Genomic DNA, 72,089 nt, shown 5'->3' with positions numbered 1-72,089 from the left:
TAGTCGGAGGTCAGTGCTACTAAATGATTAAATGAAATCTTAGTAACTAAACCATACTCTAAAGCTTAACAGTGTTTTGAATAGCACAATTCCAAACTTATTTTTGTGTTCTTACATCTTAAAAATTATAATTCAAAATACAGATAATCCCTAATATAGAATATTTTGACATGATTTTTTTTTTACTTTACCATGATAACAAACTCCATGCATTCAATAGAAACTATACATTGAATTTTTATCTTTTCCTGGACATTGAGCAGTGGCAACAAGCTGAAACCCCCAGTCATCCATGATGGTAAAGGAGCAAGACTACACAGTGTTCTTTGCTGTGAGAGTCTTTTGAGTACTGTGTTTTCACATCCCATAATGTCTTCAATAATTACATGAGAACTCTTGCGATTGCAGCCATCTGGGGAGTGAACCAGTGGATGGAAGACCTCTCTCTATCTCTACCTCTCTCCGTGACTCTTTTTCTCTCAAAGATGATTTAAATATCATTCAAAATAAGTTAAAGAAAGATGAAAAGAACACGCTTGTTACCACAGAGTTAATACCCTGTATTATTATAACTCAGTGTTCTCATATTTCTAATTCATCAGAATACTAATGTTCAAGGCACATTTTCTTTTTCTTAAGATTTATTTATTTTATTATTTGAAAGGCAGAGTTAAAGAGAGGCGAGGGAGGGGGGAGATAGAGAGAGAGAAAGTCTTCCATCTGGTGGTTCACTCCCCAAATGGCTGCAATGGCCGGAGCTGGGCCAATCTGAAGCCAGGAGCCAGGAGCTTCTTCCCTGTCTCCCACGTGGGTGCAGGGGTCCAAGGACTTGGGCCATCTTCTACTGCTTTATCAGGCCACAGCAGAGATCTGGATCAGAAGTGAAGCAGCTGGGGCTCGAACCAGTGCCCATTAGGAATGCTGGCACCGCAGGCGGCGGCTTTACCTGCTATGCCACAGCACCGGTCCCTCAAGGCACATTTTCACTCTCGTTTTAAGTCATACATGTCAAAATAAAAGTAAAGTAAAAATAAAGTACTTTTAAAATGTAACATCTCTGAAATGGTAAAATAAATAAATAAATAAAAACCTTTAAAAATTAATATGCTTCAGACCCCAGATTGGGCTATTGTGACCATTTGGGGAGTGAATGAGTAGATGGAACATGATTCTCTCTGTATATCACTTCCTATCTCTGTCACTCTGCCTTTCAAATAAATAAGAAAATATTTTTTAAAAATATTTTAATAATATGTTTTGCTATTGGAGCTCTGCTATACTTTTAGGTCTGTCATTTAGATATTTACTTAATTTCCTTAAATCCCAGGATATTTTATTTTTGGTGGCTTTATTAGCAAATAAAAATTAAAGTTTGACCAATCAAGTTAGTCAAGATAATGAAATTAAGATAAATTTGTAGAAAAAAATGTACAAAACATAAAATCTGTAATACTTGCCTCTTCACACTTACATATAAGTTGAAAGAATTAATTTTAGGCAAAGATTATTTTAAAATCCACAGAGACAAAAAGTTTACTTTCACTAAAATTTTAATATAGTATTTTGAAACAATATGCACTATTAACAAAAGTAATGATTCCAAATATGTGGAAATCTACACATGAGGAACAGTACTGAAATTTAGAAAAATATTTCCAAAATAAAAATATACCATATGTACAAAGATTGATTGTAATAGATAACATCAAGGATTTTCCCAGAGTAGAATGAGAGCCAGTGTTCCAATACATCAATGTTGATAGTAATTGAATAGGCTGGCATCCAAATCTCAAATTCTATTCTCATGACATTAAGGAAAAAAAAGAAAATGTTCAATACAATAAGAAAAGTATATATACTATTTCTTTTTAATTAGTACAAAATGCATGCAGTTTTTAAGGGAAAATGTTTGCAATCTCAAGTATACATAGAATGCATTGCTTCATTGGTTCTCTACATTTTGCATAATTTAAAAGAATCACTCTCTATGCAATAGCTACTTTCACTTTTCTAACTTGCTCAACTTATGAGTTGATTATGATTTCAGTTTTAACTAACTTTAAAAAAATAAGATCATTTGTAAGCTCCTATAAAAGCTACTCAGAGATGGATGTTTTGGGCACAGCAGGTTAAGATGCTGCTTGGACCACATGCGTCCCACAGTGCAATACCAATGATTCAAATCCCTGCTGGTCCGCACTTCCATGTATGTGAAATTTCTCTACGCTATTCTTCTTCTTCTTTTTTTTTTTTTTTTTTTTTTTTTTTTTTTTTTTTTTTTTTTTACAGGCAGAGTGGACAGTGAGAGAGAGAGACAGAGAGAAAGATCTTCCTTTGCCGTTGGTTCACCCTCCAATGGCCGCCGCGTCCGGCGCGCTGCGCTGATCCGATGGCAGGAGCCAGGTACTTATCCTGTTCTCCCATGGGGTACAGGGCCCAAGTACTTGGGCCATCCTCCACTGCACTCCCGGGCCACAGCAGAGAGCTGGCCTGGAAGAGGGACAACCAGAACAGAATCCGGCGCCCCGATTTTTCTGAATCTTTGTCTCTATGATGTTTATCTCTTTTTGACTTTTATTAATTCTTTTCTCCTAAAAATTTTGGATTTGGTTAATTTTTTTCTTTCTGTTTCTTTAAGGTGCAGAAATAATTTACTTATTCAGTATCCTTCTGGTATATTTTTTTGGTGCAGACATTGATTGCTCTAAATTAACCTCTCACTACTGCTTTCACTGTATCTCATTAATACTAGTATATTGTGTTTCAATTTTCATTCACTTCAAGAATTTTTAAATTTTTCTCCTGGGTTTCTTCCTTGATTCGCTGTTTCAGGAATGAATTATTTAATTTCCATGTATTTGTGGAGTTTTTTTTTTTCTTTTTGTTGATTTCTAGTTTATTGGCTTGTGATTAGGAAATAAACCTGATGTGATTTCTATGCTTTTGCATTTGTTGTAACTTGTTTTGTGACCTACCGTATGATATATGCTGGAAAATGTTCCAAGTGCTGTTGAAAAGAATGTTTAATCTGCAGCTATTGGATACAAACTTCTGTAATGTACGTTAGGTCCAACTTATCTAGGGTGCAATTTAACTCTGGTTTCTTTGTTAATTTTCTGTCTAGATAATAAGCCCATTTCTGAAAAGGGGGTGCTAAAAACCACTACTTTTTTTGTACTGGATTCTATCTCTTTATTTAGGTTCTTTTAATATTTGCTTTATGTATTTGGGTAATCTACTTTCAGTCTACTTTATACTCATAAGTTTAACCCTACACTAAGTAAAGAATTCAATAAATAGTAAGAAGAAAAAACACTGTTCCTCAACAATAGAGGACAAGGGCTGTAAACAATTATAGAATGTCTAAATGGTCCTTTATGAAGTTTATAATTAATTTTTGTAAACTATAGCTGTCCTGCTATGTTGCAAAGTGTTAAAATTTATTCCCCCCATGTAACTCTATTATGGTACCTGCTGTCTGCTTTCTTCCATCTCCCCTCCTCCAACACCCTTCTTAACCCCTAGTGACCAGTATTCTACTGTCTCCTCCTATGAAGTCAGGTTTTCAAACTTTGACATATGAGCAAGAACATGCACTATTTGTCTTTCAGTTCTTAGCTTATCTCACCTAAGTTATGTCTTCCAATTCCATCCACATTGCCACAAATGACAGGATTTAATTCTTCCCTTTTATGGCTGTATAACATTCCACTGTTTGATTCTACATGGAAAAATATTCCCTGGTATCTTTTAGTGATTATATAGCAAAACAATATGCATCTTTAAACGTATAAAGTCTATTTAATCCTATGTACTCTATCATGTATTATGTAAGGATCTTCCAAATGGGGTCTAGTTACTGTGAATATTCCCATACTGTGGTTGCCATGTGCACTACAGATGTTGACAACTCAAATATCATATATATTAATAAAATTAGCATATTATATTTACCTATATATTAATATTTTCAATACTATTCAGCTTTCCTAACAATATTTTTTTCCTGAAGATATATTTCCATATCATATTATTTTATTTTTTCTGGGGGAACTCTTCCATCTTTTCTTGTGGTAGAAGTCAGTGAATAAAAAATTTGGGCCTCTTTTTAACCTCAAATCTGAAAATGTTATTTTTAAATTCATTCTTGAAGGATATGTTTCCTTAATTTAGAATTCCATGCTGATAGCTATGCTTTTGGTTCTAGATATAATTTTATTTTGTCTTTTGCTTTTATTATTCTTGATGACACACCAACTGTAGTGCTTATTATTGCTCTCCATAAAAATATTTTTCTCTGTCTGCTTTTAAGATGTCTCCTTAAACTTTAAGTAATGGAATTATGTGACTTATTATCTACAAAATGAGAACCTCCACTCTTGTAGAAAATAAGCTAGTACAACAAATGAAGCATACAGATAGTTTAATTACAACACAATAAAATATTCAAACCAGATAGGAAGAACTTTATTCAAGTAATCAAGAAGGGGGAGGAGTAGAGGGGGGAGGAGGTTGGGAGGGGGAGGGGAGGGAGAATAAGGAATGGGGAGGGGGAGGGGGGTGAGAGGGGGAAGGGGAAGGAGGGGGAGAGAGGGGAGAAAGAGGAGGGGGGAGGGGAGGGAGGGTGGAGAGAAGGAGAAGGGGGAAAGAAGGAGGGGAAGGAGGGGGAGAGGGAGAGAGGGGAAAAAGGGGGGAGGGGGAGGTTTGCAGAGGTGGGAGAGGAGGGGAAGGGGAGGGTTGCAGAGGCGGGAGAGGAGGGAAAGGGGAAGGAGGGGAGAGGCGAGGGGAAGGAGGGGGGGGAGAGAGGAGGGAGGGAAGGGAGGGAAGAGAATGAATCTTCCATCTACTGGTTCATTCCCCAAGTGGCTGCTAGCAGCTGGGGTTAGGCCAAGCCAGAGCCAAGAACTTCATCCTTGTCTCCCAGAGAGAGGGGAGAACCAACATTTGGAGACTCAATGGATAATAAAAAAATCCATCAAGACACAATAAGAAGAGTGATATAAGAGGACAAAACCATGAAAACAATGACACTAAAGGTTTTTTTTTTTAAAAAAAAAAAAGCTTTGAGTATTAGGAACTGATATGAACCCAGTTCCAGTTTGTGATTGAATAGGGAGTTGCCTGAAGTATGTTGGGTTGAATGATGTAGGAAAATTAGACTCCGAAATTTCTCTTACATATAGTGAGGTAAGATTCATTCTAATTTTTTGAAATATTTATTTATTTATTCAAAAAAGTTACAGAGAGAGAGAGGGAGAAACAAAGATAGAGAGACAGACAGAGAGAGAGATCTTCCGTGTGCTGATTCACTCCCCAGATAGCTGCAACTGCCAGGGCTGGGTCAAAGCCAGTAGAGGAGCCAGGATTTTCACCTAGGTCTCCCACATCCTTCACTGCTTTCCCCAGGCCACTAGTAGGGAGCTTCATCAGAAATGAAAAAACAAGAACTGTATCTGGAGACCATATGGGAAACCAGCATCGCAGGTGGCATCTTTACCTGCTAAGCCACAGTATTGTCCTTACTCATTCTAACATGCATCCTTAAAAAGTATATCCTGTTTACAGTATGAATAATAAAATTAAGAATGGCAAATACAGAGCAGATTGATAACTTGATAGCGTATTGTGCTATTTCATAATAGAGATAATGATAGTTTAGACTAAGATGATGAGAACATAAAATGAATGTTATAAGTTTAGCGCTATTTTTTTAATTTGATAGTTATAGCTAATAATAAGGGACACTAGTAGATCATATTCTAGAAATAAATACTAACACACTGAGTGGTTAATTATTGTGATGCAGAGAGGTGATACCAACATTTTTCATGTTACAATGGGTCTTAGAAAGCTGGGGTTTTTTTGTTTGTTTTGTTTTTGTTTTTTAAAATTTATTTCTTTATTTGAAAGGTAGAGTTACAGAGATGGAGAGACAGAGGCAGAGAGAGAGGTCTGCCATCCGCTGTTGCACTCCTCCAATGGCCACAACAGCCAGAGCTGGGCCAGATGGAAGCCAGAAATCAGGAGTTTCATCTAGGTGTCCAACCTGGGTGAAGGGGTTAAAGCACTTGAGCCATCTTCTGCTGATTTCCCAGGTGCATTAGCAGGAAGCTGGATCAGAAGTGGAGCAGCCACAATTTGCCCCAGTGCCCATATGGAATACTAACACTAAAGGCCATGGCTAAACCAACGGCACCATAGTGCAGGCCCCCAGGAAACTGTCTCTTACCTGTGTAAATTTTCTGTTATTTTTATTTACAAGAGACTAATGTAATTTCATCCATAAAATGCAGATAAAACCCACATATAAGCTATCTGCCATTCAAAATCTCAATTACCTCCCTACCCTCCAACATCTCTATCTTTGACCATGGTAATCAAATCAGGAAATGTGTTATTCTGTAATAACAGTATACAATAACTACAGAATAATAACTTGCATTAGCTCAAGTAAATTGCTTTGGCTTTGTGTGGTCTTAAAACCAAACATAATTCTTAACAAGAAAAGACTGCTGGAAATCCAGATATTTCATCTTTCAAGTCCCAGTTTTTATAAAACCCTATTATTTCATTCTAGATAATGATTTCTCTCTCAGATTGTTTATTATTTTTATCATCTTATATATAAAATTATGTGCTATTTCCAATATTAATTTTAGTTGGGTAGTATCTAAACCTATAATATTTTTTGAAATGCAGGCAATTTCTTTTCATTTGATTATTTATGCCATAAATGCACTATCATTTTAGTATGAATAATTCTTCAAAAATTTTTAAGTTTCTCATCTTCAAAAAATTGAGTAATCACTTTTACTTTTTATTTATTTTTCTACTACATTGCTTAAAATTTCTTTAAAAAATGGAAAGCAGGCTTTAAGAATAGCAGTTAAGATGTTTCTGACACCCACATCTCATATTTGAGTTCTTGGGTTTGCATCATACCTCTGTTCCTGGTTTCAACCTCTTGATGATGCATACCCTGGAGTAGTAGTCACGGCAGAAGTAGAGTCTCTTTCAATCTTGTGTGACACCCAGACTGAGTTCCTGGTTCCTGGTTTCAGACGGACACAGCCCCTTCTTGCGGCAATTTGGGTGAGAGCCAGCAGATGGGAGATAATGCTACTCTCCTGACTCCCTATCCCTGTCATTCTCTCTCTCTCCCTCTCTCTCCCCCCTCTTCCCCTTGCCCCTCCCTCCCTCTCTCCCTGCCTTTCATAAAAGTAAAATAAATGAATAACATTTCTAAGAAAATTATAAATGTACACACTGTACTGGTTTAGAATGGAAAATACTATTTACACCATACACACACACACACACACACACACCCCTACCTCTGACTTCATTGGAAGGGAAAAATAACACTTTGCTTTGGATCATGAAAACCTAACTTTGAGCTATTTTTATAGGACAATGTTTTCAAAATAATTATGCTAGGTTGCCTTTTAAAAATGATGATTTTTCCTAACTCATTTTGTCAAAACTTTTTGTGAGTAAATAGGTCACTTGGATTTCAAAAATTTCAGATTTAAGGGAGCTGTGGTAGTTTGAAGAGTCTATGTAAAAAAAATAAATCTGAATACTGGGAGGCTTTAAGTTTGCTAACCCTGTTGGTTTGTTTGCTTAGACTCATCTCTTCCTACATTGCATTGTTGCATAATAAATGAAAAATACAAACAATCTGATACTATAGCTTCTCCATAAAATCATGGTATTTTTTCTTTATTTGATTTTTTAAGATAAGAAGTGTATGTCACCCAACATTTATGTCCATTCCTTAAATGAAATATTTTTTAAAATAATAAAATCAGTACAAGTTGGATGAATTGCATGGCCAAATTAGCTCAAGAATCCCCTGAGTCTGGGGTCTCTAGAATTCTGAAAGCTGAACACAGGAGCTTCATGCAGAAAGTATTACTGCTGTGTTAGGTACTGATTCTGTATCTGGCTATGGCATTGATGAATGACAGTTATTTTAGGTGAGAAAGGAATTCTAAGATCAATCCCATTCACAATAGCTACCAAAAACAATAAAATACCTTGGAATAAATTTAACAAAGGATGTCAAAGTCTCTATGATGATAATTATATTAAAGAAAGAAATAGAAGTCACAAAAAAAAGGAAAAATCTTCCATTTTCATGGATTGAAAGAATCAAGATTATCAAAATGTCCATTCTTCCTAAAGCAATGTACAGATTCAATGTGGTACCAATCAAAATACCAAAGACATCTTCTCAGATCTAGAAAACATGATGCTGAAATTCATATGGAGGCACAGGAGACCTCAGATAGCTAAAGCAATCTTATACATCAAAGACAAAGCCAGAGGCATCACAATACCAGATTCCAAGACATACTACAAGGCAGTTATAATCAAAACAGCCTGATACTGGTACAGAATCAGATGGAAAGACCAATGAAACAGAATGGAAATAATAGAAAGCAATCCAAACATCTACAACCAACTTATATTTGATGAATGAGCTAAAACCAATCCCTGGAACAAGGACAGTCTCTTCAACAAATGGTGTTGGGAAAACTGGATTTTCACATAAAGAAGTATGAAGCAAGACCTCTACATTACACTTCATATAAAAGCCCTTTCAACATGGGTTAGAGATCTGAATCTATGACTCAACACCATCAAATTAATTGAGAACATTGGGGAAACCCTGCAAGACATTGGCACAGGCAAAGACTTCTTAGAAAAGACCCCACAGGTACAGGCAGCCAAAGCCAAAATTAACAAATGGGATTACCTCAAATTGAGAAGCTTCTGTACAGCAAAAGAAACAATCAGGAAAGTGAAAGATAACTGACAGAAGGGGAGAAATTATTTGCAAACTATGCAACTGATAAAGGATTAATAACCAGAATCTACAAAGAGATCAGGAAACTCCTCAACAACAAAACAAACAACTCAGTTAAGAGATGTGCTAAGAACTTAAACAGACATTTTTCAAAAGAGAAATCCAAATGACCAACAGACACATGAAAAAATGTTCAGGATCACTAGCCATCAGGGAAACGCAAATCAAAACTACAATGAGGTTTCACTCCCCCCCCCCCCCGTTAGAATGGCTCTCATACAAAAATCAACAACAAATGCTGGAGAGGATGTGGGGAAAAAGGTACCCTAATCCACTGTTGGATGAAAATATAAACTGGTAAAGCCACTATGGAAGACAGTATGGATTTACCTCAAAAATCTGAATATAGACCTACCATATGACCCAGTCATCCTACTCCTGGGAATTTACCCAAGGGAAATGAAATCAGTAAACAAAAGAGCTACCTGCACCTCCATGTTTATTGCAGCTCAATTCACAATAGCTAAGACATGGAATCAACCTAAATGCCCATCAACCAAAGACTGCATTAAGAAGTTATGAGATATGTACACCCTGGAATACTACATAGTAGCAAAAAAAATTGAAATATGGCCATTTGCAACAAAATGGATCAATCTAGTAAATTTCATACTTAGTGAAATAAGCCTGTCCCAAAGAGACAAATACTATATGTTCTCCCTGATCTGTGAGAACAAATAGCACACCTAAAACAAAAGCTGTAGAAGTGAAATTGACACGTTGAGAATCAATAACTTGAACAGCCCTCATCTTGATGTTGAGGAACAGTTTTTTATTTTTTATTTTTTCTCTTTTTCATACTATATGTTGAACTCTTTACTTAACATATAGTTAATCATATATATATATATATATATATAAAGTCAATTGAAAATAGATCTCAGTAAAAAATAAAAGGGGGAATAAGAGAGGGAGGATGAAGTTTGTAACTATAAAGCTGTAAAGTTCTGTATACATTCCTACGGACTTACTTCTAAGGGTACAGTTTAAAAATTTGTCATAGGACTCCAATTTCCATTAAAATTGATGGCAAAAATGCCATCTTAATTATTAAAGTGGTCATATTAACTGTTAAAGTGAACATATAAATATGATTAAGTGTTAAAGAGATCATAAAAATAGCATCAAGTGGCTGGTAATAATAATAGACAGAATTAAAAAGGAGGGAATGTCCAACAGTAGACTCATAGAATGACAATTGCTTCAAATAACACTCTGACCTCAGAATCAGCCCTTACATCTTCTTGATCTGGCTGAAAAGCCCATGAGAGCATTTCAGGCATGGAAAGCCAAGACACTGTGGCAAAAATTGTTCCACATGGAGGATCTCTTTGAGTGAGACCCCAGTGGAAAAAAGTGACCATCAAAGAAGGATGTACTTTTCTCTGAAGGGAAGAAAGAACTTCCACTTTGCTTATGAACTTGTCTAAATACTGATAGATTTTGTGGTCACAAAAGGCACCCATAGCCTTGGCAGCTCATGGCAAGAACCTCGGGTGATCAATGATGTCATATATAAGAGTCTTAACTGCTAAATTAACAACAGAAGTGACTGTGCACTTACTCCTCATGTAGGACTTCTGTCCTTAATGAGTTGTATTATGAGAATTAACTGCAAAACATGTTCTCAAGCAGTACTCTATATGTTTTGTGTTTATGTGGGTACAAACTGTAAAAATCTTTACTTAGTAGAGTTGTTCTTCTGTATATAAAGTTAATTAAAAGTCAATCTTAAATCTTAAAAAAAAATCGTGCCAGAGCTGTGGCGCAGCGGATTAATGCCCTGGCCTGAAGTGCCGGCATCCCATATGGGTGCTGGTTCAAGTCCCAGCTGCTCCACTTCCAATTCAGCTCTCTGCTATGGCCCAGGAAAACAGTAGAAGATGGCCCAAGGCCTTGGGCCCCTGCACCCATTGGGAGACCCAGAAGAGGGTTCTGGCTCCTGGCTTCAGATAGGCCCAGCTCTGGCCATTGCAATCTATTGGGGAGTGAACCAGCAGATGGAAGGCCTTTCTCTCTCTCTCTCTCTCTCTCTCTCTCTCTCTCTCTGCCTCTCCTCTCTCTGTGTAACTTTGACATTAAAATAAATAAATAAATCTTTAAAAAATGAATCTTAATGAAGAATGGCATGGCAGAGGGAGTTGGAGGAGGGATGGGAATAGGAGTGGGAGGGTGGGTATGGGGGAAAGATTCACTATATTCCTAAAGTTGTACCTATGAAATTTGCATTCATTAAATAAAAGCTTTAAAAAAATAAAGAGAACTGTAGGAAAAACGGTATAATAATAATGGAAATCCAAAGATATGGATGATAGAAAGAAGCAATATTAGAAGCAATAATAACTAAGAATTTCCCCATATAATAGTGAAATATCAAACAACAAAGACAGGATGCTCAGATAAAACCAAGCAGGGTAAATAGGCAAAATCCACAAAACAAAAAAGTCACTTAGATAGATATTAAAAATATCATATTCATATTCAAAGATTCAAAGGAAAACAATAATTCTTTTTTTTTTTCTTTTTTTTTTAAACTTTTATTTAATGCATATAAATTTCCAAAGTACGACTTATGGATTACAATGGCTTCCCCCCCATACCGTCCCTCCCACCCACAACCCTCCCCTTTCCCACTCCCTCTCCCCTTCCATTCACATCAAGATTCATTTTTGATTGTCTTAATATACAGAAGATCAGCTTAGTATACATCAAGTATGGATTTCAACAGTTTGCTCCCACACAGAAACATAAAGTGAAAAATAATAGATGATTTTTTTTAAAATGATGATGAAATCAGAGCAGACCTATTGTCATGTTTAATCCCAGTGAGAGTCAAGTTGGGAATTGATAATTTCTTTTTTTTTTTTTTTTTTTTTTTTTTTTTTACAGAGGATCAGTTTAGTATGCATTAAGTAAGGATTTCAACAGTTTGCACCCCCATAGAAACACAAAGTGAAATATATTATTTGAGTACTCGTTATAGCATTAAATCTCAATGTACAGCACATTAAGGATAGAGATCCTACATGAGGAGTAAGTACACAGTGACTCCTGTTGTTGACTTTACCAATTGACACTCCTGTCTATGGCATCAGTAATCTCCCTATGCTCCAGTCATGAGTTTCCAAGACTATGGAAGCCCTCTGAGTTCTCCGACTCTTATCTTGTTTAGACAAGGTCATAGTCAAAGTGGAGGTTCTCTCCTCCCTTCAGAGAAAGGTACCTCCTTCTTTGATGACCTGTTCTTTCCACTGGCATCTCACTCGCAGAGATCTTTTGCCAGAGTGTCTTGGCTTTCCATGCCTGAAATACTCTCATGAGCTTTTCAGCCAGCTCCGAATGCCTTTAGGGCTGATTCTGAGGCCAGAGTGCTATTTAGGACATCTGCCATTCTATGAGTCTGCTGAGTATCTCACTTCCCATGTTGGATCACTCTCCCCTTTATTTACTCCATTGGTTAGCGTTAGCAGGTACTAGACTTGTCTATAAGGGAGGAAAACAATAATTCTTAAAAGCAGCCAGAGGAAAAACACCATATTGATATAGGAACAAAGATAAGTATTATTTCTGATTTCTCCTCAGAAATAATGCAAGCAAGAAGAGTGTGGAGTGATGTATTGCAAATGTTGAGATGAAAACCAGATACCAACTTATTTTAAGGCTTCTGAATTTCACTATTCTGATATTTTAAACTAAAAATTTCTTGTTGCTGGGGACTATCCTGTACATTGTTGGATATTCGGATGCATTCATTACCTCTGTTCACTAGAAGCCCATACCAAGCTACAGGAGCCCAATGTCTCCACAGTAAAAATCATTCTCAGTTAAGAAGCACTGACACAGACCCAGCTGAATCCATAAAAATATTTTTAGTAAAGGAATTTCAGTTAAACTCAAATATGGAAGATAATTTATAAAAGCTCGTTCTACTCCACTGCAATTTTCTTGCAATATTATTTGATGCCTATGAGTGGATAATAAACTAAATGCCACATTTCTAAGACTCTATTATAGTTCATATTATACATATTTCCTACATTACGTCAGGATGAAATACCAACATTTTATTTTTGGAAACAAAGAAAGCATCATGATGCAAATATGGCCCCAGCTAGCAAGCATGATGAGACTCAAGTTTGGACTGTATGAGTTGCATCAGAAATTCAATCAGGAACTAGCTTCATGGTTATGGGGAGGTGTGGGGAAATCATTTCCTTGGACCAGTTCATGGCACACACAGTGTGGTCTTAGACTCAACAATGATGATGGCAGCTTTTTCATCCTGTAGCATTCTAAACATCACAGACTCAGCATCCACATTAGTCATTTAGCTCAGCAGTGCTGCTCAGGGAGTTTATAGAGAGCTGCTGATCTAGCCTATTCAGTGATTTTATAATCCACAAAATAATGAATAATAAATAATAAATCCCTCTCTCGTTACCCTACTAAGTTGGCAACTGATAGTAACTGAATACAAGCTAATCTTCTGCTGCCTTTGAAACTTTAATAAAGTAAAAACTAAGAATTATCAACTTGTAAATTTACCATTTCAAAGACAACTGGAGGAAACTATAGTAGGTATAATATGTTAAGCAAAATTCGAATGAAGAAATGTGACTTTGGCATCAGTGCATATGGAAAGCTGATTGTCAAGTGCCTGCAGAGAGTAATGCAAATGGACAGAAAGATAATTCCTGCTGTAGAACCTTGAAAAGAATTGGCAATCAGAAACAATGACAGTATGGGGTGTAGTGTAAGGTTGAGAATAGACTGTACAAAAAGTGTTGTGTTAAAATGAGAGGAATTCATTTTTGAAAGAGGGAAAGATGCATCCTCATGTTGCTTTCTAATTCCATGCATCCCAATGACTTGTCCCAAACTTTGATTGTTTACGAAGGAACTGGGAGAACTGAATCAGGAATTCATTGGCTCCATGGACATTGATGTCTACAGAATGTGAGAGAGCTGCCCTCAAAAAAAAAAAAAAAAAAAAGCATTCATTCAATGAAATTCACTACATGCAATTGTAGGAATTCTAGACTAAATTTCTAGAATGCTGGTAACCAGATATACAAACTGCAGGCAAGAGAAAAGTGGAACCTGAATGAACCAGTAGAAAAGACATATAGGTAACTGTATGGGTCTAAGACCATCTGCTCACGTTATCTGTCTACATGGAAAACTACCAGCTGACAACCTTCCATCTCTGTCAACACAGGGTTTTATCCAGATTTTCGTGTCCTGAACTTAAATATGAAAGTTAACATAAAATATCAGATAATTGAGTAGGAGGTGGAGGTAGGAGCAGATCAAAGTCAATCAGAGTCTGTCTCCCCTTCTAGCACATTTCTTGTTATTTTATTTTTATTTGTAACTGATACATAAGGGTACTGGTGATGGTTCCACACAAGTACACATGATACAGTATTCAAAGTAAGTTAAACATGTGTAGCTCCTCGGCCTTTATTGCTTCTTTGCAATGAAGACATTTCAAATCCTTTCTCCCATGTAGACAGCTTCTGGACCATACTCTGTGGCTCAGTGCTCTAGAGTTCCCTGGCATCATGACCTGGAGTCAGTTTCTCTGTCCTGCTGCTTTTCTTTTCTGAATTATTCTCCTAAAAAATAGACTCCAATAAAGTAGAGGTAACTTCATGGGCATGTGAGACACACTGTGAGTAGGAGTTTGAACAGAATTTTCTGCGTCAAGCCACATGCTGAGCAGAACTACCCAGGACTTTGGGACAGAAACAGAAAAGTGGATCTGGCCAGAAATCTGGAGTTAACTGTCTGTTGTCTTACCTCAGACATTGCAAATAAAAGTTAGCTATAGGTCTGTATTTTCTGCTAATAAACCTCATGTAACGGGATTGTGGCCCCTGGGGATTCTTCTAAGCACCATGAAACTCAATTTTCTCATCTGTAAAATTGATTTGATCTACAAAGATTCCTCACGCACTGACATTTTAGGATTTTTTTCTTATCTTTTGATATTTTATCTTTTATACCCAAAGGCATATTTATTATTACAAGGGTCAAATAATTGTTTTGCAAAATATTTTCTGTTCATTTTCAAAAGACATTGATTAAACAGACATAAAGCAGCAGGTTTAAAGCCATTCTGTGCCCTTTCTTCTTCCAACCCTTTAGAAGCCTTTAACTGAAAAATGCCCCCAGTGGTCAGAGGGTCTTCTGGCAGTGATTCAGCATCTTCTGGTTCATTTTTCCCATAGATTAAGTTAAGGTGCCAAACTTAAAACAATTTTCCTATGCAAGATTTAGCATGGAAGAAATTATTGCAATCACAGTGTGGAAATTAATGATTAGCTGGAGATGCTATTAGCATAGCAGCAGGAGAAAAGACTAAATGAGCTATGATCTGAAATAAAATATGTCATCCTGGAATTGCAAGTGAGATGATGGAGAAACAATGCTGGGTAATGGGGGAGGAGAAAGAATGAGCTATTAGACTGAGGAACACGGAGACAAGCATTTAAATTAAGAGGATGGGACAATGTGATAGCTTGAGTTAACGTGCAAGAACCCAGACTGATAGACACTGCAGTTAGTGATCACAGACAAGAAGCAGTCTATTAGCCCAGGGAGGATGCAGCATCAAGGAGGCTATATGAGGAAGAAGATGCGAAAGTACCTTCCATCTTCAATATAATAAGCCGACATGAAAGCCATTCTAAGAATTTACTTGGTTAAGCAGCATTGTTAAGGACTTTCAAGAGCAAAATCTCACTACTTAGAAAATTACTAAGAAGAAAAATGGGATGAGGACATATAAAAAGATATTGATGGGTAAATGAGACAATGCACAAGAGAAATGAAAGCCATTCTCCACTATTTCGGCAAAGGTAAGCAACAAAATGCAATAACCTAAAATATGCATCTATGCAGTGCTTATCTATATATGTGCAGACAGAGAGAGATATCCTATTTGTTGGCTCACTTCTCAAATAACTACATCAGTCGGGCAGTCAGGGCTGGGTGAGGCTAAAGCCAGGAGCCAGGAATTCGGGTCTCCTGCATGGGTGGCAGGGACCCAAGTCCCTGAGACATCATCTGCTCTCTCTCACAGTGTGCACTAGCAGGAAGCTGGAATGCAGAGCACAGTCAGGCTCCAGAGTCATGTGGGTGTCTGCAGTGGCAGCTTAGCTACTACATCAAGCACCTGCCCCAAGCAAACATTTTAAACAGCTAGCAAGGCTTGTGGATTCAGACAGATCACTTCGTCAATAATTGTTTTTTTGTTTGTTTGGTTTTTTTGGACAGGAGGATGTGTGAGCTTTGCTGTATTTGTACCACTGCCACCCTCACTGTGATATGCAAACTCAGCCTATTGCACCTGGAGCTTTTATTTAAACCCTGTGTGTCTGTCCCCTCACTCTCAAAATATGGATGGAGGAGAGAAAGAAACATTATAAGCCTGTAGCTGTAAGGCATAGAGGCCACAGAAAATGAACATCAGCTTTTTCCATTTTCTATGATTGAGGATAGTTAATAAAAGTAGCTAAGAAATTGGAGTAGCCCCTTTAATAACAAGAAGCAATTTTGTTTTTTAACGATTAAGTACAAAGCTAGTTGGATGGATAGAGAAGCAACAATTCTGAGCCCACACATTTCTAGATACATAGTTGTGTTACAGATTGCAAAAAAAAAAAAAAAATGCAATTGATAAGCATAAACCCTAAACCCAAACAATGAGATTTTTAAATGTCAATATCTTTGTATCCAGAGAGTTGAATTTTTAAATGTTTATTTACTTATATAATTAAAAGAAGAGAGAGAGAGATAAGAGAAATGGTAGCAACAATATTCTGAGCTGGGCACGGCACAACCAAGACTATAGAATTCAGTACAGGCCTCACATATGGGTGGCAGGAACTCAGCTACCAGATTCATCAGCCACTGCTCTCCAGGGCAGATGTTAGTAGGAAGTCTGACTGGAGGCAGAGCTGGAACTGGAACCCAAGCATTTTCATATGGGATGCAGCTGTTCTAGGAAGGGACTTAACCAGTGTACCAAACACCCACTCTGCGTTAAATGTTTATAAAAATTGAAATTTGTTTTGTTAGTCACTTGGAAATTGAAAATTCTTTATTTCATTCAGAGATTTTTATTTGAACCAATAGACAATGAAAGATTCAGCAAAGTAATCAACAACATAATTTTTAAATGTGTATTGTCATTTTGTTAGTGGTATTTCCAATGTGTTTTACTCATTCACAGTCTTTGAAAGTTTATTTCAAAGAACCATGGTTACAAAGATAATTTGGAGTAAGTCGTTTCCTTATATAGTCATATTCTAATGTGGGAGCCTACACTCAACAATAAACAAGTTCAGTAAGAATATGACTGCATTTTTGATGCATACTACAATCATTGAGGAGGCTAGAATGTCATCACCAGCTTCCTTGGGTTATAAAATAATCTCTTCATAAAGAAGATGCTTGAGGCCAAACTTGAAGAATGAGAAAGGTTTGCCAATTTGTCAAAGTGGAGAAAGTCATTTTGGTCTGACACCGTCAACATGGCTTATTTGTGTGAATCAGTATGGGCAGGGAAACTGTAAATGTTTCCACATGGCTGGAAGATGGAAAATGAGGAGAGTCAGCAGTTTGACCAATAATAGAATAATTAAACAAAACAAAGGTAAAATAAAATCACCTAGCTTCCTGAATTCACCAGTTTATCACAAAAGCATGCAACTTGTTTTGTTTTGTTTTGCTTTTGTTTTTTTCTGACAAATTTCATCTTGGGTATCAACAGTCATACCTACTTCTATAAAGGAAGTAAAATTTATAGTCAGAAACTAGTTTCATCTTTTGATTTGCATACAACCAATTCAGCTAGCTCTAAAAAATGTTTCAAGAAGGGTAACAAAAATAGACCCTGTTTCAGGACCAGCATTGCGGCATAGCGGATAAAGCCATGTCTTGTGATGTCAGCATCCCATACAGGCACCGGTTCATGTCCTGGCTGCCCCATTTCTGATCCAGCTCCCTGCTAATGGGTTTGGAAAAGAAGTAGAAGATGGGCCAAGTATTTAGGTCCCTGCCACCCACATGGGAAAAAAAAAATTCCTTTATCCTGTCTTCAGCCTAACCCAACTCTGCCCATTGCAGCCAACTGGGGAATAAACCAACAGATGGAAGGTTCTCTCTCTCTCTCTCTCTCTCTCTCTCTCTCTCTCTCTCTATCTCTCACTTTCCCTCTCTGTGTAACTTTGACTTTCAAATAAATAAATAAATAAATCTAAATAAAAATAGATCCTGTTTTATATTCACCACAGATGCCTTGGAATAAATTTTTTGTATATTAGGAAAAATATAGTTCTTTTCTCTTTCCTGGTTTTAGAGTTTACAAATTCCTCAGCCTTTTAAATGCCTTCTTTATTAATTAGTGAAAATTATTATTCAGACAGATGGCCTGTTTAAGGAGAGCAGTTACTTTCATGTCCCTTGGGGAGCAGCCATCTGCTCTGACTGGGGGTCTGGGGCATCCAGGTGTTGCTATTTCCCCATAACCTGCAGAGTCCTTGTTACTTATTATTTGAACTATGATACAGTGCTGCCTAGGGAATAACAGCTGGTTTACATTACCCTCCCTATCAACATATGTAAAATATCCAGGTACAACCTGGCATATTGGATCAAAGCCAAAGTTCTTATCTCTTCTGTTCCTTATTCATCCTTACTTTTTAGTTCAAAATTTAAAACTATCATTATTAAACTAGAATGGGACAAATGGACAGATGACTTAAATAGACATTTCTGCAAAGAAGATTTACTAATTTCTAGGAAGCACATGGAAAGATGCTCAACATCATTAATTACAAGAGAAAAATTAATCAAAACCACAGTGAGATACCACAGACCATTAGGATGGCTAGTATAAAAACACAAAGCAAAACATAACAAAAATAACAAAAATGCAAGGATTAGAAGTTGGCAAATTTGTGATAAATATGTACACTTGTGTAGTGTTGGTGGGACTGAAAAATGGTACAGTTACCAAGGCAAATACTGTGATGGTTTCTGATAAATTAAAAATAGTAAAGGCTATATAGCTCAGCAGCTCAGCAAATGCCATGCTGGGTATACACCAAAAAGACTTTTTAAAAAAAATATCTATTTACGTATTTATTTATTTGAAAGTCACAGTTGCAGAGAGAGAGACATTGTTGGGAGGGTAAAAGGAAATCTTCCAAGCATTGGTTCCACTCCCAAGATTGTCATAACAACTGGACTGGACTGGGCTGAAGCCAAGAGCCAGGAGCTTCATCCAGGTTTCCCAGGTTTCGCAGGAGTCCAACTACTTGGGCCATTTTCTGCTGCTTTCCCAGGCCATAAGCAGGGAGTTGGATCAGAAGTGGAGCTTATGGGACACAAACTGGTGCCCATATGGAATGCTGCTGTCCAATGCAGTGGCTTTATCCACTGTGCCACAATACCAGCCCCACACAGCAAAAAGATTTGAATCAGATAGTCACAAATATCTGTAGGTCCATAGTGGGTTCATAGTATCATTTGCAACAAGCTCAAAATTCAAGTGACCATCCACAGATGAATGGATAAACAAAACATGGTACATACTTACAACTGAACATTATTCAGCCTTTAAATGGGAGGGAATTCTGACATAAATTGACATGTGAATTAACCTGAAAACATTATGCTAAGTAACACAAACTAGCAGCAAAGACAAATAATCTATGATTATAGATACCTAGAGTAGTCAAATTTGTAGATACAAAAAGCAGAATTGTTGTTGCCCTAGGCTGGGAGCAGAAAAGAATGTGAAGTTATTATTTAGTGAATACACAGTGTCAGTGTCAGGAAGACTGAAAACAAATTCTGGAGATGGATAGTGGTGATAGTTGTAGAACAACAGGAATATACCTGATGCCACTGAGCTGCATATGTAAAATGGCTAAAATGATAAATTTAATATTTATTAATAATTGTTTATAATAATAAAAAAACTATAACACAGTTAGTTTGGTGATTTCTAAAGTTAGAAAAACAGACACACACATCTTAATTTGGATTATGTTTCTCCCTTTTTCTTCTAAGCTTAAGGAAAGTTCATGACCTTGCCCTGTTTTGTTAACCTTTTATATTTTTCTCTCTAGACGGATGATAATTGTATGACACTCTCCTATACATCTAAAATATCTAATTCTCATTATCCCCATAGACTAAATTTTTCTTGCTGGATCAAGGATGGCAGCAATGCTCTAACTAAACAAGAAAGCAAGACATGAAAGCAAACCCCACAAGGAAGATATTAATGGAATCACAGTGATTAAGACACCACATGAATAAGCAAGTAGAGAACAGAAAATTGAATTTCAGAGTACGGTGGGAGTTCTATGTCAATCAACCAAGCAGAAATCTGCTTAAATGAAGTATCAAGAATGGTCATAAGAGCACGCAAAGCAGTTGCTGCTCAAAATTCGAAGAACTGGGGTCAGTGCTGTGGCATAGTGGGTAGAGCCATCCTCTGTGACACCAACATCTTATGTCAGCATCTGTTCCAGTCACAGCTGCTCCACTTTCCATCCAGCTCCTCCCTGCTGGTGTGCCTGGGAGGGAAGCAGATGATGTTCCAGGTGCTTGGGCCACTGCACCCACATGGAAGACATGGAAGAGGATCCTGGCTTCTGGCTTTGGACCAGAGCAGCTCTGGTCTTTGCAGCCATTTGGGGAGTTAAACACAGATGGACTCTCTCTCTCTTTCTCTCTCTCTCTGTCTCTGTCTCTGCCTCTCCCTCTTTTTCACTCTGTGATCTGCCTTCAAATAAATAAATAAATCTTTAAAACAATTTAAAGAACTAGCAGAGAATTTGCACTGTAATATTAGGAAATAGGAGAGACCTATGAGTTTCCCAGTATAATTAAAAAAATATGAAAATTATGAAAAAGGTACAAATTGGACTATTTAAATTCAGACACACATGCAAAGCCATGAATATTAATATGAAGTTGTTTATATAAGAAATAATTTAAAAATATTTTTTAAAAATAAATAATCCAAGGAAAGGAAACATATAAAATACAACATATGTGGATTATAATAGTAAAAAATATGATCCACTCAAATAACCATTTTTGTTGTCCCAAATAAAATATAATAAATTCTATAATACTATATATAAAATATATATACTATATATATAAAATATAATAAAAATCTATAATACTATAGAAATGATAAAATCCATACATAAGCATGTGAGAAAAATTCAAGATAAAGTTTGTATTCTACAATTATAACCGTAATAGTTATCTCCACTGAAGGGGAAGGCAAAGTCAGGGAGGAATAAGTGGTAGTAAAGGTTGGCTAAACTGATGACAAAGTTAGCAAAAAAGTAGTTTGTAGGGGCCACTGCTGTAGCATAGTGGACTAAGCCTCCACCTACGGCACTAGAATCCCCATATGGGTGCCAGTTGGTTAAATAACTTTGAAAATACCGAATACAAATGTTTCAGCCTTCTAGTAAGGCCACAGGATGGCAATGGTAGACTGTGTGTAGAGGATAAATCCCATGGTAAGCCAGGAATCAGGGAGAGTCTCTAGACCCAGATGGCTTTAAAATCAACTATTTCATTAGAATTACCTTCTTAGAGCACACTGCCAAATTACCTAAGGATCTTCCACCAAGGCCCACCTTCTAGACACCAGAATAATATTGATTTTCCACCTTTAATACCATTAATTTATGACTTCAGGGCTTAAATGTCAGCATGAGTTCAGGAACCAAATCTTGCTTAGATCGAAACAAGCTATAATCATACACTCTAAAGTTAGCAAATGGGGCTGGCATTGTGGCACAGCAGGTTAACGCCCTGGCCTGAAGCACCAGCATCCCATATAGGCGCTGGTTCTAGACCTGGCTGCTCCACTTTCTATCCAGCTCTCTGCTATAGCCTGGGAAGGCAGTAGAAGATGGCTCAAGTCTTTGGGCCCCTGTACCCATGTGAGAGACCCAGAAGAAGCTCCTGGTTCCTGGCTTGGGATCAGCGCAGCTCCTGCCATTGCAGCCAATTGGGGAGTGAACCATCAGATGGAAGACCTCTCTCTCTCTCCTCTCTCTCTGTGTAACTCTGACTTTCAAATGAATAAATAAATCTTTTAAAAAATAAAGTTAGAAAATAATATGAAATTTATTTTAAAATGCTCAACAAATTAATTTGTTCTATAGCCTCACTAAAAACACTGAGTGGACATGTATGTGTTCAGTAAAGTCAATTCCTACATATTGCTAATTTCTCTAAAAAGAAGAAATATGGAAGATCTCATAGCACAAGGATGGAAAAGGAAAACAAAAAAAAGGCCAACATGAAATATCACAGTTGACTATGGTCCGTGAAGCATCAACCAAATCATGAGTTTTTTGGAATCAAGAAGATGGGTGAATAAGAAGCTCTAGTGATCCTCAAAGGCAGTAATTTAAAGTTATTCACACACCAGAACACCCCCACCAGAGCTAAGGAAGTCAGTAAAATGCTGATGGAAGAACATAGAAATTCCACATCCCAGCAGAGAGAGAGGACAGATATGCTGTCGTGGCCACCAGCACTGGCAGCTACAGCTTCTACCTCACCAGCTTCCAGTTAAGAATGCATTTTTGCTGAAAAATAGGTAAGAGGGGACCATGAAACTTGCCAACAATATGCACCCACAACTCTGGCTACCAGAGAATTACACAGGCCTCACTGGCTTTAGGTCCAATCTAGAAAGACATTCCTGAATTCTAGCATAGCAGACTGAGCCCCATGGGTCCCACTCAGCCCAACAGGGTAGTGGTAGCCTAGAGCCCAGACTCACACAGAGATCTCTATTGCAGCAGATAATAGAGGCAAAGCAGCTATGATAGACAATAGGACTTGAAATAAGGAAGCCTGTGCTGTTAGAATTGGAGACCATACTCCATCCTGCTGCCTCCCCTCGCCTGACCACTTGAAAGAGCAATTTGTGTCTGGGTTCCCATGTACCTGCACAGTCTGAGTACAAAGGCTCAGAGCTCCCTGCACACTGGTAATGGGTTTCATGGTGAGCCCAGAGGGTGTAATATGGAGTAGGACAGTGCTCTGGACAGTGTGCATGTCTCTGTGGGTGAAGGGAATCTGAACACCATCGGCTCCAACATTCCATTCTCCCACTGACAGTAGCCAGATGTTCTCCAGGATTGACATTTTGGGTATCATTCTGCACTCTTGCTCCACCCACAAATGGTGGTCACAGCTCCCTGGTCCCAATCAGAAGATATTCCTGGAGCTCAGGTATAAGTCTTAGGCACTCTACCTAGCTCAACAACACCTCACTCAATGGCACTCACAACTAGACTGTGTTCTGAGCCTAACTCAATACAATACTATCATGTGCTGGGATCTCTGGCCCACAGGAATCCCACTTGGCTCAGGCACAGCACGGAGCTCAGGGTTCCAGACTCCAACCTCTTACACAGAAGCTGCTAGAGTCTAAGTACAGCTACTCACATAATTCTCAGGCCTGAGGTACACACACAAAACCCATACCAGTGAACAGCAGACAGAGAGAGGCCCATAGCAATTTTCATCCTGCTATTACAGGGCCAAAGTCACTCTCACATATCCAGCCACTCTCACACATAGCATCTGTGAGCCCCAACTTCTCCATACAATATTAATGCTACTCTTGAATCTCTGGATCTGGGCAATGGCTGGGAGTCTCTAAGTCCACATAGCTTCCGAAGCCAGCACTGATCTCACAACTCCAGTGCTTGACTTGGGTATCAGCTGGGAATATAGGTGCTAGATATACAAACAAGGGCAGCTCCCAACACAAGAAGTTTCTCACATCAATTTTTCCCCAAGAAATGGCTGGAAACTTGTGTAACCACACTGAATTATGCAACGATCCCTACTATGACTTCCATCAACTACAGTGAATACAGGCAGGCATACTACAAAATCTAAGTGGAACTAAAGATAAAGCAACCAACCAAGTCAACATCTAAGGCACATCTCTAGGAAAAAAAGTCCTTAAATCAACAAAAATCATATTCCAGAAATGACAAAATCAATAGATCCCCCAGATATGCAATAATCGAGACAGAAACACAAGAAATATCAAAAATGAATGCACTATATCTCCATAAAAGGAACACAATAATTTACTAATATTAGACACTGAAGAAGTAGGGATTGGCAAAATGCAAGGGAAAAAGTTCAAATGATTGAGATGTTTCTCAAAAATACAGGGAATCAGTTAAGTGAAATTTTAAAATCAGTACACAATATAGATAAGTAATTCACCAAATAGATGGATGTAATGAAAAGGAACCAAACAAAAATATTAGAAATGAAGCACTCAATATAATGGGAAGCTTAAGAACAGATCAGATGTTGCAGAACAAAGGGATATCTGATCTAGAAGACAGATCTTTTGAAATATCTCAGACTGAAAAGGAAGAAAAATTAGACAAAATGAAAATGGTGTTTGGGATCTATAGGATCAAGAAAATAAATATGCAAGTCTTGGGAATTTCTGAAGTAAGGGGGGGGTGGCCTAGAAAACTTATTCAGTGAATAATAGTAAAAACATCACCAAGCACAAAAAAGGAAACCTGTTGAAATGAAAGGGACACTATGAGAAACAGTGACTTGATCAGCTCTTGTCATGACTGTCGAGGAAAAACTTAATACTTTATCCCTTTTAGTATTTTTTTTTTGTTCTAGTTAATACTATTGGTTGAACTCTGTAATTAACACACAATTATTCTTAGTCATTTAAATTTAGCTGAAAAGTGATCCCTGTTAAATATAAGAGTGGGAATAAGAGAGGGAGTAGATGTACAATTTAGAACATGCAAAAGCTGACTGGCCCCAAATGGTGGCCTTATAAATGTGCCAGGGAATTCCAATACAATCCCATCAAGGTGACATGTATCAATGCCATCTCACTAGTCCAAGTGATCAATTTCAGTTCACAATTGATCACACTGATAGGTCTAAGAGTCAAAGGGATCACACAAACAAGACTAGTGTTTGCAAATACTAACTGATAGAATAAAAAAGGGAGAGAACAATCCAACTTGGGAAGTGGGATACACAGCAGACTCATAGAATGGCAGATGTCCTAAACAGCACTCTGGCCTCAGATTCAGCCCTTAAGGCATTTGGATCTGGCTGAAGAGCCCATGAGAGTATTTTAGGCATGGAAAGCCAAGACACTCTGGCAAAAAAAAAAATAAATAAATGAAAGATCTCTGCGAGTGAGGTCACAATACAAAGAAGGAGGTACCTTTCTCTGAAGGGAGGAGAGAACTTCCACTTTGACTATGACCTTGTCTAAATAAGATCGAAGTCAGCAAACTCAAGAGGCTTCCATAGCCTTGAAAACTCATGACTAGAGCCTAGGGAGATTATTGACACCATAAATAAGAGTGTCAAATTGTTAAGTCAACAACAGGAGTCACTGTGTACTTACGCCTCATGTGGGATCTCTGTCCTTAATGTGTTGTCCAATGTGAAGTAATGCAATAACTAATACTCAAACAGTAGTTTACACTTTATGTTCTGTGTGGGTGCAAACTGATGAAATCTTTATTTAATATATACTAAATCAATCTTCTGTATATAAAGATAATTGAAAATGAATCTTGATGTGAATGGAATGGGAGAGGGAGCGGGAGATGGGAGAGGTGCGAGTGGGAGGGAAGTTATGGGGGGGGAGCCATTGTAATCCATAAACTGTACTTTGGAAATTTATATTTACTAAATAAAAGTTAAAAAAACCCACCAATTTGGAGAAAGATGCAGACATCCAAAAACAGGAAGCTCATATAACTCCAAATGGGCACAATTAGAAAAGATCTACACCATGACATATTATAGTCAAACTTTCTTTTTCTTTTTTTAATTTAATGTAAAAAATTTCATATAATTCATATATACAGATGTAGGAACACAGTAATATTTCCCATGGGATAGGTGGCCTTAGGTTTAAGGTTTTCCCACAGGACATAGCCTGCCTGGTTGGTTACAGGCTATCTTGTTTGGTTGCTTCAGAGAAGGGCCTCTTCCTTTGAGAGAAACAAGTTATAGATATCAGTCTGCTCCTCCAGCTGAAACTGGCATACTTCTGCCTTCTGTACTTCTGCTTGCTTGCTTGTTAATGGCCAAGGCCACCAAAATGTAGTTCCTGCCTTTAAAAACCCCCACCACTGCAACTTGGGACTGTCTTCTCCAGACTCACTCTGGAGAAGGCAGTCGCCAGCTGGCTAATAAAGACTCCTAATTTGACCTTAACAGTCTCTCTGTGTTTTTAATCTGTGCACCCCAAAACACCCACACTACCCTCCCTCTCACCCATGTTCCCACCCTTCTCCTTCCTTCCTCTCTTATAGTCAAACTGTCAAAAGTAAAACACAAAGAGACTATCCTATAATTTGCAAAAGAGAAATATCAGGCCACTTTTAAAGGAACTCTCATCAGATTGATAGCGAATTTCTCAACAGAAACCATACAGACCATGATAGACATGGTCCAAAAATTAAAAGGAAAAAACCCACCAATTCAGAATACTTTACCCAGTAAAACTCTCATTGATAAATGAAGGTGAAATAAAAGATTCCAAGACAAGCAAAATTTGAAAGAATTTGTCACAACTTAGCCTTACAAATGATATACTACATACGGAAACAGAGAAAGGCAACCAGCATCATGAAAGAATGTGAACACGGAAAATGTCCTGGTAAAAGAACAAAGTGGATTCAACAAGCAATGTGAATCTATATGGAAAAATGTTAAGACCAAGTTATTGCTTATCAATAATAACCTTTAATATAAATGGACTAAATTCCTCAATTAAAAGATACATGCTAACTAAATGGATGAAAAAGCAATACTTAGTTATATTCTTCTTACAAGAAACACAAATGAAGATACACACAACTGAAAATGAAAGTGTGGGAAGAGATTTCATGCAACTAGAAATCTAAACAAAGCAGGAGGAATTATACTCATATCATATGAAGTAGACTTTAAGACAAAAACTGTTAAAAGACACAAAGAATATCACTATAAAATACATTATCCCTCTTAGTAGTTTTTTTTATCTGTTCTACTTAATATGACTGGTTTAGATCTGTAATTGATGCACAGTTATTCTTAAGTGTTGAAAATTAACTGAAATGTGATCCCTGTTGAACATGGTGGTGGGAATGGGAGAGGGAAGAGATGTATAATTTGGGACATGCTCAGGCTGACTTGCCCCAAGTGGTGCAGTTGGAAGCATACCAGGGGATTCCAATTCAATCCCATCGAGGCGGCATGTACCAATGCCATCTCACTGTTCCAGGTGATCAGTTTCAGTTCACAGTTGGTCATGGTGAAGGGACTGGGAGTCAAAGGGAGCACATAGACAAGTCTAGTACCTGCTAACGCTAACTGATGGAGTAAATAAAGGGGAGAGTGATCCAACATGGGAAGTGAGAATCTCAGCAGACTCATAGAATGGCAGATGTCCTAAATAGCACTCTGGCCTCAGAATCAGCCCTAAAGGCATTCGGAGCTGGCTGAAAAGCTCATGAGAGTATTTCAGGCATGGAAAGCCAAGACACTCTGGCAAAAGATCTCTGCGAGTGAGATCCCAGTGGAAAGAACAGGCCATCAAAGAAGGAGGTACCTTTCTCTGAAGGGAGGAGAGAACCTCCACTTTGACTATGAGCTTGTCTAAACAAGATAAGAATCGGAGAACTCAGAGGGCTTCCATAGCCTTGGAAACTCATGACTGGAGCATAGGGAGATTACTGATGCCATAGACAGGAGTGTCAATTGGTAAAGTCAACAACAGGAGTCACTGTGCACTTACTCCTCATGTAGGATCTCTATCCTTAATGTGCTGTACATTGAGATTTAATGCTATAACGAGTACTCAAACAATATATTTCACTTTGTGTTTCTATGGGGGTGCAAACTGTTGAAATCCTTACTTAATGCATACTAAACTGATCCTCTGTAAAAAAAAAAAAAAAAGAAAAAAAGAAATTATCAATTCCCAACTTGACTCTCACTGGGATTAAACATGACAATAGGTCTGATCTGATTTCATCATCATTTTAAAAAATCATCTATTATTTTTCACTTTATGTTTCTGTGTGGGAGCAAACTGTTGAAATCCATACTTAATGTATACTAAGCTGATCTTCTGTATATTAAGATAATCGAAAATGAATCTTGATGTGAATGGAAGGGGAGAGGGAGTGGGAAAGGGGAGGGTTGTGGGTGGGAGGGACGGTATGGGGGGAAAGCCATTGTAATCCATAAGTCGTACTTTGGAAATTTATATGCATTAAATAAAAGTTTAAAAAAAAAAAAACAAAGAATATCACTATATAATGATTAATGGATTGATTCAACAAGAAGGTATGACTATTTTAAATGCATATGCACCCAGTGCTAAGGTACCCAATTTTATAAAACCAATGTTTACAGATTTAAAGTGAGACATAAGCTCCAATACATTAATACCAGGGGACTTCAACCCTACAATGCACAGAACACTCAGACAAAAATCAGCAATGAAACTTCAGAGAAAATCTATACTGGAGACCAAATTGATCTAATAAAAAAATCTACTGAACATTCCATTCCATAGTGGCAGAATACTCATTCTTTTTATTAGTGCATAGATCTTACTCTGGGATAGATCAAATAGTAGGCCATAAAACAAGTCCCAGCAAATTAAAAACAATTGAAATCACATTATGTTTCTTTTCTTACCACAATGGAATGAAGCTGGAAATTAACAACAAAATAACCTCTAGACAATATACAAACCCACAGATATTTAACAAAATACTCCTGAATGAATACTGGATCATAGAAGAAATAAAAATCAAAAAGGGAAATTAAAAAATTCCTATAAACAAATGAAAATGAAAACTCAACATATCAAAAGTAATAGGATACAGCAAAGGCACTGTTAGAAGGAAAGTTTATAGCAATAAGTGGCTACATAGAAACTTGGAAAGTCATCAAACAAATAATCTAACAATTCATTTCAAAGACCTATAAAAGCAAGAAAAGAACAAACCCAAGAGTGATAGAAGGAAGGAAGCAATAAAAACTAGAGAAGAAATAAACAAAATGGAAATTTAAAGAATCATACAAAACACTGGCACAAAAATTGACATATGGACCAATGGAACAGAATTGAAATCCCAGAAATTAGACCATATATCTACAATCAATTCATCTTTTGCAAATGAGCTAAAGTAATTCCCTAGGGAAAGAAAATTGTCTTCCACAAATGGTGCTCTGAAAATTGGATTTCCACATGCAGAAATTTGAAACAATACCCCTACCTTACACCTTGTACAAAAATAAACTCACAATGGATCAAGAATCTGAACATAAGACCTAAAACTGCCAAACAACTAAACTAAAAACAGGTTATATGTTACAAGACATTGGCCTACACAAAAACTTATTGGGTAAGACCTGTTTCAAAGGATATAAAAGCAAAATAAATGAATGAGTTTACATCTAGCTAAGAAGCTGCTGCACGGCAAAGGAAAGAAGCATCAAAGTTATGTGAACACCAAAACAATAGGAAAAATATTTGCAAACTATTCTACCAATAAATGATTAATATCCAGAATATAAAAGGAACTCAATAAACTCAACAACAACAAAACAAACAATCCAGTTAAATGGACAAAGCACATGAATAGAAATTTTTCTAAAGAAGAAATGCAAACAGCCTGCAGACAATGAAAAAATGTTCAGAATCAATAGCCACCAGGGAATTATAAAGGAAAACCACAATAAGGTATTACCTCTCTCCAGTTAGAATAGCTATTATAAATTTTTTTTAAATTAACAAATGCTGGTGAAGTTGTGGAGAAGAGGATACTCTAAATATACTATTAGTGAGAATGAAAATCGGTACAACCAATATGGAAAATATTATCAAGATTCCTTAGAAAACTACAAATAGATTTTCCATATGACTCAGCTTTTACCAGTCTTTTTATTCCCAAAGAAACCATTTATTTAAGGAACACAAATTTACTAAGTACAACTTTAGGAATATAGTTATTCTTTCCACCATACCAGACCTCCCACCCCACCCCCTCCTCCCTCTCCTATTCCCAGTTCCATTCTCCATTAAGATACCATTTTAAATTAATTTTATATACAGAAACGAACTCTTTTCTAAGTAAAGATTTCAACAAATGGCACTTACACACACACATAAACACACACAAAAAACTGTTTGAGAACAAGTTTTATAGTTAATTCTCATAATACAACTCATTGAGGATGGAGGTCCTGCATGGGAAATAAGTGAATAGCAATTCCTATTGTTAATTTAACAACTGACATTCATCTGTATTATGTCAGTGATCACCTGAGGATCTTGATATGTGCTGCCAAGGCCATGGAAGCCTTTTGAATCCATGATCACCATTAGTATATAGACAAAGCCATAAGCAAAGTGGAAGTTCTCTCCTCCCTTTAAAGAAAACTACATCCTTCTTTGATAGCCACTTCTTTCTGCTGGGGTCTCACTCACAGAGAGCCTACATGTAGAACAATTTTTGCCATAGTGTCTTGGCGTTCCATGTCTAAAATGCTCTCCTGGGCTTTTCAGCCAGATCAGGAAGACTTAAGGGCTGATTCAGAGGTCAGAATGTTACTTAAAGTGATTGTCATCCTATGAGTCTGCTGTTTGCACTGCTTCCCATGTTGGAACATTCTCTCCTTTTTTATCTATTATTATTACCAGACACTTGATCCCATTTATATGATCACTTGAACATTTAATCCTATCAAATCCTATCTATATGTTGGGGTCTTAAATCTGAGGCTGACCCCTGACCAGCAGGGGACAGTACAGACTCTCCCCAATAAGGTGAACAGGAGAGGTAAGGTTGACTGGTGATGAACACACCATAAGCACCCATGCGTTCTGTCGAAGCATGAACTACTTTATTGAGGAAGTGTACAAGCTTATAAGGGTTACAAAAGACAAGCACAGTAGGGGAACCAATTAGCGAAAAGGTCATGCAGGCATGGGTGGACCACGCACAGGGGCATCTTAAGCAAAGTATAGGGATCATGCACTGTCCACGTGTCTGGAACTAAAGTGGACCTATATCTGCCAGTGGTCTGATCTTACATAGCTTAACCACAGCAACCACAGACACACCCCTTGAACATCCGCCAGGTGCCATATTGTAATGGAGGTTTTAGGCAATGCCCAACATCTATATTCATCCCTTCTCAAAGTGTTTAATTTCATTTCTACAGATTTTGTTTTAGGTGCTCTATTAGTTCTCATATATCAGAGAGAACATATGGTATTTGTCTTTTTGGGACTGGCTTATTTCACTAAGTATTATGTTTTCCAGTTTCATCCATTTTGTTGCAAACGATCAGATTTCATTTTTGACTGCTGTGTAGTATTCCATAGTGTACATATCCCATAATTTGTTTAACCAGATTTTCCTTGACAGATATTTAGAATAATTCCATGCCTCAGCTATTGTGATTTGGGCTGGAATAAACATGCAGACAGCTCTTATTTACTGATTTCATTTCTCTTGGGTAAATTCCTAGGAGTGGGATGGCTGGGTTATATGGTAGGTCCTTATTCAGATTTTTGCAGTATCTCCATATTCTCTTCTATAGTGGTTTTATCAGTTTACATTCCCTTCAATAGTAGATTAGGATTCTCCAGCATTTGTTGTTTGATTTCTGTATGGAAGCCATTCTAACTAGGGTGAAGTGAAACTTTATTGTGGTTTTGGTTCACATTTCCCTTACAGCTAGTGATCCCGAACATTTTTATGTACCTGTTCACCATTTGGATTCCCTCTTTTGAAACATGTCTGTTTAAGTCCTTTGCCCATCTCTTAACTGGGTTGTTTGCTTTGCTGTTGAGGAGTTTCTTGGTCTCTTTATATATTCTTGTTATTAATCCTTTATCAGTTACATAGTTTGCAAATAATTTCTCCCATTCTGTTGGTTGCCTCTTCACTTTCTTGAATGCTTCTTTATCAGGAGAGAAACATCTCAATCTTATGTAATCCCATTTTTTTAATTTTTGGCTTTGACTGCCTGTGCCTCTGGGTTCTTTTACAAGAACACTTCTCCTGTGTGAATGTCTTGCAGGGTTTCCCCAATGTTCCCTAATAATTTGGTGGTGTTGGGTCGAGATTCAGGCCTTTAATCCATGTTGAGTGGATTTTTGTGTAAGGTGTAATGTAGGGATCTTGCTTCATACTTCTGCATGTGGAAATCCAGTTTTCCCAGCACCATTTGTTGAACAGACTGTTCTTGCTCCAGTGATTGATTTTAGTTTCTTGGCCAAATGTAAGATGGTTGTAGATGCTTGGATTGATTCCTGGCATTTCTATTCTGTCCCATTGGTCTATCCATCTGTCTGTACCAGTACCAGGCTGTTTTGAATATAACTGCCTTGTAGTATGTCATGAATTTTGGTATTGTGATGCCTCCAGTTTTGATTTTGTTATTGCTTTAGCTATTTGAGGTCTCATGTGTTTCCATACAATTTTCAGCATCATGTTTCTTAGATGTGTGATGTGTTTGGTATTTTGATTGGTATCACATTAAATCTATAAATTGCATTTGGAAGAATGGACATTTTGATGATGATATTGATTTTTGCAAACCAAGAACAAGGAGGATCTTTCCATTACATGTATTTTCTTCTATTTCTTTCCTTAATATTTTGTAATGTTCATCATAGAGATCTTTGGTATCCTAGGTTAAATTTATTCCAAGGTATTTGATTTTTTTCTAACTATTTTGAATGGGATCTATCTTAGAAGTACCTTTATGATGTGGCATTGTCTATGTATACAAAGTTCTTTGTGTATTGATTTTATATCCTTCTACTTTACCATATTCTTCTATGAGTTCCAATAGTTTCTTGGTGGAGTCTTTTGGATCCCCAGTATATAGAATCATGTAATGGGCAAATAAGGAGAGTTTGACTTCCTCCTTCCCAATTTGTATCTCTTTGATTTCTTTTTCTTGCCTAATGGCTCTGGCCAAAGCTTCCAGGGCTATACTGAATAGCAATGGTGACAATGAGCATCCTTGTTTGGTATCAGATCTCAATGGGAATGCTTCCAACTTTCCTCCATTCAATAGGTTGCTGACATTTATTAAATGTTTTCTCTGCATCTATTGAGATAATCATATTGTTTTTGTTCTTTAGTTTGTTAATGTGATGTATCACATTGATTAATTTGTGAATGTTTAACCCTCTCTGCATTCCAGGGATAAATAACATTTGTTCCAGGTGGATGGTCTTTCTGATCTGTTGTTAGATTTGATTGGCCAGAATTTTTTTTAGAATTTTTGCATCTATGTTCATCAGGTAAGTTAGTCTGTAATTCTCTATCTCTGTTGCATCTTTTCCAGGTTTAGGACTTAAGGTGATGCTGGCATCATAGAAAGAATTTGGGAAGATTCCCTCCCTTTCAATTGATTTGAATAACTTGAGAAAAAGTGGATTTAGTTTTTTAAAAGATTTATTTGAAAGTCAGAGTTACACAGAGAGAGGAGAGGCAGAGAGAGAGAGAGAGAGAGAGAGAGAGGTCTTCCATCTGTTGGTACCCTCCCCCGATGGCCACAATGGCTGGAGCTGCGCTGATCCAAAGCCAGGAGCCAGGAGCTTCTTCCAGGTCTCCCACAGGTGCAGGGTCCCAAGGACTTGGGCCATCTTCTATTGCTTTCCCAGGCCATAGCAGAGAGCTGGATCTGAAGAGGAGCAGCCAGGACTAGAACCAGTGCCCATATGGGATGCCAGCACTTCAGGTCAGGGCTTTAACCCATTGCTCCACAGCTCCAGCCCCCGGAGTTAGTCCTTTAAATATCTGATAGAATTCAGCAGTGAAGCCATCCAGTCCTGGGCTTTTTTTTTTGTTGTTGGGAGGGTCTTTATTACTGATTTAATGTCCAATCTGGCAATGGGTCTGTTTAAGTTATCTATGTCTTCATGTTTCAATTTTTGGTAGGTTTTATGTGTCCAGGAATCTATCCATTTCTTCTAGGTTTCCCGGTTTGTTAGCATACAGCTTTTGTAGTAATTTCTGATAATTCTTTTTATAAAGGTGGTATCTATTGTTATATTTCCTTTTTCATCTCTGATTTTATTGATTTGGGTCTTCTACTTTTTTTTTTCTTGGTTAATTGGACCAATGGTTTGTCAATTCTATTTTTTTTTTTTCAAAAAACCAGCTCTTCATTTTGCTGATCTTTGTATTCTTTGTTGTTGTTGTTGTTGTTAATTTCTTCTCTAACTGTAATTATTTCTTTTCTCCTACTAGTTTTGAGTTTGGTTTGCTGTTGTTTGTCTTGATCCTTGAGATGTAGTGATAGTTCACTTACTTGGAGCCTTTCCAATTTTTTGATGTAGGCACCTATTGCTATAAATTTTCCTCTTAACATTGCTTTTGCTGTGTCCTATAAGTTTTGATATGTTCTGTTGTCATTCTCATTTGTTTCCAGAATTTTTTTATTTCTCTTTTAATTTCTTCTATGACCCACTGTTAATTCAGGAGCATGTTGTTCAGTCTCCATGTTTTGCATATGTTCTAGAGATTCCTGCTTGGTTGAATTCCAGGTTCATTCCATTGTGTTCCAAGAAGGTACATGGTATGATTTTGATTTTTTTTTTTAATTTGCTGAGACTTGCTTTATGGCTTAGCATTTGATCAATCCTAAAGAAAAGTTCCTGGCTGGTGCCATGGCTCAATAGGCTAATCCTCCACCTGCAGCACTGGCACACCGGGTTCTAATGCCGGTCGGGGCACCAGATTCTGTCCCGATTGCTCCTCTTCCAGTCCAGCTCTCTGCTGTGGCCTGGGAGTGTAGTGGAGGATGTCCCAGGTCCTTAGGCCCTGCACCCGCATAAGAGACCAGGAGAAGCACCTGGCTCCTGGCTTCATATCAGTGCAGTGCACCAGCCACAGCACGCCGGTCACTGCGGCCTTTGGAAGGTTACCCAATGGAAAAAAAGGAAGACCTTTTTCTCTGTCTCTCTCTCTCACTGTCCACTCTGCCTGTCAAAAAAAAAAAAAAAAGAAAAGAAAAGAAAAGAAAAGAAAAGAAAAGAAAAAAAGAAATGTTCCATGCATTGGTGAGAAGAATATGTATTCAGCAACAGAAGATGAAAAGTTCTGTAGATATCTGTTCAGTCTGTTTCATCTACAGTGTCAGTTAACTCAATTGTATCCTTGCTGGTTTCCTGTCATTGATCTGTCTATTGCTGGAATTGGGATATTGAAACTACCCCCCCTCATTACTGTTGTATTGGATTCTATGTCTACCTTTAGGTCCTTTAACATTTTTTTAAATATCCATGTGCCCTGTAATTAGGTGCATATATGTTTATAATAGTTACAGCTAATGTTGAATGGATTCCTTAATCATGACATAGTGCTCTTCTCTGTCTCTTTTAACAGTTTTTGTGTTAAAGCCTATTTTTGTCTGATATTAGGTTGGCTACACCATCTCTTTTTGGGTTTCTGTTAGCATGGAATATCTTTTTCCATCCTTTCACTTTCAGGCTGCATGCATCTTTTTGGTGAGATATGTTTCTTATAAGCAACAAATAGAATGGTTTTATTTTTTTAATCCATTCAGGAATTGGGTGTCTTTAACTGCAGAGTTTAGGCTATTTATAAACAAGGTGACTATTGATAAGTAATGATTTTGTCCTGCCATTTTTCCATAAATATTTCTATTTTTTTACTTTGGATTTCTTTTATACTTTTACTGGGAAATTTTCTTCCTTTACCTTCTTTTGTAGTGATGGTCATGTTTCTGTTCTTCTGAGTACAGCACATCCTTAAGCATCTTCTGCAGGGCTGGATGGGTGGTGACAAATTCTTTCGATTTCTGTTTGTTATGGAATGTCTTTATTTCACCTTCATTCATAAATGAGAGCTTCACAGAGTATAGTATTCTGGATTGACAGTTCTTTTCTCTTAAGACTTGGACAATATCCTGCCATTCTCTCCAAGTATGTAGGGTTTCTGATGAGAGTCTGATTGGAGATCCTCTGAAAGTAATCTGCTATTTATCTTGTGCATATTTTAGAATCTTTTATTTATGTTTTACTGTGGAGAGTTTGATTACAACGTGTCATGGTGAAGATCTTTTCTGGTCATATTTATTAGAAATTCTATGTGCTTCCTGTACTTGTATGTCTCTTTCTTTTTGGGGAAATTTTTGTTATTATTTTACTAAAAAGGCCTTCTAATCCATTCTCCCTTTCCATGCTTTCAAGAACTCCAAGACCCATTTGTTGGGTCATTTGATAGTATCCTATAGATTCCCAACAGTGTCTTTTAGTTTTCTATTTTCTTCTTCTTGCATTTGGTTTGACTGTATAATTTCCTGTGCTTTGTCTTCTATGCCAGATATTCTTTCTTCTGCTTTACCAATTCTATTATTAAGGTGTTCAATGTATTTTTTAATTTTTTCTATTGAGTTCTTCATTTAGAAGATTTCATTTTGATTTCTCTTTAAGATCTCAATTTTGTTACAGAAATTTTCTTTCATGTCATGTAGGGATTCCATTAGTTAGTGTATTTGCTTTTGATTACTTCTAAGTAATCCTATGATCAATTTTTTAAATTCCATTTCTGGCATTTCTTCAATCTCATCATCTTCACAATCTAGTATTGAAGCGTTGTGTTCTTTTGGGGGTATCATGTTGTCTTCCTTATTCCTGTTTCTTGAATTGGTGCATTTGTTATTAGGCATTTGTAGAGATACTCATTGGCTTTTTTGTTTTCTCCCTGTGGTGGCTTTTATCTTTGTACTATTCCTCTGCAGATTATTGGAGTGTCTGCTTTCAGTGAATACCTAGAGGCATGTGGTCAGTATGGCCAGGGAGCTCTGTTAAGTTCTCCAGGGTGAAGGGTGTGTCTGAGGTGACACACCCAAGTTTGCGGTGGTAAATCTCTCTCTCTCTCTCTCTCTTTTTTTTTTTTTTTTTTTTTTTTTATCATAGAGGAGGTTTGTTCTTATCTATTGGCAAAGACACAGCTGAGCTCCTCTCTTCAAAGGACACCATGCCTGGAAGCTAGCCCCAAAGGGTTTATTATTTGTTCACTCTGCCAGAAGTACCACACAAAGGATCTGTGCTGTCCTCAGTGTGTAAGCTCATATTCTCTAGCAATGCCCCTCACCAGGTATCCAGGGAGCCCTGATCATATGGAACCTCCCACAGTGACTGCCTAATGTCCCAGCCACACCCTGAGTCCTCCCATGCAACCTCATTGTTTTCACAGTCCTGGCACACAAGACTCCCAGTCTCAAACACCTAGCCCCCTGTCTGTTCTCCTCACCAGACTCAGGAATCTCTGCTTGGCTGGCTGCTAGGTGGGGACATGAGCTGGTGCAGCTGTTACATATGTCCAAAATGGCACCTGCTCTCTTTCTGCTTGTTTAGGATGCTGTTCCAGTGTGATCAAGGAGAGAGAAATGTGCCCCTTCTTTGTTTTTTATCGTCTAGTTTGGCAAGTACACGATTCCCCATGGAGCTCCAAGCTGGATTCTCTCCAGGCTCTTCCTGCAACTTTTTTTAAGTGGCTTGGGCTGCTGCAATCTGGTTTCACCTCACTCTCCAATGCTGGTGCAGAGGATCTCTGCTGCTAGGGTCCTGAGTTGTGCACGTCCATGCCCTCTAAGTAGGTCTTCTGTGTCCCTCTGATTTAGTTAGAATTTCCTCTGCTGTTTTCTCCCTTACTCTTCCCTTTCTTCCCTGAGATTGCACTCTTTCCACTTTTTTAAACTATCTATTCCTAGAGTAGAGCAGTAAGCTCCCATCCTGCTCTACCACTTTAATCCAACCTGTAGCTCTACCAGTCTTAAACACATATCCCAAGGAAATGAAATCAGAATATGAAAGAATTATCTGTGCTCCCGTGTTTATAGCAGCTCAATTCACAGTAACAAAGATATGGAATCAATCTAGATGTCTATCAACTGAAAACTGGATAAAGAAAATATGGTATATATAAATTATCAAATATTACCCAACCATAGAAAGAATAGAATCCTGACATTTGCAATAAAATGAATGGAACTGGAGGTACTTATTTCAAGTGAAATAAGCCAGGCTTAGAAAGACAAATATCACATTTTGTCTTATTTGTAGAAGTTAATGTAGAGAGTTAAAAACTGTGAATGTCATATCATTTGTTAAATAGTGATAAATATTGCTTCACTATCATACCATGTTCCTGACAATTTACCCTTCTTTCCCATTATTATCATTAATATGAATCCTACATTTGTGATATTAGTACTAGTTTTCAAGAAAAATAGCATGTATGTGTATGTATATAATGTCTACAAATGAAGTGAATGTAGCAAAAATGCAAAAAATGCTAAATTTTAAAGCCAAAGAATAAAGATATAGACAAATCATGAGAGAAACTTGAAAGTTCCACTTTGGAGACTGAAAGATTCTCCTTCACAGCTCTTGTTTAGTAATATAGATTTTTTTTTACTTACTTTTCTATAAACATCCTACTTACCCTGCATATCTATTTACATGATAGAATAAAATCATCTTACAGTATCTGCATGTAAGATTTCTACAAATCTCAATTTATGAATACATTTTATAACTGCTCCAAAATGTGATTGTTAACTCTTCCTGTTAATTTACATTAGGATGATTAATTTTGCAGCAGTGAAACTGCACTCTCCATAAGCACATGCACCAAAGGAAAAATAACTACGACAATGTTCTTTCCGGCAAACTGGTCTGCAGCATTTTTAAAATACACATATTGTGGTTGAATCAGATGAGATAAAAGAAGTAATTTCTTTTTGAATTCATTGAAAAAAAAAACACAAGGAAGAAAAGTTTTATAATTATAGTAAATGAAATACCTGTTACACTGAAAAAGACAAGGTTTCATATACAAAGAAAAATATAAAGTAATGAAGCTGAATATAAATTATTTACCCCTACTAAGGAGTAACCTAAATGTCTTTTAGATTTGATTTTAGATCTGCATTTATAATTTATCTTGGGCTTCAAATTTAGAATCCCATATATGTAAACATTAATTCATGTGTTTATACATCTGAATTTTTCTCTATATAAAGTACTAGAAAGCAGATGTCTTAGAGAAACAATTTTGACTGCTATCCCTTGTTCATCGCCACACTTGCAATGGCTACATTTAATCATTTAGTTCCTCTTATGTGTCTCAAATATTACAACAGGTGACAGTTTAAAGATGCTGTTTATGTTTCTATTACTTTTACAATAAATTACTATAAAATTATGGTTTAAAACAATACAAGTATACTACCCCATGGTTCTTTGTGTGCAAGGCCAAATACAGTTCTAATGTGCTGAAATCAATGTGACACCACAGCTACATTTTTTTCTGAGAGGTTCTAGGGAAGAATCTTTCTCATTGCCTTTCTTGGATTGTAATGGCTGACCGCAGTCTTGGATCTTTGGTGCCCTTTGTCCATATTAAATGCAGCAACACGCAGGTGCTGCAGCTCAATAGGCTAATCCTCCACCTTGCAGCTCCGGCACACCGGGTTCTAATGCCGGTCGGGGCACCAGATTCTGTTCCGGTTGCCCCTCTTCCAGGCCAGCCCTCTGCTATGGTCCAGGAGTGCAGTGGAGGATGGCCCAAGTGCTTGGGCCCTGCACCCGCATGGGAGACCAGGAGAAGCACCTGGCTCCTGCCTTCGGATCAGCGCGCCGGCCGTGGCGGCCATTGGAGGGTGAACCAACGGCAAAAGGAAGACCTTTCTCTCTGTCTCTCTCTCTCACTGTCCACTCTGCCTGTCCAAAAAAAAAAAAAAATGCAGCAACACTGAATCTCTCTAATCATTCTTCTGTAGTTATGTTTCGCACTGTAATCACTGCTTAGAAAAGTTTTCTCTAAGACACTGTCCACCCTTCAAGGTCCTTAACCTTAACCACATCTGCACATTCCCATTTGTCATATAAGCTAAGCTGAACACTGATTCTGGGAATTAGGCTGTACACACATTAGAGACAGTTTTCTTCCCACCACAGTTGACCTCAGCTGAACTATGTCACTCTCTATCAAGGGTGCTTCCTTTTACCTCTTTGAATACCTGGTGACTTAGGCCTGTATTTTTGCATTTTTTGAATGATTGATTGTAATCATTTGTCTAACCACTTGAGTTATCCTTGTTCAATCACTATGATATTTTGGTAGCTGAAAATGGATATGGATTCATATTATTGTAGACTCTTGAAGTTTCCTTGGCAACAGACTCTTAGATGGAGAATAACCTGTAGGAAGTTTATTAGGCTATGTTCCTGAGATCACCATTAAAGAAGAGGAGGGAAAGAAGCAGCAGAATAGGCCCAAGGAAGAGATCAGGTTGCAATGGAGTCTCAACAAAATCATCAATATTTTGATCAAGGCACTTATGAAGCCATGATGTCCCCTGAGATTATTCTACATTGCAGGGAGCAATCCAGCCCTTTATGCTATGGAACTTATCTGGCATTGGATACCGACTCTTTACCAGAAAAAGAGATCATTCCTCCATTTAATGCCATTTCCAGAGAAAGCTGGTAGCAAAGAGCCATCAGGTTGCAGCACCAAATGAAGAAATTCCTCCAACAGTCAAGAGACTCTGGGAAGTACATTCCTGCATCCATTGCTTAGCACTGATCTTGTCCACATAGACACTTACCATATATAAGATCTCTATTTCTTTGATCATGATGATTGTCCACATTTTTCATAATGGCTGTTAGCCATTACTTTAAAACTGGACATTTGCTTATCTGTTTATATTTACACTTTCCAGCTCCATTTTAGACCTACTGTTAAAAATGCTGCCAAATCAGTCCTATCTCATTTGAGCCTTGATAGATTGGAATAAATTGGGTGGAGTTAACAAATGCAGTTTCCTTTGTCCAGGGAAATTTTCTACAATAATCCAACTACCAGTTTATTCCATAGATTGAGGTGATTTATCCCTCAATCTACTTTATATCCTGAGGTTCCACGCAGATGAGAGCTGGAAATAAAGATCCTCTCCCCCTCTTTCATTATATTCTTGTATGATATTGGTGGATTAAAATTGCTGGTTTGGAGATCTATGCAAAAAGTCTTATTATAGTGCATTAAATTAGATAATATCATCCACTTCACAGCATTGATTATGGACTGAAATTATTAGCAGCCGCCATCACTATGGATATCACATTATTGTCTTGGACACATTAATGTTTTCATTCTTTTTGAGATTATTATCATTGATGATCTTTCATTATTCTTTCCCAAATCTCCATCCATAGACACCAACCTCAGTATGTACTTAGTATATCACATATCTATGATATAAGCCAACAAATTAAATGTTTCAAAAAGTTTAATTCATGAAGTAAAATTGTCTTAAGAAAAAATGAAGAAATTATTTTAGGAAAACTAAAGTATGTGATTTTTTTTCACAATTTTGTCAGTCTAATAGTATTTTCATGTCTAGGATAAATTTTGAATGTAACTTTATTGGAACTTAAATTTCAATTGGGAATATATAAACAAGCAGTTACAGTTATTTGCAAAATAAAGAGGTATATAAAAATAAATGATTAAATTTGTTATTCTGTATTTTAAAGTATACTTATCATAAAATTACAAATGTAGTCATTGAATCTGCTTTAGAATGAGTTTATCATTTGAGTTCTCCTATAAAGTATGTTTATAAGCATCACATAAAAGTCACAATTCTTTTCCCAGAAAAATATTCACACACAAAAAAATTTGAATATTATTTTTAGGACATGATTCCCATGAAGTAGAACCATAGAATCTCAAACAATAATTTTCAAGCTTCTAAAATCACTACTCATAATATAAGTACAACTTTGTACATGTGCACATACTCATGTACACTTTAAAAATGTTTTGAGACAACATATAGGTATATTATGTGGTGTGTACAATGGCTTATTCTGTTTTATTTTATTTTTTAAATCAATAAATGCATTGCCTATCACATGGCCCAACCCACCGTGTCAGCTCACCCACATCCTAATGGGATTTGATGCTCCTACTTCCCTGCCCACCCCCTGGCAAAGGTTTAACAGGATCTGTTTCTGAACACATGGCTCTCGCTTCCCCCTCCCCCAATCTCTGGATCTCTCTCGCTCGCTCTCTCTCTTGATCTCTCTCTTATGCGCTCCTCCTTCTTTTCCTTTTTTGCCCCTTCCCTCTGGTCTGTTGGGTTCCCCCACCAATAAATTCTTTCCATAAATAAATAAATAAACGTGTTGCCTAGACTTTTAATTTAAACTACTGACTCCATACACCATCAGAAATCATAAGTGGGTCAGTTCACAGTTTGAAAAGTACTGTTAGGGGGCAGCACTGTGGTGTAGCCAGTAAAGCTGCCACCTGCAGTGCTGGCATTCCATATGGGCGCCAGTTGCAGTCTCAGCTGCTCCACTTCCAATCCAGCTCTCTGATATGGCCTGGGAAAGCAGTAGAAGATGGCCCAATTCCTTGGGCCCTTGCACTCACATGGGAGACCCAGAAGAAACTTCCTGGCTCCTGGCTTCGGATCAGCGTAGCTCCAGCCATTACAGCCAATTGGGGAGTGAACCAGCAGGTCAAAGACCTCTCTCTCTCTCTGCCTCTTTTTCCTCTGTGTAACTCTGACTTTTAAAAAAATAAATAAATCTTTTAAAAAAAGAAAAATACTGCTGTCAGACTCCCAAGATTCTATAATCTAAAGAAAAAATGTGTGGGGTGTTGGATAAAGATACAACTACAAGCTTCTGTGTCATAAACAGGCATATCTTAGTTGTGTTCAGGTTAGTTTAGAAAACATGGAGAGATAGGTGCCGCAGCTCAATAGGCTAATCATACACCTGCAGCATCGGCACACCAGGTTCTAGTCCCGATTGGGGCACCAGACTCTGTCCCAGTTTCCCCTTTTCCAGGCCAGCTCTCTGCAGTGGCCCGGGAGTGCAGTGGAGGATGGCCCAAGTGCTTGGGCCCTGCACCCGCATGGGAGACCAGGAGAAGCACCTGGCTCCTGGCTTCGGATCAGTGCGATGCACCAGCCGCAGCGCGCCAGCCTCAGCAGCCATTGGAAGGTGAACCAACAGCAAAAGGAAGACTTCTCCTCTCTCTCTCTCTCTATCTCTGTCTCTCTCTCTTACTGTCCACTCTGTCAAAAAGAAAGAAAGAAAGAAAGAGAAAGAAAACATGGAGAGAGGTGAAACCATCAGCATTAAATGAATTCAGTCAGTCAGACAGTATCTATCAATTATCTATGTATCCATAGAACTGTGTTCATTAAGTTTGAGAAAATCCAGAGAGCATTTTTGAAGATATTGTTAAAAAACATCCAATAGATCCAATATTTTTGTAAAATAATTTCAGATCTTGAGCTGCTCTATTGTTAACATTTATTTATTTTGGTGTCTTATCTTCTAAGAATTAAAAAAATAAATAAAAGATGTATACAAAATAAAACCCATGTATTATTACCAATAGTTTTTTTATCTTGATTTGATGTATTTATAACTAGAAATGTCATTATCTTGCTTCAAATTAGATGGAGTTTGAGAATTTAAGAGCAGAGTCAGAGCTTATATCCATGCATTCATCTTTCTATTGATATCAGGACATAGGATACCTCAAAAACTTTGATGGAAATAAAATTAAAGTTTAAGTATATTTTGAATCTAAAACATTTTGAAATGCATGCACAGAAGGAGATCTTCAAGATGTTCATGAAATATGTGGACAGATTTGAAAAACTATGCATGGATTTCAATTTTTGCACAAAAATAAGCGTCTTTGAATTTCATTTTCCACTGACTTCTTGAAGTACCTGCATATATGTGTGATGAAACTGTTGACTACATTTCTAACTTATACAGAAAGGGACTTCAGATTATGCATCCTTAGAATTTTCCCTTTTATGTTCCAATTCTAGGCACTGCTAATTTTATAATCAAATCACAAGGCATAATATTCAAGTTTTGGATGATATTCATCATAAAAACATCTTTCAGGTTTCTGTTTTCTGCGAAATCCAGAAGTATTACATTGTACATCTAGTCAGGACAAGAGCTGATCAAGTCAGTGTTTCTCATAGTGTCCATTTCACTTCAACAGGTTTCCCCTTTGGTGCTCAGTTCGTTTTCGCCAATCAGGGAGAACATATGATATTTGTCCCTTTGGGATCTAGCCAGTAATTTTAGCCATCGGTATCCTAACACTGTATTTTAGTTCAAGTAAAAATCTACAATGTATCTTTTTAAAAGTAATACACACTTATTGATAACATTTACTTCAGAGTATTTTATTTAGATCAACAATATGATATAGTGTGTATTCCAAATACAGAGAAATTCATGAATTCTGTAACAACTGTTTATTTATTTATTTTTCTGATACAAAATTCATTTATTCAGTTAATAAATGCACATTCATTAAGAAGTCACATACAAGACTGAATCTTATTTTTTCCATAACACGTCACCTCTCATTAAATCATTAAATGACATACCATGGGGCTTTTCATTTTTTTAAGGATATCTTTCTTCATTTTTAAGTAAGTAATTATTTTTTAAACATTTATTTATTTATTTGAAAGACAGAGCTATAGAGAGGCTGAGGTGGGGTGAGGGGGGTGGTCTTCCATTTACTGGTTCACTCCCCAAATGGCTGCAACCACCAGAACTGGGATGATCTGAAGCCCAGAGCCAGGAGCTTCTTCCAGGTCTCCCATGTGGGTACAGGGGCCCAAAGACTTGTGCCATCCCCCACCGCTTTCCCAGGCCAAAGCAGTGAGCTAGATCAGAAGTGGAGCAGCTGGGACCTGAATTGGCACCCATATGGGATGCTGGCACTGCAGGCAGTGGCCTCACCCATTATGCCACAGTGCCTACCCCTTCACCAGGGATTTTTTTTAATGAAGTATGTCTTAGCTATTTTCCCCTAAGATCACCTTTAAAAATTAAATTATATTTAGAATAGTAAGCCCAACTCTCAAGCATGTGACTGAGTTATCATGCCTGCATATAATTTCTTTTTTTTTAACTTTTATTTAATAAATAGAAATTTCAAAAGTACAACTTTTGGATTATAGTGGTGTAACTTTTTAAAGTCTTACTAGTGGCTAAAATTTTTAAAAGTTTTTAAAAGAGCTACTGTCCAAAGAATTTACTTCTCTTCTTACAGCTTTTTAAACTGTTAGTAGAATAACTTTCTTAAATGTTTTTTTTGTTTGTTTGTTTGTTTGAAAGACAGGGAGACAAATAGAAACAGAGAGAGAGATAATCCATTGTTGGTTCACACCTCAAATGTTTGAACAGCCTGAACTGGGTCAAGCTAAAGCTTAGAGCTCACAATTCAATCAGAATTTCTCATTTGGGTAGCAGGTACCCAATTACTTAAGCATCACCTATTGTCTCTAAGAGTGCCCACTAGTATGAAGATGAAATTATAAGCACAGCTGAGACTTGAAAACAGGTGCTGGGGCTGGCACTGTGGCATAGCAGGTAAAGCTGCCACCTGCAGTACCAGCATCTCATATGGGCACCGGTTCCTGTCCCAGCTGCTCCACTTCCAATCCAGATCTCAGCTATGGCCTGGGAAAGCAGTATAAGGCAGCCCAAGTCCTTAGGCCTCTGAACCCATGTGGGAGACCCAGAAGAAGCTCCTGGCTCCTGACTTTGGATCAGCACAGCTCCGGCCATTGTGGCTATATGGGGAGTGAACCAGCAGAGAGAAGACCTCTTTCTCTCTCTACCTCTCATTTTCTCTCTGTGTAACTCGTTCAAATAAATAAATAAATAAATCTTAAAAAAAAGAGGTGTCATTAATAAATATGTCAATGCTTCCTTCAACTTTTACAGGTTTATACATTTCAAAAGGATTTCTAGAAGGTGATTATTTTATATTACTCTACTATATCAGTTTATTATGTATTTTTTAATTTAGTGATGGTTTATACCACTTACATTCTACTACTGAGTATTCTATATTCTTTATCATCATCATTATTACTGATCATTTTCATAACAACCCTCTAAAGTAAGCACTGTTACGATTAGTCACTCACCAGTCTGGAGTAAAGTCACTCCAGACTTTAAAGTAGTTCAAGGAAGTGGCAAAACCAGGGCCTGGCACTGTGGCACAGTGGGTTAAGGCCCCAAGCTGCAGTACTGGCATCTTATGTGCGCTGGTTCGAGTCCTGGTTGCTCCTCTTCCAATCTAGCTCTCTGCTGTGGCCTGGGAAAGCAGTAGAGGATGGCCCAAGTGTTTGGGCCCTGCACCCACATGGGAGACCTGGAGGAAGCTCCTGGCTCCTGGCTTCAGATCAGCTCATTTCTGGCCATTGTGGTCATTTGGAGAGTGAAGCAGAGGAATGGAGGACCTCTTTCTCTCTCTCTATGCCTTTCCTTCTTTCTCTGTGTAGCTCTGAGTTTCAAATAAATAAAATAATTCTTAAAAAAAAAATGAAGTGGCAAAACCAGCCATATTTTGTGGCAGTGGTTACCAGCATGAGTTAATGTTAGATATCAATCAAAATCTTGTTTCAGCAGCTGAATGATCCCTTTGGTGGGGTTGGGGGGGGAGACAGGCAGAGTTAGACTGAGAAAGAGAGATACAGGTCTTCCTTTTCTGTTGGTTCACACCCCAAATGGCTGCCATGGCCGGCACGCTGCGCTGATCCGAAGCCAGGAGCCAGGTGCTTCCTCCTGGTTTCCCATGTGGGTGCAAGGCCCAAGCACTTGTGCCATCCTCCACTGCCCTCCTGGGCCATAGCAGAGTGTTGGACTGGAAGAGGAGCAACCAGGACACGAACCAGTGCGCACGTAAGATGCCAGTACTGCAGTACTGCCAGTACTGCTGATCTCAATCATCAGCCTGTGGGATTCTTCCTATCTCAGAGACATAAATACAAACCAAAAAATTTTTATAAACTTTTTCTTGTCTTTGGTGGCTTATAGATTCAAAATGACTGTAAAGAGTTTCATGATTCAATGCTATCAGTAATTGATTTGTCTTTCAAGGCTTGAGATACTTCTCATGGAGTATTTGTGTTCATACACACAATGAAGATACATATGTGTAGTGAATGGCCCACTGGCCAAACAACAACACTGATGAGTCTGAAGCCATTACCCAAATGGTGGATCATATACGAAGTGAGAGTCACAAAACTAATCATTTATGCACTGCCTAGAAATGAAAATGGGTGTAGCAAGTTCCTCTTTCCTCCTCCCCATTCGTAAATTTGAAGAGTTTTCTATTTCTTCTCAAGGAGACTGATGTAGTTAAAATTTCTCTACAGGTTTCTCATGATACTCTCAAAATATCATGAATATTCTGCCAAGAGATATCAAAATTCTCCAGGAATTTGATTTACCCTGGTGCTGGGAACAGTCATTATTCTCACACACACACACACACACACACACAAATCCTGTGATCCAAAATACTTTAAATAAGAATTTCAGCAGTTTCAGTGAGGTCAATCAATTCTGGGAAACTTTGCATGCAAAACTCCTTCAATATTTCTGAAGCAATTAAAGGTTGCAGGAGCACACACAATCAAGAAAGAAATTAGTAGAGCAATTCTTGAAGCTGCTGAATATAAAGCTTCTCTCTTTTTCTCATAACAGGTCACTTAGTATGCTGTATCTGCTTTAAAGCAGAAATGTAACCATCGATGTTCAAAGCCTCTGTTACATTTGACAAATTTAATATTATTATTAAGTATTTCCTCATATTTACCTCACAGTGATAATAAAGAAGAAGTATTTTTGTAAAGTGCCGGATATGTAGCCTTTTGTGATAAAGCTGTGGTCCATTGATATTACTTTATTGGAAAAAAAAAAAGTAGCATGACATAGGACCTGAAGTCAGATAACCCAGTTTCATCATCTGCTCTCATCAATTATTCATTGTGCTACTTTACAGATTTAGATGTGTCATCCACAGAGTTAATTTTTGCCAATAAGTGGTTATTAATAGTATACATCTCAAATAATTAGCATGATTAATTCTAATGGTATGATACATTCAAAATCCCGAGAAGTTTCCTGGTGAAAAATTAGTGGTCAGTAGATGCTAGTTAGCCTTGCCCCTGCTGCTTGGTACCCTCCCTCCCCGCAAGGCATTTAGAAGAATAGTTAGACAGGTACCTAGGTACACACTACCAAGAATGCCAAGGAAATAGGACTAATCCTTAAAAACTGCTATTCACATTCTATAAACAATTCTTTCAGCTTTTCTTTAAAAATGTTCAGATATCCATAACCTGTTAAAAAGACCTTCTAATTATTCTCCTACTTGCACTCTTTCACCCTCTGTATAGGATTCTCAAAGCCAGCCACCACAATCTTCCCCAGACGCCTTTCTGTCTCAGCTCTAACCTTCATTTCCTATTAGCGAGTTCTACTCCCTATTCTTTGAACATTTCAAGAATATGATTTTTGTTAGGTTCTCTACATCTGCTGTTCCTTCTGGCTGGAAAACTCTTTCTTCATGGGACATTAAGTCATATGATTTCTCAGGGGCACAAGTTGTGGCACAGAAGATTAAGCCACTGTTTCGGATATTATGCATCCTGGGAGACAGCAAGAACTTGGGCCCCTGCCACCCATGTGAGAGGCCTGGATGGAATTCTGGGACCCTGGCTTCAGCCTGGCCCAGCCCTTATTATAGTGGGCATTGTGGAGTAAATCAGTAGAAGGAAGACTCTCTCTCTCTCTCTCTCCCCCCATCTCTCTCTCCCTCCCACCCTCCCTCCTTCACTCTCACTCTTACACTCACTAACTTTCAAAGAAATAAAATGAATAAATATTTTTAAAAATAAAACTGTATCAGAAATCTTTAAGACCATAAATTTTAAAAAATTTCACTCCATATCATCTTTCTCTCTTCCTATTCTCCACCTCATGCTTCTTTGATTTTATCATATAATAACTTTTATCTTCTCTCACTAAAATGTAAGTTCCATCAAGAAAATAATTCATCTCCTCCCTGACACTGGTGCATTTTCAGAACCTAGAAAAATGGTTTACACACAATTGATGCTTAATAAATATTTGATGAATAGATTACTTTGTTGAATAATAATAAATTATTTCAGCCCAGTACTTTTGTGAGTTGAGAAAATTATTGTTATATTTCCTAATGTCTTTAACTATTTTGCAGTTTGAGACGACAGGTAGGAAGAAAAACCTAGCAAGGGTCTTACCAGGCACTTTTCTAGGCACAGAAAAAGTAGCGGAATGTAGTAAAGATAACTTAGGTGGAAGGCAGAAAACCTGAAGGCTTTGCCTCTTCCCCATGGGCTGCTTACATGATTAAGCCACCACAATATTTCCACTGGTTCACTCTCAATGCTTACAACAGTCAGGAATGGTCTAGGTGGAAGCCAGGAACCTGAGATTCTATCCAGGTCTCCTATGGTGGCAGCAACCCAACTATTTAAGCCATAAATCACCTGTTTTCTCACAGGGTGTGCATTAGCACAAAGTTGAAAGCAGAGGAGCTGGAGGCTCAAGGCAGGCACTTTGATATGGGATGTGTGCATCCCAAATGGTGGTTTAACCTCTGTACCAAATGCCAACCACACAAAATTGTCTAAACATAAACTAGTGGGGCCAGCACTGTGGCGTAGCGGGTGAAGCCGCATGCAGTGCTGGCATCCCATAAGGCGCAGTTCAAGAACCAGCTGCTCCACTTTCAATCCAGCGCTCTGCTGTGGCTTAGGAAAGCAGCCGAGTATGTCCCAAGTTCTTGGGCACCTATACTCCCAGGAGAGACCCGGAAAGGGCTCCTGGATCCTGGCTTTGGATCAGCTCAGCTCCGGCCTTTGCTGCCAGTTGAGGAGAGAACAGGCTGATAGAGGACCTCTCTCTCTCTCTCTGTCTGCCTCTCCTTCTCTCTGTGTATAACTCTGACTTTCAAATAAATAAATAAATCTGTTTTTTAAAAAATAAATAAACATAAACTACTGACAATAAACATAGTTTGTGACTTAAATTTGAATTCAGTATGGAGAAGCAGAGGACACAAAAAGAATGGTTTGCCCCTTTATAATCAGGGATCAAATTAATAGAAAACTTAGGGTCCCCCCTTTATTTGTGTTTGAGTGCACTGATTTGAATGGTGTTATTGGAAAACAAACCAAAAATCAAAAATATCTGCCATAAAACCCTAACTATACACATACATATGTGGTGAATTGGATAAGGAAGTACTGATAGTGGAAAAAATGAATCAATGATGTCACTGAAAGAAAATTCATAAAGAGGGAAAAAGCTTTCTCACAGAGTAAGTCACATATCACAGTTGAGTTCCCAGAACATTACTAGAGTCAATGTAGTGTGTTTAGTAGCCAGTGTGGAACCTTAGTACGTGTCCCTGGAGGCCATGAATATATGCTGGAGAGCAGGAGTCCAAATGCAGGCCAAGTGAAAGTATGGGAGCACCAGAGGCACAGATGAGTATTAAACAGGCATGGTGGGGATAACGCTACAATTTGTGGCCAAAAGTAATCTGTGAGTATATGCAAGATAATTGTGGTAGCTCCCAAAGATTCTAGTGTTTAGTCACATCCCAGATTTTCCAGTGATACAGGAAGGAACTACCAAACTATCATAATATGAGCCATTCTAAGTGCTAGGGTAATCAGCTAAATGAAAAATGTTGAGGAGTCCCCATATACAATAATGACTGGTTATGTTCGTGGATACATATTATCTTTAATTTAATGGTACATTAAAACAAGTGTACAAAACCATTATGCCTATAAAACTAGTATGAGGGGTCGGCATAGTGACATAGCAGGTTAAGCAGCTACAGTGCCAGCTTCCCATAATGGTGGCAGTTTGCATCCTGGCTGCTCCATTTGTAATCCAGCTCCCTGCTAATGCTCCTGGAAAATCAGTGGAGGATGGCCCAAGTGCTTGAACCCCTGCACCCACATGAGAGACCTGGGTGAAAATCCTGGCTCCTGGCTTCAGCCTGGTCCAACCCTCATCCTTGCAGCAATTTGGGGAGTGAACCACCGGAGGGAAAATGTTTCTCTCTCTCTCTCTCTCTCTCTCTCTCTCTCTCTCTCTCTCTTTCTCTCTCGTGTGTGTGTGTGTGTCTGTCAGTCTGTCAGTCTGTCTCCCCCTCTCTCTCTGTAACTCTTCCTTTCAAACAAATAAATCTTCAAAAATAAAGAAACAAAATAAAACTGATATGAAGAGGAGGCACCCAGAAAAAGGAGTTGACGTTTGACAGCTCCTGGCAACCTGAGCTAGAGCACGGGCCACTCTGACAGCGGCAGCAACAACAACCATGGGACAGATCCGTGGCTGATCCACATTGGAGGAGCTGCAGCCAGCACTGCAGAACAGCTTGGCCCAGTGGCTTACAAGCAGCCCTGCCAGGCTGGCAACCCCCTTTCTGAGCACCGTCCAAACGCCTTCTCTTCTGTGCACCATCCAAGCTGCACCACCAGGGCTTCTCTCCTCTCTTCCATGTCGCAGAAATGGCAAGTTCCACAACACTGGGGACTTAGAACCAGTACCAGCTGGAAATACCAATATTGCTGTGGGGTATACCCCTGCAGTGGCTCACACACCCGCTCCCATCAAACACCTAAGGCCACAACATTTTCAGTATTTCAAAGAAAGGGCACAAAAATGCAATAATCAAGCACTAACTCAAACTCTATCCAAGTTTGACTATTTGATTAAGCTCTGTGTCTGAGACACCACCCCTCCATGCTTCACAATGGTATAAAAGGAGGGTTCATCAGGAAAATGCAAATCAAAACCACAATAAGATTTCACCTCACCCCAGTAAGAATGGTTCTCACACAGAAATCAAAAAACAATAAAAGTAGGTGAGGATGTGGGGAAAAAAGTACCCTAATCCACTGTTGGTGGGAATGTAAACTGGTACAGCCATGTGGAAGACAGTATGGAGAGTCCTCAGAAAGCTGAAAGTAGGTATACCATATGACTCAGATATCCTACTCCTGAGAATTTATCCAAGGGAAATAATTGGATTAATTTTCACTATTATTTTAGCACATACAGCCTTATATCTTCTCTCTTCCTTGCACTTAGAAAAATACACACACACACACACACACAAATGCATGTATTTTTTTTTATTTGTTTGCAAGTCAGAGTTAGAGAGAGGCAGAGGCAGAGAGAGAGAGTGAGAGAGAGAGAGAGAGAGAGAGAGATAGGTCTTACATCTGCTGGTTTGCTCCCCAAATGGCTGCAATGATCAGAGCTGGGCTGTACTGAAACCAGGAGGCAGGGGCTTCTTCCAGGTATCCCATGTGGGAGCCCAAGCACTTGGGCCATTTTTTACTGCTTTCCCAGGCCACAGCAGAGAGCTGGATTGGAAATGGAGCTGCTTGGACTCGAACCAGTGCCCATATGGGATGCCGGCACTGCAGGTAGCAGCTCTGCATGCTAACCACAGTGCCAGCCCCCATGTATTGATTTTTAAAGTTTATTTTTATCTTTTTCACAGAAATGTAACCTAAATATAGGAAATGCCTTTTCTCTTTTGATTTGTGGTTTTATATCCAACTTACAAATGAATCTCCAGCAGGTGACTAATAACATTTCCCAGTGGCTAAAGAATGACTATAATATGTTTAAAACCCTTATAAGATTTGTTTGATTACTTTGAATTTACGTATTGATCAGAAAATAATTCAAATCTTTATGAGTATGTATGCAAGATTTAGTTTATACTCATCCTAACAGTTTTAGAGTTTTGACTTATCAGAACTCTATAGGCTTTATTAGTTTCCTATGGCTGTTGTAACAAATTACCACAACATTGTTGCCTTGGGACTGGCACTGTGGCTCAGCAGGTTAAAGCCCCAGCCTGCAGTGCTGGCATCCCATATGGGTATCGGTTTGAGTCCTGGCTGCTCCACTTCCTATCCAGCTCCCTACTAGTGTGCTGGGAAGACAACAGAGGAAGGCACAAGTCCTTGGGCCCCTACACCCATGTAGGAGACCCAGAAGAAGCTCCTGGCTCCTGGCTCTGAATCGGCGCAGCTCCAGCCGTTGTGGCCATTTGGGGGTTAACCAGCAGAGGGAGGACCTTTCTCTCTGTCTCTTCCTCTCACTGACTGTAGCTCTACCTCTCAAATAAATAAAATCTTTAATTTTTTTTAATTTGTTGCCATAAAAGCTCACAAAGTTGTTATTTTACAGTTCTGAAGCTCTGAACTCTGAAAGGAGACTTCTGCTGCTCAAGTCCCCAATTTTGCTACAGCTGCTTTTCTTCTGGAGAGTCAGAGGAGAGTTCATTTCATCATCCAACTTCTGGTGTTTCAAGTCCTTGGCTTTGGGACTCATCCTCAATCTTTAATGTGGACCATTATAACTCTGCTCCATTGTCATAAGTCCTTTCTTCTGAATTTGACCCTCTTCCTTCCTTCTTAGAATGGTCCTAACAATGTGATTACAATGGGTCCAACCAAATAATTCACAATAATATCCTCATCTCAAGATTTTTAATTAAGTCATTCTACAAATTCCTTTTCATCATGTTAGCATATACAGAGGTCCCAGGGATTAGTGTGTAGGCATCTTTGCAAAGCCATATTTTTCTATAACAAAGGCATTGCATATACTTTTGCCTCTGTATGTGTGTTCAAATCTTGCATTGCATTGTTACTAATTTACATGAATGAATCACTTGATAATATGTATTCTCATTAATATTGTTTAAGACAGGTGCTATTTAGGAGATGTCATCTCACTCAATTTGTTATTATTTCATATAAATTGATCTCTTTATCAGCTTAAGTTTATTGACTTATGAGTACACATTCCAAATATAAATTTTGTTTTAAGCTGAATGATTTTTGCTATTCATTGAACCACATTAACAGTATTATTTACCATGCTTAATCTTATTATGCTTTAATTCAAAGAAGGCTATTTTTGTTTTATTAAGGTGAATTCTTGTTTATTTCTTGATAATATAAATTTTACACTTTTTTACATTTCTCTATTTTCTTGAAATTAAATTTCTTAATCTGATTGGTTATCCCTGTTTTCCCTCTCAACTAGCTTCACATGTAATCATAATTCACTGTCTATTCACATAAATATACAAGCACTCAGTAGTAGTCAGTATGGGTTTTTTAATTGATATCACTATTCCTCTAACAGGAAACATAGCTGCTAATGGCAAACCTGTGGTCATAGTAGATATTATATCCCTAAGGTTTGGGGCTGTATAAATCACTCGGGGCAGAATAAAGTTACCACAAATAACACATTGCTCTTCTTTCTAGCTCTAACCTGCTTTGAGTATGGAAATTCACAGACAAATTCTTTCATTTTCTTTAGAGAGCTGGTTTCACTATCTATACTTAACCTAGGAGAAAAACTCAAATAAAGTTACTATTTGCATGGGGGCCAGAGGTTGAACTAGTTGGTTACCACTAAGGACACTAAATAGCAGACCCTGGCTAATGGTTTCTGGAAGTTTACTGGGATGATCTTTGAGAAATTAATATGAATTTCTCTAGTAGCTCCTCTACATTCAAATGTTGACTAGTATGGCCATTCAGTTTTATTTTTAATTTGAACAAAAAAGATCTTTAATTTCTATAAATTATTAAATGTAGCTGCTTGATTTTTCTATTTATTTGGTATGACATCCATTCACTTAAGTTAATCCATCTGGGCTAAAAACTATGAAAATGGTAAATATGCAATCACATATTTACCAAGTAGAAAGATTACTAAATCCAGATTGAAGTTTTGGGGATCTTCATACAAGAATGATGCTAATACTGAGTAGTAAAGAATGTATAAGATTTCAAAAGGCAGAGAGGGCTTGGGAAAGAGACACTCAAAAGCAAAAGCTTCAAGAATATTCTAGGTGGGGAAAGAAGATAATACAATATGATATGATGTGATACATCTTTTTTTAAAAGATTTTATTTATTTATTTGAGAGTTAGGGTTAGACAGTGAGAGAGTGAAACAGAGAGAAAGATCTTCCTTCCATTGGTTCACTCCCCAGACGGCCACTACGGCCGGAACTACACCGATCCGAAGCCAGGAGCCAGGTGCTTCCTCTTGGTCTCCCATGCGGGTGCAGGACCCAAGCACTGTGCCATCCTCCACTGCACTCCTGGGCCACAGCAGAGAGCTGGACTGGAAGGGGAGCAGCTGGTACTAGAACCCGGTGCCCATATGGGATGCCAGCGCCTCAGGCAGAAGATTTACCAAGTGAGCCACGGTGCCATCCCTGTGTGATACATCTTATAATATAATAAAAACCAACTTGGAAAACTTCATTATTAACTGCTTTCACAACTAGAATAAAATGTTCACTGGTAAAAGGAAAGTGAAGTTTGCAAACAAACTTCCGATCATTCTTACTTTTTTTTTCATTGTTCTTCACAGTACAAAAAAATTTTAATAAGGCAAAAAGTATCAGAATGATACTGAAATGGACCTAAAACATTTTAATTTCAGTGTCCAAATGAGGACAGATACTGTGGTCTTCTGAAAGTCATTCAAACTTATGATAATGAAAAATGACACTAATTAATGTTTTGTAGCCATACCTCCCATTTTATGCCACCACAGATGTTCTCTTCTTTGCCATTTAAGCACTACACACATTGCAAAGCATAAACATATTTGTTTTCCAATCTGCAATTAAAACTTCCTGAATTCTAGAGACCATAAGCAATACAATTTGACCTTGTGCAGACTGAGTTAAAATACTCACAAACTAAATTATGGCAAACCAAATAGAAGAATAATGAAATGGCTTTGCTCCTTTCCAATTCATAATAAAGTATAATGCTAATTCAATAGGTTTATTTCTGCTTCTTCCTGTCTTACCCATTCTGTCACACTATTTTGCTCTACATTTATATTGTCTTTTTTTTTTTCAAGATTTACTTATTTATCTGTAAGGTAAAGTGACAGAGAGAGAGAGAGGTAGCGATCCAAAGGGTGAGCAAAATTCCATCTGCTAGTTCATGCCTCAGATGCCTGCAACAATCAGGGCCAGAACAGGTCCAATTCAGGAACCAGGAACTCCATTCAAGATTTCCATGTGGGCTGTGCAAATCCAGGTCTTTGGGCCTCCATCTGCTGTCTCCAAGGAACGTTAACAAAAAGCTAGATCAGAAGCACTGGAGTAGCAGCGACTTGAATCAGGCACTGGGTTATGGGATGGGCTGTCCCACATGGTAGCTTAACCTGCTATTCCTCAATGACTACTCCTTTACATTATACTTTAAGGTTCAATTTTTTTCATTTACTTTTAGTTAGTAATTTGTTTACATGCATATGTGGGCATGTTGTTATAGAATACTATTATTTTATATAGTTTTTTACCAATGTGTATTTTTCACTAATGATATTGTAAGGATTTTGCCATTTAAGTTCTAAATTATGGTTTTTTTACATTTACTTGGGGCAAGTGCTATGACATAGTTGGTTAAGTCTCCACCTACAGTGTCAGCATCCCATATGGGCACGAGTTTGAGTCCCAGCTGCTCCACTTCCAATTCAGCTCCTTGCTAACACACCTGGGAAAGCAACAGCAGATAGCCCAAGTCCTTGGGTCCCTGCATTCATGAGGGAGACCCAGAAGAAGCTCCTGTCTCCTCTTGGCTTCAGCTGTTGCAGCCATTTTGGTGAGTGAACTAGTGATGGAAGATCTCTCTCTCTCTCTCTCTCTCTCTCTCCTGCTCCTTTTCTCTAATTCTGCCTTTCAAATAAAAAATTAATATAATTAAAAAATAGTTCCTTCTGCTTTTGTGCTAAATGTTATTCAAATATATATATATATATATATATATATGAATGTCTGTGTGTGCATACCAGAATTTGCTTACATGTTCACCAATTGATTAAATGGATGTCATGATTACACATAACGTTATTTTGGCCATTTATATACAGTCTCGTGTGGACATATGCCTCTACCTGTCCTGGATAAATACTTATGAGTGGAATGGCTAGATCATGTGGCAAGTGTGTGCTAAATATCTTAATAAATTTCCAAGCCTTTTCCAAAGTGTCTGAACTATTTTATATCTCCACCATCAGCCTATGAGAATTCCAGGTCCTCCTAAGGGTTAACATTGTTTCATCCCATGTGGGCACAGATTGAGTCCCAGCTGTTAAACTTTTAATCCAGGTCCTGGCTTATACCCTTGGGAAAAGGGTGGAAGATGGTCCATGTGGGAGACCTGGATGAAATTCCAGACTCCTGGAGTTGGCATGGCACAACCCTAACTATTGTGCCCATTTGGGGCATGAACCAGCAGATGGAACATCTCTCTATCTCTCTATCTCTATATCTCTATCGCTATCTCTATCCTTCTTTGTAACTCTAGCATTCAAAAAATACATGTAAATCTTTAAAATATGGTCGGACTCTTCAATTTTTTCCATTCTAAAATGGGTGTGGTTTCATCTCACTGTGGTTTCATTTTTTATTTCTCTAATGATTAGATTATTGGTGCTAAGTGTCTTATCATACCTTTCCATATTTTTGTTGGTAAAGGATTTGTTTAATCTTTTGCCCATTTGTTTTGCGTAATTTTTATCTGTATGTTTTGATTTGAAAGACAGAGCAGAGATCTTTCATTAGCTAGTTCATTTCTTAAATGACCTCAAGAGCTAAAGCTGGGACAGGACAAAACCAGGAGCCCAGAATCCAATATAGGTCTCCCATATGGGAGTCAGGAGTCCACACACTGGAGTCATCACCCACTGCCTCCATGGGTATTCATTAGCAAGACACTAGAATAAGGAGCAGAATTTCAGCTTGAACAAAGTCACTCTTACATGAGATACTGGCTTCCGAAGCGACTTCTTAACCGCTAAGCCAAACACCTGCCTATGTCTTATGCATTTAATTTTCAAGTAAATAATTAAGCTTTAAATAGTTAACACAGAGAAAAGTTTAACTATACATGATATGTATCTAATACCTCAGATATATGTAGAAAAAAAACAAAGTACAAAGGGAGCGTTTATTTAAAATAATTCTCACCAAGATTTTAAGAACTTCAAATCACTTACACTAAATAATTGACATAATAAATGCACTAAAGCACTCCCTTGTATTTAAAGGTATATGCATTTTAGATAAATGAATAATTTTGTCTCCTGGAATGTTATATCATCTCTGAACTGAAAAGAATGATTAAACTCACCTCTCTCCTAAGTCTCTAAGATGTTGAGAGAGTTGCACAGGATTGAAACACTGCTACCTACATTAGGAGCAATGTTAAGAGTCATACCAGGTGCATCTGAACTAGTATATTTGACATTATACTTAAATGATTCTCCAAGCTTCACTTAGTAATACAGACTACATTCCAGAAGAAGTACATGTACAAGCTATTCCTAATGTTATATTTTGCTTTAGGCAATGAAATATATCTGTACTATTAACACATTATGGGCTATTATGTGCTTTTATATTTTGCCATGATATGAATAGTTCTTCATCTCCCACATCACCATCTCAATAAAGTTTATTTCACCTTAAAGTTCTGAAAGATTTGCTCTATCTCCTTTTACAGACTGTATCTCACCAAGCGAATTTGGTCAAATCATTTTAGTAAGACTCTTAACTGTCCATGTCTGAAGATGACTGCTTTAAATTCTAAAGTATTTATCAGAACCCTAAGTATTAACTTCTGCAATATTTATTGTATATTTGAAGTCAGTGGATGCAAATAATCAACCATCATGTTAACAAATAGATGTACTGAAGATCCAGATACTCTGGTGCAGAAGTAATTCAGGAATACCTGAGCATAGGGAAAAAGAGACACAGGTCTTAGTGAAGCAGAGGAAGTATCCTTTTTTGGCTGATAATACGCCTAAATGTGCCCAGTGTCATAATCAGATATTGAATAAAAACTTGAAATTGTCTGAAAATGTGAGCTGAGATTGCTGCTGTGGTGTAGCTAGTAAAGCCACCATCTGTGGTGGTGGCATCCCATATGAGCACCAGTTAGAGTCCTGGCTGCTCCACTTCTGATCCAGCTCTCTGTGGTGGCCTGGGAAAGCAGTGGAAGATGGCCTGGGTCCTTGTGCCCCTGCACCCATGTGGTAGACCCAAAAAAGTCTCTAGGTTCCTAGCTTCAAATCAGCCCAACTTCGGCCATTGTGGCCATTTGTGGAGTGAACCAGCAGATGGAAGACCTCTCTGTTTCTCTCTGCCTCTGCTTCTCTGTAACTCTACCTTTCAAATAAATAAAAAGATCTTAAAAAAAAAAACATGAATGCTCAGTACCGTAGATTATGGTGTGTGTTAGTGTTTGGCCTGATGTTTCAGCTGAAACATAGTGATATCAAATGACCTCCTATTTTAGGAGAAACACAGTGATCTTTTTTTTTTCTAGAGAACTATATGCTTTTTTAAATTTTTTATTTAGTAAATATAAATTTTCAAAGTACAGTTAATGGATTACAGTGGCTTCCCCCCCCCATAATTTCCCTCCCACTCACACCCCTCCCATCTCCCACTCCCTCTCCCATTCCATTCACATCAAGGTTCATTTTCAATTATCTTTATATACAGAAGATCAATTCAGTATATATTAATTAAAGATTTCATCAGTTTGCACCCGCACAGAAACATACTGTTTCAGTACTAGTTATACATACTGTTTCAGTACTAGTTATAGCATTACTTCACATTGGACAACACACTAAGGACAGATCCTACATGAGGAGTAAGTGCACAGTGACTCCTGTTGTTGACTTAACAATTTGACACTCTTGTTTATGGTGTCAGTAATCTCCCTAGGCTCTAGTCATGAGTTTCCAAGGCTATGGAAGACTTTTGAGTTTGCCAACTTCGATCGATCTTATTCCGACAGGGTCATAGTCAAAGTGGAAGTTCTCTCCTCCCTTCAGAGAAAGGTACCTCCTTCTTTGATGGCCCCGTTCTTTCCACTGGGATCTGACTCACAGAGATCTTCCATTTAGGTCTTCCTTTTTTTTTTTTTTTTTTTTTTTTTTTTTTGTCCAGGGTGTCTTGGCTTTCCATGCCTAAAATACTCTCATGGGCTCTTCAGCCATATCTGAATACCTTAAGGGCTGATTCTGAGGCCAGAGTGCTATTTAGGACATCTGCCATTCTATGAGTCTACTGTGTATCCCGCTTCCCATGATGGATTGTTCTCTCCCTTTTTGATTCTATCAGCTAGTATTAGCAGACACTAGACTTGTTTGTGTGATCCCTTTGACTCTTAGACCTATCAGTGTGATCAATTGTGAACTGAAATTGATCACTGGGACTAGTGAGATGGCATTGGTACATGCCACCTTGATGGGATTGCATTGGGATCCCCTGGCATGATTCTAACTCCACCATTTGGGGCAAGTCCGATTGAGCATGTCCCAAATTGTACATCTCCTCCCTCTCTTATTCCCACTCTTATATTTAACAGGGATCGCTCTTCAGTTAAAATTTAAACATCTAAGAATAATTGTGTTAATCACAGAGTTCAACCAATAGTACTAGAACAAAGCAAAGAGAAAATACTAAAATGGATAAAGTATTACATTGTACATCAACAGTCAGGACAAGAGCTGATCAAGTCACTGTTTCTCATAGTGTCCATTTCACTTCAACAGGTTTCCCCTTTGGTGCTCAGTTAGTTGTCGCCGATCAGGGAGAACATATGATATTTGTCCCTTTGGGACTGGCTTAATTCACTCAGCATAATGTTTTCCAGATTCCTCCATCTTGTTGCAAATGACCGGATTCCATTGTTTTTTTACTGCTGTATAGTATTCTACAGAGTACATGTCCTATGGGTTAAATGTGGATAACCATACAGTGTTCAGAAATAAGAAATATTCTCATTATGGCACAATCACTTCACTGCATATTATACATCCATTAAAATTATGTTGTAATTTATAATTATGAATATAAGAAACTAAAATATTTGTTATAAGTGAATAAGATATGGCACAATACTATACATGCAACATAAGTAAAGCTTTATCATAAAATATGCATCACAATGAAAACTAGAAAAGGATCAATAGAGATTGTGATAGTTGCTGGGTTCCTTTTTTTAAAAAGATTTATTTATTTACTTGAAAGTCAGAGTTACACAGAGGGAGAAGGAGAGGCAGAGAGAGAGAGGTCTTCCATCCACTAGTACACTCCCCAGTTGGCCGCAACAGCTGGAACTGGGCCGATCCGAAGCCAAGAGCCACCAGATTCTTCTGGGTATCCCACGTGGGTACAAGGGCCCAAGAGTTTGAGCCATCTTCTACTGCTTTCTCAGGCCATAGCAGAGAGCTGGATTGGAAGGTGGAGCAGGAACTCGAACCAGCGCTCATATGGGATGCCAGCACCGAAGGCAACTACATCACAGCACCAGCCCCACTGAGTCCCTTTATGGGATTCTGAATGTTTTGTTCTTTTGTTCTTGGAATATGTTTTTTAATTTCCCTGTAGCACTCAAATTTTATACATTGTAAAAAAACAACAACCCAAAGCCGAATAAACGTTAAACAACGTTTATCACTGGTTGGGATGCACTTGTGATGGAAAAGTCAGAAGAGAGGTTAATAATGATGTGCCTATTCAAGGAGGAAAAGCATTGCCTATTACTCATGGCCTTTGAAGTCACCTTTTTACCTAATATAGTCCATATCTAGACTCTGCACTCAAGGTTTCATATCCTGGAAATATTAATGAAGATTTAAATTTTATCCCCCCCCCCCCAGAATAAAAAAGAGTGAGGAATACAATTATCCCTGAAATAATTTTTCTTCCTTTTTCAAGTTTTTCATACAAGGCAATAGTAAAGAGACAATGTTATGAAGTCCCCTGCATTTCCCACCTAGGATACAGTCAAACTATCCATCAGAGAAAGAATGATTAATATAGATTTTGCTCGGGAGATTAAGGTATCACACTGATGGGTCAGTAGCTTATTATCTCTGGAATTCATCTTTCATCCATTTCTTGTTTATTAGATTCATGAAAGACTTTTTTTTACAGAATATTGAATGGTTCTATGAGAAAAGATATTGTAAAAGTAGCAATCACTCCATACGAATACTATCTTACTATGTTACCAACACTGGTCACTAGCCACTTTAGTCAGCAAACATCCTTAATCATTCAGCCAATAGGATTCAAAGTTACTCTGCAGTAACTATGACCTTTCCAAATGATTTTTAGGCAGTCGTGTTCCAGTGCTTTCCAAATCCTTCACTAATTTATGATTTCTAGACTGCATTTGTCACATCACTAATACAAAACATATTTTTCAGAATAGCAAGAATAAGAAGAATAAGGAAGTAAAAGAGGGGCTGGTGCCGTGGCGTAGCAGGTAAAGCCGCTGCCTGCAGTGCCCACATCCCATATGAGCACTGGTTCAAGTCCTGGCTGCTCCACTTCTGATCCAGCTCTCTGCTATGGCCTGAGAAAGCAGTAAAAGGTGGCCCAAGTCCTCGGGCCCCTACACCTACGTGGGAGACCTGGAAGAAGTTCCTGGCTCCTGGCTTCAGATTGGCCTAGCTCCAGCCATCGCAGCCAACTGGGGAGTGAACCAGTGAACAGAAGACCTCTCTCTCTCTTTCTCCCTCTGCCTCTGCCTCTCTGTAACGCTGTCTTTCAAATAAATAAATCTTTAAAACAAATAAAAAGAAAGTAACAGAACACTAAACATTTCCATCTCCAGAAGGTCACGTTTCTGATAACAGGAGCAAAATTCTTTTTGACAAGATGAATTGTAATATAAACCTTGCTGTGTTGTCGTTGATGTGATGGAACAGAAGATAAGTTAAAAATATAATTAGATAGTATTATAATGTTATATAGTATATAAAAACAGAAGTTTAATTGGTAAAGCACTATGGGTTTACACTTCATAAACTGATAATCATAATGCAAGTTGCTTCCATTTCTAAACATTTCTCTTTGTAAATTCTCCTTATGATTCATCAATTAAGGAAAATTCTCAGTTGTTCTGAAGAATAGGCAAGAATACCAAAGATCTCTTTGAGATCTTGGCGTTCATTACACATTGAGAAACAAAATGAACTAATAACATTGCATCACCTTTAAAAATTTGTTAACTCACATCTAGACAATTTTAAATTTGTCACTGTCATCAAGAGTTTTAAAAGCCACAAATGAACAATTGTTTAAAAAAATTTATCAACCTAGAGACTTAAGATTCATGGGTTCATGTTTAAACACATTAATACTACTGAGTTATTGTCTCTCAGCCTTTTGGCTAAGATCAAGTGTAATACTATTGAGTTCAGGTTTGTTTTCTGAAGAAAATAAACTTGAACTTCTGTTGTTTGGTACTTGTCTTCCCCAAGATTATAATGTAAATAGAACATTTTGGAAAATTTCAAATACCCATATGTACTTTAAGTGTTGAAATGTGCTTGTTTCTAATTATCTTTATACGAGCAAATAACTCCAAGGCACATAATTAAATCTTTTGATAAGGAAATTTATAGTCACTTTATTCTTAAATTAAATTTTCAGTAAATATATATTAAATTACTGTACACTTGCTTTAACTGGACATGGCTTTGTTAGCTTTTTAATTTTCTTTCCAAGGCAAAGAAAATAATTCCATTAAAACCACAGGGAGCAAAGTAGGTAGGCAGAAGTAATTACAGAACTGGAACACATCCAAAGCACTGGGGCTAGCATCCTGATTATTAGAGCAGCGTTTTTACAGCCACAAGTGATTTCAGATGAGTCTAATCCATCAGTTCCTGCTTCCTCAAACGGCCTCTTCTAAGTCCTGCCGGAGCAATGGCCACCTGGTAAGATAGGCGATAAATTTTCTTTTCACTCCACATTAACTTCCCAAATCCATGTGAAGCTATTCCCCTTTTTGCTTAGGCAATCTCAAATGGTAGTCAATATGAAAATATCCTATTGTCTGTGGACTGCCTAAGAGTTTTATCCATATTTAAATGGGGTTAGAGAGCCTTGGAAGAATCAGATTTTTAGAGCTAGCATTTCCACTACCTTGCAGTGAATAAAAGAAAAAGTACTGCCATGAAAATGAGGCAGTAAACTCTATGGTAAACCAAATTTTAAACCTGCAAAAAGATTTTACTTATTACCTAACGTTATAAGCAGCAATGGTACCAAAGTTAAAAATGTGCGAACAAGACAAGAGTAAGGCAAGAAAATCATTTGACATTAGTTTTTAAAAAGTGATGTTGAATCTAAGAACAAAATAATTGAGAAACTTCCCTAGCACTTGACTATACAGGGATCAGTAAAACAATTGTTAAGTGAATGAATGGTATGAATTGTGACATGGGGTCCTGAGTTTTCAGGATGGTATCATAAGACCCCAGTTCAGTCAGAGAGACAAAATAAAGAACTTAAAAATGCACAGGAGTTTCTGGAATATTTTTTTTGACAGGCAGAGTGGACAGTGAGAGAGAGAGACAGAGAGAAAGGTCTTCCTTTGCCGTTGGTTCACCCCCCAATGGCTGCTGCAGCTGGTGCGCTGCAGCCGGCGCACCGCGCTGATCCGAAGCCAGGAGCCAGGTGCTTCTCCTGGTCTCCCAGGTGGGTGCAGGGCCCAAGCACTTGGGCCATCCTCCACTGCACTTCCAGTCCACAGCAGAGAGCTGGACTGGAAGAGGAGCAACCAGGACAGAATCCGGCACCCTGACCAGGAGTAGAACCCAGGGTGCCAGCACCGCAGGCAGAGGATTAGCCAAGTGAGCCATGGCACCAGCCTTATTTTCTTAATTTTCATTAGGTATGAGTGATCTGAACTATATGGAATGGTTAGAAGACTTGACAAAAACGTCTCATCCCCTTCATAATGTCAAAGTGAGTGAATGAATAAGAATATTGTCCCCAAATCATCTCCTGTTCTCAAACTCCTGCCTGGAAGATGTCAGGGTTAATAGACTTTCCAAAAATTCTTTAAATCATGAAAACAACAAAGGAAGAATGCCCCTACCAATTTACACTTCCCTTACTGAGTCAGTGTTTATGTGTTTGTTCCAAATACATCAAATTAATTCTGTCCTTGTGCAAGTCACTCTGCCCCAAGTGAAAATCTCTTCGTGCCTTTGTGTGAAGGAGAAACATAAGTTAGCTGTTATGAAATTATAATAATTATTTGTATCCAAGTCTCTAAGCAAACAGAGTTGCAAATGCTTATAGAACTTCACCAAGAAAACTTTCTGACTACGTTTTAGAACATTCAGATTTCAAAGCATGCATCTTTATTTCACATATACAGAAACTGTCAGTTCCATTCAGTTTCTCAAGGGGATTTTGACATCATGCAGAATTCTGGGGTGTTGTTGTTGTTGTTGTTAAGTTTATTTCTTTACCCTTATTTATTTGAAAGAAGGAGGGGGAGATCTTCAAAGGGAGAGAGATCTTCATCTGCTGGTACACTCTTAGTCAGGAGATAGGAACTATATCCAGTCTCTCACCTGGATGGCAGGGAACCCACGTACTTGAGCCTCATATGCTGTCTCCCAGGGTGTACACCAGCAGGAAGCTGGATCAGAGTGGAGGCAGGACTCAGCCCTGGGATGTGGGCCTCCCAAGCTGCTTATCTGCTGCACCACAACATACATGCTGAGAACTCTGTTTTTATTCTCAACCTTGTCACTTATTAAAAGAGTAACTTTTTAAATAAAGATTTCTTTATCTATTTGAAAGACAGAGTTACAGAGAGAGGGAGAGTTAGAGACAGGGAGGGAGATCATCCATCCACTAGTTCACTTCCAGATACCCCCAAATAGCCACAACACCCAGGGCTGGACCAGGCCAAAGTTAGCATTCTGTCATTTATTTTGGGTCTCCCATGTGGGTGCAGGGGCCCAAGCACTTGAGTCTTCTTCCACTGCTTTCCCAGGTGCATTAGCAGGGAGCTGGATCAGAAGTGGAGCAGCTGGGTCTCCAACCAGCACCCCCATGAGATGCCTGCGTAGCCGGTGGCGGCTTTATCCACTATGGCACAGCACTAGCCCCAGAAGAGTAACGTCTTATGCTAGAAATTTTCTTATTTATCTACCTTTTCAGGTACTGTATTGTATCATATCATACTGTATTTGCATTTTACCCTAAGTAATTTCTTTAGTTTTCACATTAAGAAAAGGTAAAATATTTTTTAAAAATTGGGTTATTCTGAGGATTAAATAATATATAACATTATAAAATAAAAGATTTCCTTTTTTATAACATTTTCCATAATTCATTTTAAGTGTTCATTTGTGCAGTGTATTTTTCCCTAATAAGTTTCTTAATATTTTGAAAGAAAAGATCTGATTTTTCTGTTTTTACTATTTATTTATGAGCTTAGGACAATCTTTGATGTACAGAATGCATACAAGAAACACATGATAAATTGAATTACATGAAATGAACCAAAGAAGACAGAGAGAGAGATGAGTTCCTCTTTCACATAACATAGTTGAAGTAAGATATATTTGACTCCTGGTGTAGAATTTGAAGTACTTATCACACATTCAGACTGATAAGTTACCCTACAGGAAGCTATCCTGTCACTATAATATGCTTCATAGTTAATAAAGTGAACCTCATGGCTTCATCTCCTTAAGAAGCCTCTTGAGTTCTCACCACTTGAAAACCACTGACATCTTAACTATTTCTTGATCTCACATGTATGGGATAAAATCCAGGCGTGCAGAACACTGTAGTAACATACTATGCTTCAGTGCTTCCAGTTTTGGTAGCAGCATGGAGTGAAGATGCATGAAGCCATAACCTAGGACACTATATATTATAACACTGGTTAGAAAATCAAGTTTGTGTGATTAAGAACAGAGCATGTACTGGGGAGGATATGTGGCACAGTGGTTAATACTCTTCTCTGGTTGGCTATGTAGTCTTAGAATGCCTGTGTTCAAGGCCTGCGAAGCCTGGCTACTCTGCTTCAAATCCAGCTCCCGGCAAATGCACACTCTGGGAAGCAGCAAGTGACTGCTCAAGTCCCTGCCATGCACATTGGACACTTGGATTGGGTTCTAGGCTGCTGGTGTTAGCTTGGCCAAGCCTTGGCTGTTGAGGGTATCAGGGAATGAAACAGAGGACTGAAGATCTCACCTCTCTCTCTCTCTCTCTCTCTCTCTCTCTCTCTCCTCTCTCTCTCTCCCCCTGTCATTCAAATAAAGTGAAAGCAAATGAATTTTTAAATTTAGAAAAAATGTGGCATAACATAGTCTTCACTGACCACCCATTAGCACAAAGGAAAAGCAGATGAGAGAACTATACACACATTATGAATAGGATGCCTTCAAAAGAAAGATATTTTATGCAGGTGCAAACTGGTACATTTTAAGAATTTAAATGAAACCTTAATTTTCAAGCACTCCCATTTGAGTACTAAGAAATCATGTTGTCAGATACTAATAGAGACTTTGTTGTTTGAAATACTATGATTCAAATAGAGCACCTGTAGCATTTTCTGAAAATGAGATTGAATTATAGATTATCTTAGATAAAATTACTTCCACAGAACAATGCTTTTAACAATCAAGTCTGCAGTGATAGAAAAAATTGAGATGTGGGCCCATGTAGTTAAGAAAATACATAACTTTTAAGGAATAGCTTTTATAATTCTAAGCAAAAAAAAAGATACACAAATTTCTTTTTTTACATTTTGTTATTATCCCTAAAGTGAACTACACAAGTATTTTGTTCCTATCATTTTTCTCTTTTAGCTTTTTATTTTGAGAAAATTGTGGGTTCACATATAGTAAAAAATAATACAGCAAGATCCAAATTCTTCATCAAATCTCCCCAAAATGGAAACATTTTTCAGAGCAAAATATAAATAAATCACAACATGGATATTGGCATTTATAAAAATCATCTGAACTTATTAAGGTTCACCTGTTATGTGCATAATTGTTTGTGAGTGCATATACATACATGAGTGTATGGGTGTGTGTTTAGTTCTGTGCTATTTTATCATGTTTAGATTCATGTGAACACCGTGAGAGAAAAAACACAAAGCAGTCTCATAACAGAGACTCCACAAATGCTCCAACCCCAGACAACCTCTAATATATTCTCATTTCTATCATTTCCTCATTTCAAGAATATGTATAAATATAATTGTATTGTACATAATATTTTGATATCAGACTTTTATATTTAACATAATTTTCAGAAATGGGTCTATCCATTGTTTGTATCAATGGACTATTTAATGTAGAGTATTATTTTTTAAGCTTTATTTATTTACTTGAGAGACAGAGGTCCCATCTGCTGGTTCATGCCTTAAATGGCTGCAACAGACAGCACTGGGCCAGGCTTACAACAGGAGCCTAGATCAATCCAGGTCTCCTATGTGGGTTACAGGGACACAAGTACTTGGTGCTTCATGGCTGCCTTCCAGCGTGCACATAAGCACAAAGTTGGAACCAAAAGTAGAATTGGATCAAATGAGAAGTATGTTTAATACTTCAAATAAACTGCAAACTATTTTAGAGTGACCATCCCATTTTATTTACCTTGAAGTAATGCATGGGTGATCCATTTTCTCAACATTAATGATTATTTAGCGTCACTATATTTTAAAAATTGTGTTCATATTTATAAGACAACTATATCTCAAGTTGATCAATATATGTATTTCTCTAGTGGCTGGTAGTGCTGGACATATATGATGGGCTTATTTTCCATCTTTATTTCCTATTCAGTGAAATATTTGTTTGTTATTTTACCATTTTCTGTGGCATTTTAGGCTTGGTACATGTGTGTGTGTTTACTAACTTTTGGGAGTTTGTTATATAGTCAATATACCTATTCTTCGGCAGATGTACACTTTTTTTTTTTTGACAGGCAGAGTGGACAGTGAGAGAGAGAGAGAGAGAAAGGTCTTCCTTTACCGTTGGTTCACCCTCCAATGGCCGCCGTGGTCGGCGCGCTGCGGCCTACGCACCGTGCTGATCTGAAGCCAGGAGCCAGGTGCTTCTCCTGGTCTCTTATGCGGGTGCAGGGCCCAAGCACCTGGGCCATCCTCCACTGCACTTTCGGGCCACAGCAGAGAGCTGGACTGGAAGAGGGGCAACCGGGACAGAATCCGGCGCCCTGACCAGGACCAGAACCCGGTATGCCAGTGCCACAGGTGGAGGAATAGCCTATTGAGCCGCAGCAGATGTACACTTTAAAACATTCTTTATCCAATATCCACCTCATCCTTTCATTCTATTCAAAGTGCTTTAATAAAGCTAAATATTTTATTATGGATGTGTTTTTTTTTTTGTCAAGCTTTCCATTTGTAGAAAATGCTTTTCATTCCTAGAACTTTTCATCTATCCCTAGTTTCCAAAGCTTTTCTTCAATTTTTATCAAAACTTTTTACAGTTCTACATTTTATATTTAAGTTTGTGATCTCTGTTGAGTTAAATTTTATAAAAGGTATGAAGTTTGAGTTGATGTCCTGTATTATTTATGGCAAAACACATGGAATTGGAGGACTTTATGTTAAGTGAAATAAGTCAGACACAGAAAGACAAATACTGCATGTTCTCCCCCACACATGGGAGTTAAAAAAAAAAAGCAATACTAACATTAATACTTAAATCAGCAAAGATGACCTCTACAACAACTTGCAGGTGAACCCACATTCAGTGGGCCTTGCCGGGCAGGAACTGGCTGAGGTGGTTAGCATAGCAGCATCAGGTGGCTACAGCTGTCTCACCATGGGAGATCACAACATGGATATTGGCATTTATAAAAATCATCTGAACTTATTAAGGTCCACCTGTTTATGTGCATAGTTTATGCGTGAATGCATATACACACACAAGTATATGGGTGTGTGTTTAGTTCTGTGCTATTTTATCACATGCTTTTATTCATGTGAGCACTGTGAGAGACAAGATACAAAGTAGTGTGATAATGTAGAGGAGCCACACTCAGCACTGGCAGATCTTTTTGTTGTCTGGGTTGATGCTCATGGTGACATAAATACATCCCTCACTACTTCGCCAAGAATTCTTTGTGGACAGCCAGTGTCATTTCTTCTCAGACAACTACTGGACAAGTTACCACAAATCTCAAGATTTTCCTGAATCAAACTTTGTATCTCTTCCTCAGGTATTGTGTATATTGGTCTAAGAGACATGGTCCCTCCTGAACATTTTATTTTAAAGAACTATGATATCCAGTATTTTTCTATAAGAGATATTGATCAACTTGGTATCCAGATTGTCATGGAATAGACATTTGATCCCCTGACTGGCAAAAGACAAAGGGTAATCCATCTGAGATTTGATATTGAAGCATTTGATCCTACACTGCCTCAAACCAAGGGAACCCATGTTTCCAGGGAACTAACCTATCAAGAAATCATGCACATTATTTAGGATGTACATAAATAAGGGCTTCTGTCATCACTGGACCTTTTTGAAGTCAATCTTTGCTTAGCTGCTTGAGAGGAAGAGGTGAAGGCTACAGCTAGCCTGGCATATTTGTCAGATAACTGATGGAAGGCATATTGTCTATGTCTTCCTCAGCCAGTTCACCATATGGATCAGAAAATGACGGATGTGTAAAAATTATGAAATACTGCACTTATTATATATTTTACTATGGGCATTTCAGGGTTGCAAGAAATATGAAGGGATAGATTTAAAGGGATTTTATGGGTCAGCACTACTGCTTTAGTGAGAACATTTGCACATTCTCACAACTGTTGTTTTCTTTCCCCTTTGCAGTGCATGGGTATGAACATGTTATGGTCCTGTGTAGATTTAAAGTCATAAACAGCACTGTGGTAAAAAAAAAATACATATCGTAAAGATATGAAATTTTAGTTGATGGTCTACATTGTTTGTTGAAAAGATGAGTCTTCTTCATTAAGTTGCTTTTGTATCTTTATAAAAATCAGTTGTGTACATTTATGTGGATCAGTTTGGGGAATCTATTATTTATTCTTTTGGACTTTTCATCTATTCCTCCAGCAATAACACACTGTCTTAATTACTATAGGCACAAAATAGGGCATAATGTCAGTATAGACATTTCTCCCTAAATTCATCATGTCAAACTATATTTACTTTTAGCCAAAATATTTATTTACAAATAAAAGTGTATCCTTGGGGCCAGTGTTGTGGTGTAGTGGGTAAAGCTGCTGCCTGTGAGGCCAGTTTCCCATATGGGCAGTGGTTTCAATCCCAGCTATTCCACTTCCAATCCAGCTCACTGCTAATGGCCTGGGAAAAGCAGCATGAAATGGACCAAATATTTGGGAACCTGCCTCCCATGTAGGAGAGGTGGAAGCAGCTCTTGGCTGGCTTCAGCTTGGCCCAGCCCTGGCAGTTGTAGCCATCTGGGGAGTGAACTAGCAAATGGAAGATCCCAACCCTCCCCCACTTTTGTGTCTCTGGTTTTCAAATGATCTTTTAAAAAATAAAAAGCTCATTCTAATACTTTTTGAAAATAATTTGAACAGTCCTAAGGCCTAGGCATTTCCATTTATATGTTAAATCAACTTGTCTGGGTCAAAAATATTACTGAGAATTTTATATAACTTGCTTTATACCTATAGAACAACCTGGAAAGATCTAAATTATTCTGTTGAATATTCCATTCAATGAAGTTCATATTTTAGAAACTGTACAACAAGGGTACTATATATTTTTTCTTATATGTATTTTATTGTCTTCATAGAAATTCTTCATTTGAGTTCATAATTTTATTTTCCATGTGACTGATACTTGTATATATAAACTCGATTTTTGTATTTTAATATACTGTAACCTTGTTTAATTCACTTATTTTTCCTTCTTAATATGCCATTTTAGAACAGGTTTAACTACACAGCAACATTAAATATAAGATACAAGGATGTCCCATATACCTGCCCACACACATGCAACACTTTCCCTATTAACATCTCACTTCCGAGTGATGCATTTGTTATAATTGATGTAATTACATTGACACATTATCTCAATTGAAACCCAATTGAAACTACATTGACACAATTTATCTTAATTGAAGAATCAAACTTTTTTATTTGCTTTTTGTTTTCTAGTTTTGATTTTATTGACTTTGCTAGCTACAGGCTTCTTATGCGTTGAGGTGCATTCCTCTTACATGTATGTTATTGGGATT

The 72,089-nt window shown here is 37.9% G+C and overlaps 1 pseudogene; it reads left to right on the top strand.

Annotated features, from left to right (window-relative positions):
- The first annotated feature begins 23,119 nt into the window (after positions 1 to 23,119).
- Positions 23,120 to 70,456, top strand: LOC100354907 (arginase-2, mitochondrial-like; annotated as a pseudogene).
- Positions 70,457 to 72,089: the final 1,633 nt, after the last annotated feature.

Source organism: Oryctolagus cuniculus, chromosome 1, assembly GCF_051225735.1.
Source record: "Oryctolagus cuniculus isolate XC-2025 breed Fujian yellow rabbit chromosome 1, ASM5122573v1, whole genome shotgun sequence".
In the NCBI taxonomy this organism is placed as follows: Eukaryota; Metazoa; Chordata; class Mammalia; order Lagomorpha; family Leporidae; genus Oryctolagus; species Oryctolagus cuniculus.
This window is presented reverse-complemented; position numbering and strand designations above follow the sequence as displayed.